Raw genomic sequence first — 65,576 nt, 5'->3', positions numbered from 1 at the left:
GGAGAAAAGGGGGTTGGGCTGCAGACAGGCTGTCACCAGCTGTAGTTAGGCTTGGAGTTAGGTTGGGAGTTTATCGAAATCAAATTATTATTATTTTTTTAATATCATATTATATTATATTATATTATACTGTATTTTATTATCTTTTATTATTTATATTTATATATATATATAGAGGAGAACTTGTGTCAACTTAAGTGGATAGTGAATAGTGTGTCCACCAAACTTTATATCCACTCATTTAACATATAAAAAGTCACTTCATATCATGCAAGGATCCCTAGGAAACATCCAAGGGTTAAAAAGTTTGGTGGATGTCCACTTAAGTGGACACAAGTTTATATATATATATATATATATACTAGTATAGTGCACGTACGTTGCACTTTGTTAGATTAATTTAATGTTTATCTTTTTTTTATAATAAGTTTGGTGTTAGATGTAATTTGTGGATTTTTGCTATCTTTTTATCATTAAAATCCTAGAGTAAATATAATCTTTTATGAGGTTTATTTGTGACATTTCAAGGTCCTTTTTGTAAATTTTATAGCATATCTATAAAATTATGAAGTTTCAGGGTTATTTTGCAAATTTAAAGGTTTACTCTATAATTTTTCTAAAATTTTAGTTTTATGAAACCAGAGCTTTCTAATAAAACTTACGGAATACCTGAAAGACATTATTCAATTTGTGAACCTAAAAAGCATAATTCTACTTGTTTTATAATTTAACATAATGTCTGACGTTTATAATTTAGCACATTTGGGGTTTTTTATTCACAAATTTGTAATATAGTTATACTATTAGGAAGGATAAATAACATATTGACTGTAAAATAATAATTTAAATATTTTGTATTAATATGAAAAATTTTATGTTCTATGACAACTAAGAACATCCTCTATTAGAGCTAAAAAATTAACCAACATCTATATAGTCCTCTGAAAAGACTTAATCAGAGCTTCTTCAATTGTTAAGAACAAACATCATCAAAAAAAGTTATGGGGTCTTACAGTAATGTGTGTTATTATTTTGCTCTAACAATTTTTTTAAGTTGAACCTACAAATTTCAATTAGACAAAACTTTTGGGAAGAATGGATTTTGCAACTCAGTACATGCTTTTTTAAGGAACCATTATGATGGGTATGACCAAAGTATATTCTTAGTTCAAAGTCCACAATAGCAGACTGGATATTATTTAACGTTAAAATTTTTAATCTTTTTTTTTCGTTACGCTGGAAATATGAAAATTTTTATGTTCTATGACAACTAAGAACATACTCTATCAGAGCTAAAAAATTAACCAAAATCTATATAGTCCTCTGAAAAGACTTAATCAGAGCTTCTTCAATTGTTAAGAATAAACATCATCAAAAAAAAGTTATGGGGTCTTACACTAATGTGTGTCATTATTTTGCTCTAACAATATTTTTTAGTTGAACCTACAAATTTCAATTAGACAAAACTTTTTGTGAAGGATGGATTTTGCAACTCAGTACATGATTTTTCAAGGAACCATTATGATGGGTATGACCAAAGTATATCCTTACGTTGGAAAATATGGACTGTTATGTGCATATTATGCTAGTGCTAAAGATCTTTGCATATACATAGTAAGAGCAGAACCTAAAAATCTCAAACCCATTTATATAAATACGGGAAACTACTCTTTGTTTCTTCTTCAATTATTCATCTTACTTGATCAGTTGGACGGGAAACTACTCTTTGTTTCTTCTTCAATTATTCATCTTACTTGATCAGTTGGAAGTGAAGTAACTTGATGTGTCATTTCCAGAATTTAGTCAATTATTCATCTTACTTGATCAGTTGGAAGTGAAGTAACTTGATGTGTCATTTCCAGAATTTAGTCTTAAAACCTTGAGCTCTAAATAATACGCACATGTCACAAAGCTTCACTCTATATTTAGCTTATTTCGAAATCTTACTTTATTAGTGTTAATAATGAAGTAGGAAATTATACTTAAAAGAGAATTCATAGAAAATTTTAAACAAAGTAGTTGTGATTTATAGTGGCTAGTATAAAGACAAACAGTTGAAACATTCTCTATGATTGGTAGTGATCATTAGTGAGAAATAAGAAAGAGAGAGTAGGAGATTAATTTGTTATTGGGAGGTTATAAAAATTAAGTATATTTAGTTTCTGCTGAAATTAAAGGATAGTGTCTGTTGGGGGGTTCATTATTGTTAGTGATGAAGATTAATGGATGAAATTAAAGATTAGGAGAGGTTATGAGTGAGAAATTAAATAAAAAGTTATAGGTAATTAATGGAGAGGTTATGAATATGAAGAGGTTATAAGTGAGACATTATTATTATTTTTATTTTGTCCAACTCTTTTTACCCATTTGCATCATCTTATGTTTTGATAACACATTACAACTATAACTTTAAAATAAATTATGTATTTTATTACTTTAAATAAAATATTTTAAGTAAAACATATTTTGTTAAATCATGAATTTCATACTTGATTAGGTTTTATGGTTCTCAAAACAAAAATTAAATACAAACTTCAAAAATCTTGATTGACCAATAAAGACATAAATTATAATAAGCCAAATCAAGCAAAGAGAAATTGTAATGGTAAAAAATCAGTTAAAACATTCTCTATGATTATGGTAGTGATCATTAGTGAGAATTAAGAAAGAGAGAGTAGGAGATTAATTTGTTATTGGGAGGTTATAAAAGATAGAGAAAGAATCTTTCACTATAAATCATGCTAATCTCATCATGTTATAATAAGAGATAGTAAGTAGTGATTGGTTGTGCAGAGAATAAAATCCAAATAGGCAAAATCGGGACAAAGAGACGTTCAAGGATTTGAGGAGGTGCAATGGAGATGATGAGGGTTGCATATGATGTATTCATTTTTGTAAGAGATTTGTTATGATTTATAGTGGTTTAGTAAGAAGATGAATGGTTGTAACATTTTTTCAATTATGATAGTGATAATTAGTGAGTTATAAGAGACTAATATGTTAATGGGAGGTTATAAAAATATAAACGACTTAGTAATGGTGAAATTATTTTATGGGTTATGAATAATAATGTATTTAATTAGGGGTTATGTATGTATGAGGTATGGTTTATGTATGGATGCATGTGTTTTAAAGGGTATTTTCGGAAGAAACGTTTTAACATACCAACACACTTTTATAATAGTATTATATATATATATATATATATATATAATTATAAAATTACAATAATTTTTACATCATTTTCATCTATTTTCTTCTTATTAGATTAGATTAGATTATTTTAAAGAAATTAATTATATTGTATGTTTGATCTTTTTTAGATAAAAAATTATAATAATTACTTATTATCAACTTAAGTGGACCATCCACCAAAGTTTCTATCCATTGATGATACTTAAAGATCCGTTCATCATATGAAGAGACTTTTCATCAATGGATAGAAACTTTGGTGGATGGTGCACTTAAGTTGACATGAATAAAACTTAAAAATGTATGTTTAAGGAACATGACTCATCCTAACTAGACCTAGACATAACAAAGTGAGTCATGTCTTGAATGTAAGTTTTTTTTAATGTATTTTTGAGATTTAGTGAAAATTTTGGCTGGAAGGTGACTAATTAGAATAAAAACTCATTTTAAAAATGGTTTAGATATAAATTGTAAATAAAATGTGGTTTTTGTATAATGACCCTATTTTAAAGGTGTTTTCTTGTGGTTAACTAAACAATGTAGATCTTTTTACATTTGAAGAGAAACAAACACGTGATCTACAATGAAAATGTATTTTCCACAACAAAATATATAAATCTAAAAAAATTTGTGAATAACCAAACATTAGATTTGTATTTGGAAATGCATCTACCATAATAAAAGTGCAGATATCCAAACAACGAATTTGAGGTTGACTTCCTGTACCAAATGTTGAATGCAACATTTCATACACGCAACATTCGCCGCGAGTACAGCTGCAGTGTACCAAACACCCCGTACTGTTGATAGAAAAAACCGACTCTGCATCTAGCATATCTGCCAATCAAACCGAACCTAATATTACCAGTGAGAGACATATGTTTGAATATGAAAGCATATGATCCCTCCTGGCATTGCATCCAAATGATTGCCATTGACGCTATTTGATTGACTGAAGACTGCAAGAGATTCATGAACAGTTTTGCAAAGTAGCAGGGGGTCTCTATGTAGCCTAACGATACCTCTTTAACCAAACATATAGAAAGTATAGCAAACAGAAACCCCTCGCACTCTCCCACATTATGCTGCCAATAGAGATTCTTCTCAATGTGAGAACAAATAAGAAATAAGCATTCCTTCAGTATGGCTCTATTATAATGGAACTTGGAACACCTTCATTTCATTGAGTAGTGGTAACCGTACACAAGAGTTATACTATTCTTGTACTCTTACACAAATATAGATCGGGAATAGAATAGTGATGGTTCATTCTGTTTTACATATGTAGCCCACTTCAACCATCTTTCATGTTCACTTGATTTGGCAAAAACATAGATCAGGAACTACAATCATATATTTGATTCTTGTAACTTAATGCATGTTGGATGTATTTAATCCTCAAAATTTTGTTACTATTCTACAAAAATGAATATACGGAATATGGGCATGGATAAGGTACAAGTGATTGAGATATGGTTGCTTAACATGTAAAATAGCCTAATCGCAGAAAAGTATTTGTTATTCTCCTTGCTTGCCCTAAGATGTATATATACACACATCATCATCACCACCATACAAATATGGAAATTACCTAACCTTTGATCTGATAATGGCATAGAGTAGGCCTTCATTGTTAAACATAAAGGGTCACGGAGACGAATAAAGCCAAGAACAACAAACATAAAATGGGTAGTAAGGACGAAAGCAAATGCTTTATAGAATAAAGTTTAGGAAACAACAAATTCTTCCATATTTGTTCCCACAAGAAAGATTTGAAACATGGGTTGCTCCAGTAATATCTTAACATCTCTGCTGATGTACTAAAATTCTGAAGTCACAGTGAGGGGTGATGAAATTATTTTTTCCACCCGTTATGCAAAAATCATTGGATAATATTTCTCCTCATGGTGAATTTCTCCTAATAGAATAAGAGGAGTCCTCTACAATATAGTTGGCTCAGACTAAACTAATAAGAAAGGACTTAAAGTGATTCAGTTGAATCGAGCTATGGTATAGAAAAGGAAAGAGAGACAAAAAGCCTAAATTGCACATGTCTAATTGAGCAGTTGGTTGCCAAAGGAGACTTATGGGTAGATACTTAATATTCATGAATCTCATTTCAACAAATATAATCCATCAGAGAGAAAAAGAAAAGAAAAAATGCATTCACAAACATGCATGCGCTTAAAGACATTTACTTATTTCAGTACATAGTAAATTTGGAATACAGTTTTCAAAAATAATCTTAAAAACTCTACACGGATCAAAAATACTCTTCCCTATCCTATAAAGCGAGAATCTCTAGTTCAAAAGATTCAGGGGCCAAGTCCATGTAGACTTTGTTGTAATCCCTTTAAATAGTGATAAAATAAAATTAAGGCTCCTATCACCAGAAAACTCTTATCTATATCAAGGAGCAATCCATTACCTCAACAAGAATTGAAGGCCTTTTTTTTTAGAGTCACTGCGGCAACAAGCAAGTTTTAAATCCCTTCTCCAATTCTTGAGCATCAAGGTTCTTACCAATAAAAACAACTTTGTTGATCCTAGGTTCTTCTGGGCCCCATAATCTATCAGGTGAACCTTGGAAGATGTCATGAACTCCCTGCCCCAAGTAAAAAAGAAACTGAAAGTGAGGAATTAACCAAAGATGAAATAATGGACAGCGTACAGCTTACAATGGGTCTACATGTCACCTGCTTAATTGTACTTACTCCCCGAACTATTTTATTTTAGAAAAAAGGGCAAACAAGGTCACCAAATAATTTTGCTACAAATATTTTTCAATTCAAGTCTAGATTCAAGTTTTACTTCAACCAAATATGGGAATGGTAGGCAAAGATGGGTCAGGTTGGTTACGAGACATTTGTTCTTGTAGTTAAATATTATTATTAGCTCGTTGCATTATTATAGACTGCCTGTCCCCACATTATTCATGACAATAGCGAACATCCAAAATCTTGAATTTTGATCACTCACTTGCGGTTTCATGAAACAAGTGCAGTAAAGATGATGATGGAAAGAAATTTCAGACAATAAATGGAATCATAGATGAAACTAATTGGATCCTTGTCACCTGACCTTGTCATTACCCTCCTCTAAAGCCATGAAAATAGTGGAAACTGGAACTAAGCAAGGAAAACAGTGGAAAGAACTCACCTTTTTCTACAAATAACTATCAATCCAACATCAATCTGCTATAGCCTGAGGTAACTTACCCTAGAAGCTAGATGAAGAGTTGCAGTCATTATTTCCCATTAGACTATCTAACGGCTGTGGTAAATTCTTGTCTATGCATGTCTTGCCTTTTGGCTTTGGGGTTTTATGGATCATAATGAAGCAAATATGGTGGTACGTACCTTTAAAAGACAGTACATATGCCACCAAACAACTAATATATATGTTTATAATAGAATCTGCAGATAATAGGATAAGCAATTACGGAGAATCATGGAGTATTTCTACATATGCTAAGGCAGCAAACACAAGACATAGTGGGTGAGAAGGTGATGTAACGTTAAGATATTTGGCTGACAAACCTGAAATACGAATCTCTCATCCATACCGTCAACAGAGAGGAGGCCCTTCATTCGATAAATATCATCACTACGCTCCATCAATAACGTACCTAACCACATGTTAGCCTGCAGCACAAACATAACAGAATATGTTGCTTTGTAGAAGAATTAAGTAGCTAATACCCTAAATATCAGGTAATTCCACAAGAGATCAGGAGGATGCTGCATAGAAGGTTCAATATATGACAAGAAGGATTTAGAATCAAACCTTTTCCAGGTCCAAGCTTCCTTCGCATACAATGCTTACAGAAGAGACACCAGGATCATGGGTATGATCATGAGCATGATGATCTGCAGATATTGGTTTAGGTCAGACTCTTCATTCACCAACATATCCCATTGTCTATGTTCAGAAAATGGTCAAAATTCACATAAGACATGTCAGAGGATACTAGAGAAAAAACAATACCAATATGAAATAGAACTGGCATTTCTAATTGCACAAGTTAGAACTTTATTAAGATGTCTAGAAACCCTAGCTAAATTGCAAAGCTAGGAGTTACAGCACGCCACAGTTGCACAAGTAGAATTTTTATTAAATTTGAACAGAATCTCCTAGCAGTCCTTACTAAATTGCAAAATAAGGACTCCAAAATGTCACGGCATTTGAAAGTCAGGAAGCTTTCATTAACTTGAACACACTCCTATTTTCTCCAAGTCTGGGTTCTTTTACTTTTCCTGCTTCCTGATCCCCTCACTCCCCAAGTAAGGGTAACAATTATTCAGTTCAGACTTACCAAGGTAAAAAGAAGAAGAAAAACAGGCTTGAAGCACCAAAAAACACTCAGAAAATATTATCTTCTAGGATGAGAAACAAAACTCCGGAAACATTGATCTGTTAATACAATTAAAAGAAGGCAGGCTTTTGGTCCTGTGAATCTCATTTTATAAAATCCAAACATTCCCACAAAACGCCCAAAGTAACTTTTAATACTTCAAAATATTATGAAGGACGATCATGGAAAATTCTGATAAGAATCCTCACAAACGATCCACCCGTGTTCTGGATTTCTCTCTCTACTCCTTAACCACCTAATAATCCTATCCAACCCTCCTCAAATCTAATATAACCAAATTCTTCAAAAACTTGAGACTAATCCTATCACCATCTCCTCAAAACCCCATCTTTACAATCTAATGTCTCTTCCCTCTTCATATAACTATCTCTACCAATAGGAGAAACTAAGAAAAAGTAAACAACAAATCCTCTTGCCAAATCCCTTATCTATCTCCTCTTATCAGCTACAAGCTACTCCAATCCCCACAAACCAAGAGCCACACTAACCAATTCTTTCACCAGAAAACTCTTTCCACTCAACTAACATATTATCTCAAGACTTACCTCTGAGCACACTCAAATCTTCATTCATGTTTCATAAGGTATCTACAATTAATTTTTAGAGTCATAGCTTCTATGGCCATCATCATTGCTGGCCCATTGCACCATTGACATAAGTACTCACCACCTCTGTTACTGGACATTACCCTCCATCAGTTGAGAGGCTTCAAATACACTTACCTAAGAGGCATCAAGTTCGATACTAATGCCATTAAACAGTGGAAGAAATCTTGACTGATGGTTGAAATTCAAAAAATAATACTATGTGAGTACTTTAAGATTAGACTCATCGGTCGCCCAATACTTATATCGAAAGTTTTCTGAGCATTATAAATGGTTCAAGAATGAGAGATTCTATCAAAGAAGGTCATTGGTAGAATATTAATACCTATCCAAATGATGGTGAATGATTTTACTATTGTATTTTTCTCAATCAATCAATTTGGTGACCTGTCAATCAAAGGGATTACTTATCCAACATTCAAAGTATACAACTAAAGAGCTGGGTTATTTTTAAGATGATCAAAGCTTTAGAAGATGGTTAAGAGAAACACCTAAGCATATGTCATCAGCTCTTAAAAGCTCATATTTACAATCTTAGGTTACTATGAGAATGTAAGTGTGTGAGCATATTAGGGAATGGGTCCCATATTGTGATAGAATACTATTCCTACTCATCAAACAGTAGCAATATTGTTGCCATTAATCATCTCCTTCATAAAATAAATTATTTATTGTGTCAGTAGAATAGAATAAAACGTTAATTGGTATGATCTTTCAATCATCAGTGATCGGTTCAATAATACATCAATGGTATTGGTCTCCAACATTATTCAAAGATGAGTTATTTATTGTGATTTTAGTTGAAGAAATTAATTGAAAGAATAAGTTCAATGACACGAATGAATATAATTCGAAGCAATTTTGTAGATAATAAATGCAAAAAATCATTCAATTGTTTTCGTAGATGGACCTGGAGGAATTGTCAAACCTGTATCGTGCTCTTTTAGCACACCTACGTAATGACGATCATATTGTGTTGGCTAAAACAACTTCAGGAATAGCTACAATAACGTTGTTATAAGAAAGAACGACATGTTCCACATTGAAGATACATATATATTTTGATTCAAAACCATCATGTGCAATAAGCAAGCAGTCAGATTAAGTAGAATCATCACATCGTACAACGGCTATGATATAGGATGAGGCTACTATAGCACATCAACATGCTTTTGAAGCTTTGGACAGAGACTAAAAATATAATGAATCTAGATTTACTTTTTAGATGAAAGGTCACTATTTTTGGAGTAGACTTCTGCCCAAGTTCGAGTCATACCATACTGAACTAACACTAAGACCATAAACTCCTCTATAGTAAATCAACATTATAGCAGCATGCACGTGTTTCACACTTGAGGCAATACATGAAAGCATCAAATGGTTAGGCATTTACTGAGTACCTGCTACGTGCTGAAAATAGAAAAGCATCTATAACTGATGATATGATCAAAATAATCAAATCCCATTACCAATTGTGATACCATGGGCAGAAGACCAATCTATTGATGCTCTCATTGATGTCATATCTCCAAATATGAGCGCAAATGTTGACAATTCATCCTATATTACTAAGAGAGCCATGTTAGCACCTAGATATTAAGATGCTCATTGTTTCAATGACCTGGTGATAAGCAATTTTATTAAGCACATATGTTTACTATCTCTTTAATGAAGTCTAAGATGACATGCAATTTATATCAACAGGAGTTTCTAAATTCTATTCTCCAAGTGGTTTGCCTCTTCAAAAGTTACTATTTAAAGTCGGGGCCCTAAAGATGTCATTGCATAACCTTGATTTAAAAATAGGGTTATGTAATGGTATAAGATTGTGCTTCTCAGAGAAACCTTACTGATTTTAAGATTTTGCTGCGTAGAATCTCATTTAAGCCTTCTAAAGATGCCAAGCTACTGTTTAGAATAATGAATAAGATAATTTTTAATATATCTAATCTTTGCACTCACAATTAACAAGTCACAATGCCAGACAATACCTCATGTTGATACTTGTCTACGACGTCATGTCTTCAGCTATATACAACTTTAAAACATTGAAGTTTTAAGAAAGATGCAACAGAAAAGGAGGAAACATAAAAAAATATTACTTACATGGATGTTTTGCGTACTGCATTATATTTGATAAGACTAATACTAATAACACCCACTACAGAAGTCTCAATATTACACTAAAAGATTGCAATTTTATTGATAAGATTCACTAAAAAATGCAATTTTATTGATAAGATTTACATCATCTTTGACTTTTACAAGGATAGATAATATTCCAAAATGACAAAAACAAAATATGTCTTGCAATTCCTTAATCATTAGCGTTTGGTAGCTCCTCGGTTCTTAAGGATTTGGCTTTCTTTGACCCTTCAAAACAAGTTATTCTAGTGCACCGGATACATGCATGACATATAATTTTAGGGAGTATTATTGAAATGTAATCTATACTAATATACTAAAGTAATTCCATCTGGAACAAACACTTGGCAATCAAAGAAAGATTTTTTCCCGCCCAAAATCAAAGCAACAAAATGTGCAGATTTTACACCATGTGGCAGATTCTTAAATAATTTCTATTATCAATGCCCGTCACTTTAATCTTTAATCCAAATTCTTTGGAACTACTAACATTAGTTACACAACTTTTTCAAATTAATTTCTCCACAGCCTAAGTAATTTCAAAGTAGCTTTAGTTCACCACTTTCATAAATTTCAAATTTTCATTGGTTGCACCTAGATTCGTCATTAATTATTATGGTTTAGAAAAAATGAGACGTTTTATACTCTCCCTTATATAGAAAACCTTTCATCTTCTATCTTTTCCTCTCAGACTTCCATCTTTACTCTTTCTTTGTCAACGAATAGTTATTTCCATCTTGAAAACAAAGAAGTCTATTCTCTCCTAAACAACCTTTCAAATTCTTCTACCAATTTCCTATAAACATTTACTTTCATTCTCTCACATCCTAAATTATCTCCACATAATTACAAGACAAAAAACTTCGAATCTTTTCCTCCAAGCTTTTTCTAAACCCTCACTATACCTCCAAAAATAAATGGGAAACTATACAGGCTCTAAGCTGATAAGCGACAATAGCGACTTCGACAAGGACATAGTGGCGCTTTGTCGCAAGCGAAAACACCTCCTAAAGTCTATCATCAAATGCTGCTAAATCCTAGCCAAGGCCCACACAGCCATGTCCTCTGCCTCCGCTCCGTCTCCGATGCTGTCAACATCTTCATCATCTAACACTCCTCTACAGCATTCCTCATCCTCCTCACCCTCCACCGTCATTGCCACCTCCACCACCATCTCTTTCCTCACCCAAACTCACAGTGAGCCAAATATGTAATTCTTTCTTACAAATTATCTCCTTATGCATTTCAATTGTTTGCGTCCCTAACCTTCTTGTGATCCATCTCCAATGTTGGTTGTTTAATCAAATATTCTCTCTTCACTCTTGACCTATAAATCTAGTTATTTTGCTGCTTTGCTTTTAGGTGGGAAAGATTGCCAAGTGTCAGTTTTAGGCAAAACTGCTTTAGTATATTAGTACAGATTTCCTTTGGACTACACACTACAAGTTCCGTGTCATGCTCGCATCTTGCGAGCTAGAATAGCTTGTTTAAGGACTGAGCAAACAACATGTAACAAAACCTAATGACTAAGGTGAAGCAACACATTTTTTAAAAGTCTTTATCTTTTTAAAATTATCTATTTTTATAATAATCAAAGATGACCAAAATCTTATTAGTAAAATACACTACCCAAATATACACTCTCACTTATCCTATGTTACCTGCGTACTTCTAATCGAAAGTCGTACCCGTACCTAACACATACCATACTTGCACCCAAACTCCTTGGATGCTCCTTGCATATATGCATACATTTATTCGGGCATGTACTCAATTACATAATACATGTTTTAATTTGAAACATTTGTCTTACATTGTTTAGACATATATCCTACACTTCACATCCACTTCTTGAAACTCATTAGACATAGGCTAGGTTTCGAATTATAATTTTGAAGGGTCGTTTGGATGTCTAGTTCAAAACTAGTGATTTTCCCATTTATAATCCACAAAATAAAAAAACATAATAAGGTTATAGGAATTTTAACTCTCATCCTTGTTCTCGTATAAATTATTAATTTCAACATATAATATATATGTATATAAATATTCACATAGCCATGTCCCCATACCTTACCTTTTACAAATTTGTTGCGTCTCGTACCCATACGCGTACCAGTACGCGTACCTGCATTCGCACCTATGCAACATAGGTTAAGTGTTTAGTGGAGCTACTTGAGAGTTAGTGCATTATTATGGTTGGTGATATTAATATTACCCTCCCTGATGCATGCAATGTGTTTGTGATACAATACACCTTTGTGCAAAATAAAAAATATTCAGGCAGAGTAATAATGTGCATAAGTAAAGCTACTCATCAAATATTATACACCAACATCATTACATAACTTTATTCTTAGATCAAACTTATGCACCAACATCATTGGGGCACCACTCATTAACGTATGAGGAGGCAAACTACCCGAAGATATAATAGAATAACATATTAATATAAGAGCATGTTTGGTCTGGGCAACATAGATTACAATCCACTTTTCTGGATTATAATTCACTTTTGAATGTTTGGTAAGTAGATTATCTTGGATTATAATCCACTAATAAATAAGTTATGGCACCCCAGCTTATTTTTGGTGAATTATAATCCATGAAGTTTGACCAAGTAAAAGACATTTATATCCCCTCATGATTTCACAAATTTCCTAGCTCATATATTCACTCACAACCAACTCCTTTAATCATTGGTCCTTGTCATTTTGACAACGATAGATTATAATTCACCCATTTGCCAAACATGTAAAGTTTGAAAACAATTTATAATCCACTAAAGTTACCAAACACTTTGGACTATAATCCAAATTATAATTGATAGTTCCCGAACTTGCTCTAAATTGTGTGTCATCTTGTACTTCATCAAAGGAATTGTAAACATGCTCTTCTTCAGTAAAATTGCTTATCACCATATCGTTTAAACAATCAACATCTTCGTTAATACATGTTAACAAAGCTCTCGTAGGCATGTAGGATGAGTTGCCAACATTTATACTCATATCTAGGAAAAGAGCATCAATGAAGCGTTAATAGATTAGTCCTATTTGTTGATGGGATTTTAATCATATAATCACTTATAGATTCCTATCCCTTTCCAACTCGTAATAGGTAGGTACTCAGTAAATGTCTTATTATTTTGCGCTCTCATGTCGTCTCAAGTGTAAAATTTGCGCATTAACATAAAATCAATTTTGTTATAGAGTACAAGTCTCAACTTTGATTCCATGTGGTACAACTTGGAGGACTTGGCGGTACAACTTGGAGGACTTTGCGGAATTCCTCTGCAAGAATAGTTACCCAACCTCTACAAGGAAAATCGAGATCCATGATATCCTTTAAAATTCTATCCAAAGCTTCACAAGCATGTTACCATGCTATGATAGTCTCATCCCACACGACGAGGGTTGCACGACATATTGACTTTGCTGAATCTGATTGCTTGTTGATTGCACATGATGACCTTAAATCACAATGTATCGGTATTTCAAATGTGGAATGTGTTGCTCTTCCTCTTAACAACATTCTATTGGTTATTCCTCAAGTTGTTATGGTCAACACAATGTGACCATCATTACAAAAGTGTGCTAAAAGAGCACAAAAAAATGTGTACGACATAATGTGTGCGCTTAGCAGAAACTCTTCAAACAAACTTAAATTAGCAAGCCTACAAAAGAATAAAATAACAATGATGAATGTGTTTACTCTACGTTTTTTTCTCTTTTGAATATTTTTGGTCATGTTAGGAATCCCACTTGCAGAAGATGGTATCAAAAACCAAGTTCATTACAAACAGATGTTTATTTTTTTTATTGAAAAAAACAACAAGAACGTCAAAACCTTTTTTTTTTTTTTTGCTAGAAATAATAAAGGAGAATAAGAAATGCTTAAAGAATGATATTAAGTCAAGTAAATCTGAAGTTGTTAACTCGTACTGAATTGCCATATACATGAGATTCTTTTAAGCACATAAGAAAGTTGAGACATCTAGTTGTCTTAACCTAATAATTAGTATTTTGATGCACGCATTGCGTGCATGACATGGAACCTAGGGCAGTGTAGTAGAACTATCAAGATAACTTGATTTTTTTTTCCAGGTTTGAAGGCATTTTCATTGATTTTTCCTGGTTTAACCACATTTCAACTGATTTTTCAAGCGTCCATGCATTTCCTTTCTTTACAAATATGAGGGCATTTTCAGAATTCTAAAAATGAAGTGCATCCAAACCAAAAGGGGGCTTCTTTTAAATAATACTAGAGATAGATGATAGTAAAAATAATAATGAACTTCCTTTGTACCTTACAAGATGAAAATCGTCTTACCATGAGTATGATCATGTTCACTGTGATTATGATGATCATGGTGATGACTGAGGTCATGATCATGATCATGCTCTGAGTGGTCGTCTTTTGAATCTTTATGATTGACAACACTCTCTATCCTGCAAAGTTCAACAATAAATTGATCAGATTTCATGAATTTGAAAAATTAAAATACACTGGGTGCAACATCTAGTTCATTTGTACAAAGAAGAAATATATCAGCAATTGGTAGTAATTATTTGAAAATATATATCAACAATTAGCAGTGATTATTTTAGCAGTTTTCTGGCATAATTGACCCCAAAAAAGTTTCTGAAATAGGAATTTGTAACAGAGAATTCCTGAAGGCCGACGGAAGCATACTAGCCTGTAAGTTGACTCAACAAAGACTAACCATTCAAAGCTCCAGATAAGCTTGGATATGACAAACGAAACTGAATGAAGAGATCATAATCCTATAAGCTTCAAACTCCTTGATCCTAACTGGTAGCAATATGACAAACGAAACTGAATGAAGAGATCATAATCCTATAAGCTTCAAACTCCTTGATCCTAACTGGTAGCAATATGACAAACGAAACTGAATGAAGAGATCATAATCCTATAAGCTTCAAACTCCTTGATCCTAACTGGTAGCAATTAATATTCATGCTTTAAAATGAAACAAAACGGTAGGCTAGCAATATGATCAATCAGCTGATTAAAAAGATCGTAGGCTTTTGAAGGAATAAAAAACAACAGATAGCATATGTACTCTACAATGGAGAGAATACAACACCAAGTATTTATTTTCCGTTGTGCGCCAAATATCAAGAGAAATAGAATTTAGTTATGGATCACTGCAACACAGCCTACACTCTAAATCTCCCCAGATCAAATTCAGTGAGATATGGAGCACAACACCACATTTAATGCATCTTTGATTCCAAGATCTAATACATCTTTAATTCTGAAATCTAATACATCTGTAGTTATGAGTTTCATCTGGTTATCAGAATTGACTGTCATGCCCACTTCAGGTATCATTTCCAATAGATCATGCTATTGCCTGATATAGTGGAGAAGAGAAGACAAATGGAACGGGCAGATGATGAGATGGTACACACAGAGGAGCTAGATATGGAGAATTCAAAATAAGAAACCATTCTCCACGATGACTTTCTATGACTCTTATAATAGTTTTCTTGACCAAGAAGTTGGAACTAAACAAAACAACGATCTCTGGGTCAACACATATTCTTATATTTCGTGTCCGATCATAAACCAACGAAAGAATGAAGAGATGGTGATGGTGATGGTGATGGTGATCATGAGATGGTACACAAAGCAACCAAGTTGCACAGGTGCAGGTGCGAGTACTAGTACGGGATACGTCAAATTTGTAAAAGGTAGTGTAGGGGGACACAACTGAAATTCATGGGATATAATCATAGTTCTGAGCTATTTATGTAAATGACCCTTTTAAATTGTAGCTCTTAAGGTTGAAACAAACCCAACCTCTATCCAACAAAGTACAAAAATGGATGTGAAGTGTAGAATATATATCTAAGAATTGTATGATAAATGTATTAAATTATACATGTATTGTATAATTAAGTACATGTCTGAATAAATATATGCATATATTTAAGGAGAGTCCAAGAAATATCGGATATGGATATGACACGTGACAGGTACGGGTCCGGATTAGAAGTACCTAGGTAACATAGGCAACCAGATATGGAGAACTCACAATGAGAAATAGACCTTGGTTTTCTCTTATCACATATGAAAGTACTTCTTTAAGCATAGTGACCGAGAAGTTGGCACGGAACAAAAATATAATATTTTTGAGACTGCAAATTCTTATCTTCTGTGTCCAATCATGCTCCAACCAGTTAATCACCAGTTATAATCAGAAATTGATTATTTACTGTCAGAAAAAATACAGATGCATTCAAATAAGGAAAGAGAAACACAGATAACCTCTCTAAGTCAAAGCCTCCGATTCCAAGTACATAATCCAAATCAACTTTTCCATACTCAGTCTTCTTCAAATGCGCCATGCTATTGATATTCTGCAACCATCAGTAAAACAAAATAAAAAAAGACAATTGAAGCAATTAATTTACATAATAAAATGAACTATTAAATGATGCAACTTCAACCTTTATTCGTTGGACCAAAGTAGAAATGTCCGAATCACCAACGAGGTCAACCTACAAAGTATGTAAACCATGAGAGAGCCTTTCAAATGAACTAAAATTAATGAGGAAAATAGAATATTGGGTTAGGGTTCCTCAAGGCATATATAAAGCTTTTACAATTAACCATAAACACAAGATGATAAGGGTATCATAACAGATATTTCCTATTGAGTATTGACCTCCTTAGCAACAGTAAACAGCCATTAACAGGCTCAACAAAGAGACCAAGTGGGAAGTAAAGAAGCATGTTATTAACAAAGATAAAGGTCTACGAAAGAACACAACCAATCATTTCCTATGATTATTGTTTTCTGATAAGTAACTTAAAGATGTGTTTTTTTCTCGGCAAACAGTCCGATCCACAATAGTGATTAACCTCCTCATTTATAGCAAACAGTCAACAAGCTTAAAAAAGAGACCAAATACTAAAAAGATCATATGAATAACCAAGACAAAATGGTCTAAGTACACAAGCAGCCATGTTATGTGGTTATTGTTTTTCTGATAAATAATTTGAAGATCTTTAAAAATGATTTCTTTTCTAAACAAAAAAAGGAAGTGATTCAAATTAGTATTTACTGGGTAAGAACAATATATTTTTACGAAACATGAATTTATGATATTTATATTCTTATAATTGTTAATAATTTATATTCTTTTAATTGTTAATAATTTATAACCTTTTTTCACCAACTAACTTTATAAGTGCATCAGAGTGGTACTATTGGTGTCAGGAATAATGTAGGTGGCATTAACCTCTTCCTATGACTATAGCGCTTTATCTTTCCCTCCAGATCCAGTCAATTTTTTATCATGTTAATTACCAGTATGCTTAGAGTTGAACATCTTGCTGCATGATCTGAACTAGAAGTTTGCTGAATCCTCATTATTACTTTTCAGTTGATGAGAAGAGCTGTACTGTTACAGAGAAAGGATGTGTTTCCATTTGGCTCTTTGGCTTATTTTTCACCTCCTTTTGATTCTTTCATGATCTAGGGAATTTGAGGTTTTCTCCTTGGTTGCGTGACCAGATAAAAATGTAGGTCTACCCATGGTTTTAAATATCGGCCGATAATCCGATATTATCGCCGAGTTATCGGATTTGGGTGCTTTCCGCTAGGATAAGTAGGATTTTTAATCGGTTATCGTTTTTTAAAGTTTATTGGCGAGTTATCGGCGATAAAGGCACTTATCGGCCGATAAGTAGGCTCTAAATATCGGCTTTATCGGCCGATAAGTAGGATTTGGGAGCTTTTACTTTCTTTTGAATTTGCTCTTTGAATGTTTACAAATTATGAGCTATTTGTTGCTTTTGGAACTTGGTTGATTGGTGATTAGCTAATGTTTGTTTATAGATATTGATAATGGCTCATAACTACTAAATATCAACTTAGTAAGTTAGTTTATGAATCTCATGATTAACCAATAATTATGTAGATGCGTAGATGGTTCTTCATTCTTAATGTTATCTTATTATTTGCTTGTTTATTATTCTATTTTGACTAACATTATATTTTTTTTCAAGCTTATGTTTGTTTATTATTTGCTAGTATATTACTCCGATAAATACTACTTATCTCCGATATATCTCCGATTTCCGCTATCCGATAAGGATTTTGACCGTCCGATAAATCCCTGATAACCGACATTTAAAACCTTGGGTCTACCTACTTGTCACCTGGCAGTCAAGCATCGACCATGCATCTGACTGTCTGACTCTTGCACATGCTTCTCTTGATGTTGAATTCCTTAACAGGGAGGAAAAAGAATTAACCTTGTAGCTAATCACAGAAACTTATTCAACTCTTTAGGGGAACTTTCTTGATTTCGATTGTGGACCACAGATGTCCCATGCTGATTAGAATAACTCTGACAATGATTAAAACAGGGATGATGACAACAATGATGTTAACATAGTTGTAAAGTAAACCAAACAGATAGTAATAAAATCTCCTCAGTATATAAGCGAATTTCTTTTAGATATTAAAATATTTAATGCTAAATTTGCAGAACAACCAAAAAGCAAATCTGATTGTATGACTACATCGATCATTTTCAGTTCCACACCAAACATGAAGGTAAAAGTATAGAAAAGGAGTTTTCAATCATAGTGACATACAAATATCACAAACATAATATAGCATCTACACAAGGAAACAGCTTTAACAATTAACCATCAGACCATCATTGTCTATTGAATACTAAGACCATTATGCGCATCCCAAGTACTGGATTTTCAAGTTTTCAATAATATAAATGAACTGCATAAGATCCAGTCAAATACATGCAAAATGAGTGCTTAGTAAGCTAATACCTTGTTCACTATAATTCTATCTGCATATGCAATCTGCTCAACTGCCTCATTCACTACTCCTTTCGGCTTTTCCTCATCAAGGTGGAAGCGTGCATGCTTGGCATCAACTAAAGTCACAACACCATCCAGCTTGACATCATTGAAAATCTTATCTTCTGCATAAAATGTTTCAATAATAGGTGCTGGATTTGCTAAGCCTGCAAATAATAAACAGTGTTGTTAATGAATGATTACCCAAGGGAAACACAAACTAAATCAAATTTCAAGTAGAAGAAACCAATGTTTAAAAAAGCAGAAGCACAAGGCGAAGCGCTAGACCCTTTGATGAAGCTTGAAGCGTAAGCTTCAAAGCTTGAAGCGTAAGCTTCAAAGCTTGAAGCGTAAGCTTCAAAGCTTGAAGCGTAAGCTTCAAAGCTTGAAGCGTAAGCTTCAAAGCTTGAAGCGTAAGCTTCAAAGCTTGAAGCGTAAGCTTCAAAGCTTGAAGCGTAAGCTTCAAAGCTTGAAGCGTAAGCTTCATGAGTTTAAATATTTTAATTTTAAATTTGTAAAAATCATGAACATATAATATATAGTGGCCTAATAATTACAAATATATACATTCATGTACTGATTAGTAAATAAGAATTATATATGTGAAGTATAGAAATAAATCATAATAAGCTAAGCTACATGCATAACATATATATTTTATTTACACTCACATAGTTATATTGAAAATATATAGGGGCATTTTAATGTTAGTCAAAGATCCTTTTATGTCCTACTATCTAGTCTTAAGCGTGTGCTTCAAAATAAAAGCGGTTTATGAAGCGCAAAGCGCACACTTCAATTACGCTTTAAGCAATGAGGCGTAAGCTTTAAGGGATAAATAGCTTCCTTGTTAAGTTTCGAAGCGTTTACCCTTCAATAAGTTGTGAAGCGAGTTTCAAAGCGGGTTTCAAAAAAGCTTTTTCAAACATTGGAAGAAACCATCAAGAGACGCATGTAAGTTCGTAGAGAGTAATGATACAATTAGTAGATAATAACGAATCTGAGTATTTTAACTATGTCGATCAGATAATTGAGAGATTCAAACTGTAAGCAGTAGGATGGAGAGGGAGAAACAAGACTGCAGATGCTGTCAAATATGAGATTTGAAATTTTACCAATTAATGGCATTCAATACAGATTATCTCATCCAACATAATTTTTACAGCTAAAAACAATTAACGTTCATAAACTTGTTCTAATTATTTCTCACATCTCACAATTTGTTAAACGTACGGGATGTTTGGTTTGTTGCAAAATGTTGCAGCAGCAAATGCTGCATACAACATTTTTGTAGGAAATCAACTTCAAGTCTATATTTTGGATTTTCTTTTCCAATTTTGTTGTAGGAGATGTATGTTCAATGCAAATTCAGTGTCTGGTAAAACATGGTGCAAAGCTGCATGATATTGGCATCAAAAGAAATGCGTGTGTAGATTGATTTCCTATTTGGAATAGGAAAGGAGTGTTTGATGAGTTATAATTTTTACTTTTTAATATCCTGTTTTAAAGTCTGCCGTTTTTCCTTCCTCCAAATTGGCTGTAGTATTTGCTGCAGATTTTTTCTACAAATTGTAAGTACATTTACCTTTCCTAATTACAATGTTGCAAAGCAAACAATTGAAATATAAGTCTGGCTGCAATATTCACTTTAGTAGATCTATTTCCAAGCAACCAAACAACCTCTTAGTGATCCTAAACAGTAAAAACACCACTTCAGATGCAGAAACCTAATGCCATGATAAGAAATGAACTTGATCAGGCGCAACACATTAAAGGCAGGGATACAGACAAAACTCTAGTTTGGCAAAAGTAATCTTATTCTTGACATTGTAACTTATCTTCTACAATTAACTTAATACAACTAAAAACAAGTGCATTGAAACAAGAAAGCAATACACTTTGTAGTTCGAGAATTTCTTGATCAAAGTAGACTCTTCACTCTTGATATCAACAACATCACTTTGTACCAAGCTCTGAGAATTTGGATTCAACTTTCAGGTTTGGTCGATAAATCATTGTGGGAGTTTATATTATCACTAATCCAGAAGATTCTAGAATTCCATTTCTATTATCAGACCTACTACTTTTACAATATAGAGAGGTTTTTCAGCATTTATAGATTAAGTCTTGAGGTGAAAGTTTATTATATGATTAAAGGAAAAGCTCCACTGCTAGATCTAATGAGATCATTAAGAAATGACTCATGTTTTAGGGTGGTAACTACAAATAATTTTAATATACGTCAGTATACAAATTATGGGGATAAGGAACATGTACAGGATTCAAGAAAATATTGAGTCAAATTCCATGCTTTAAGTATTAAGTTTCAGTAGTATCGTGTTTTACACCAGAAACTGATGCAAGTATATTGACTCTCTTCAATCTACGGAACCTTCAAAACTAGAGGCTTTAATTTCCACATCTTTATTTTCCACATCTTGAGATGTGTGATACTGTGATTCCAACATAAAATGGAAATGGAAGTAGGGGTATGCACGAAGTTAAAACAGTGCCCAGGCTTCATAGACTTTTAGAAACCTTAGAATTCTCTTTGAGAGCAAAAAAAAAAAGAAAAAGAAAAAGAAAAGCTCTATCATTACGGAAGACGGTAATTAATCCAAAACGATGCCTAGCCTCTCTCCTGACCTGAAAATTGTAACTTCATATTTAAGCGATAAAAACCAATACAAATAGAGCCAGTCAAAGACTTTCATAGTACAGTGTTATATTCACACGACAGCACTGCCAGATTCCTCCAGTCACAATGATGGATAAATGATGGATAGGTCCTAACAACGCTAAGTAAGAATACATACCAAAATTGCATCCGGAAAAGGGGAAAAGAATAAAGAAAAAAGAAAGAAGAACATGCTCCATCCTCATCTCCAGATATTATCTTCAAGGGGTGTTAACTGTTAAGATGTTTCATTGCTTTCTTCTAAAGTTTCTATGCTTGACCAACTCAACTGAGTTTAGAGGCTAAGTTTTGGAGGAGTTCACAGGAAAGACCAATTCATTTCCCTCTAAGAACTTGAATTTTCTCCAGAAGAAGTGACATTAGGAGGAAAGGAATAATGCACAAATCTAGGCCTTTTCATCTCTAATCCTTATGAACAATGGTTGCCAAAAACATAAAAATCATATTTTACACGTGGAGCTATTGCGTATTTAAAAGGGAAAAGGAATAGGGTAGAAGTGCTTCTACCTGTAGTTTCAATTACAATGTGATCAAATTTTCCCTTTTTCTTGTCAACCAATTCAGCGATCATGCGAACAAGGTCACCTCTCACGGTGCAGCAAAGACAGCCATTATTAAGCATAACTATATCTTCAGCTACCGCAGTTTTTGAAGCAACCAAAGAACCATCAATATCAACTTCACCAAACTGTAAATCAATACCATTAGTCCATTAAAATAAAAGTAAGATTAAAAATGATAAGCACCAGATATAATTCCAAGGCATTGAATTGTAGGTGAAAAGGAAAAACATGAGCCTCAGAAATCCTCCAGAAAGCAACAAGATCGCCTACTCATAGTCAGCAAATTCTCAACCCAAGCATACAATTGTTGATGTGATGCAGGACAGATTTTGATCTGTTGAAATTAATTATGAGGGAAACCAGGGACTCTTATTCATATTTCGAAAGCTACAACTACTCCCTTTTATATAGGGATACAATAATAAGAAGTTTACTGTGTAGTCAATGTGAGACTACACACAATTACCTAATTACAATTATTCTCTTAGTTACATTTCTAATATCTCTCAGTCACTAAATCTCTAACTTATACTCCTAATATATTATTCATAATAAACTATGACATTGTAGATCTCCATAATATATTCGTTAACATGATCTAAATTTCGTAAAAAGATTTGATGAAGGTTGGATCTGATTTAGTTCAATTAGGATTAGATAAGTTAGTTATAGTTTTATTTGATTCTAGCAATTTATTTGGTTCGAATTTTACAGATGTTATCTCTTTTTTTTAGTTAGGATGTTATATTTGATGACATCTCTTCATTAGTTAGGATATTTCTTATCTTCTTAGTTTCTTCTGTAGATAAACAATTCATTTGAAAGGAGAGAAAAATGTATGTGATAAATCATGTATGTAAATTGCAGTTAGTCTTAAGCATGTGAGTTGCTGCCATGTGAGTGTGCCTGGGAGTAAAGCCCATCATTTGAACCTTTTATTTTCTTAAATGAGAAGTACAACATAGTCGTGTTATTTTTATTTTTACTTTGCCCAAATAAACATCCTCAACACATCTCCATTTAGTGGTTCCCCATCACTTGGCATCGAAGCCAAAGAGATTCATCGTTGCAGCTTCAACATCAGGAATGCAACAATTCAAAGTCCGATATATTCAATGTTAAACTCGAGGTCGAGTTCCTTCGACTGCAGGAGATTTGATGTAGGACATATTTGGATCTAAAATCTGGTAAAAATATTTGATGAAAATTGGACCTTATTTAGTTCAATTAGGATTAGATAAATTAGTAATAGTTTTATTTGATTCTATTATTTCATTTGGTTAGAATCTTACCTGATGTTCTCTCTTTTTTAGTTAGGATGTTATTTGATATTATTCCTTATTTAATTAAGATTTTTCTTACCGTCCTAGTTTGTTCTATAAATAAAACTATGCTTTTCATTTGAAGAGAGAAAAATGTTTGTTATAATTCTACATGCGAATTGCAGTTAGTATTAGGCATGTGAGTTGTTGGCATATGAAATGTTCGATGTGAAGCCCATCATTTGTCTCTTTTATTTTCTTAAATGAGAAGTGCAATATCAATAGTTGTGTTATTTTCATTTTTATTTTGTCCAAATAACCATCCTCAATAGATCTCCATCGTGTCATTCCCCATCGAGTCTCACAAATCATTAAGAAAGAAGCTAGATCACCAACTCGTAACACGCAAATTCTCAAACAATACAATTGTAGGTGACAAGGATAAAGATAAGTCTCACAACTCGATCAACCAACACATAATCAGCAAATTCCCAACCCAATTACTTAGATCAGCTGCTGACATTTTTTGGATCAGTTTTAAGGACATTGATTTATGCACTCTGCTATAATTATTTCTATGGCAATTTGAAAAGCAAAATAAGATGAAAAATGCATCATCAACATTTATTAGACATAGATACTATAGCAGCAAACTTGAATTTCGTTGCCTACGTAACGAATAATCTGACAACAATGCATTCAAGATAGTATACATAAAACGTAAAGAAACAAAGATAAAGCCATTACCAGTTTGTCTCGCTTTGACTTCTTTATGCGACATGGTAAATTTAAAGTGGCTATTTTCATCAAATGCCTGAACTACACACTTGTCATGAGTCTAAGAAATTTAGGATTTAGGAAGCCTTTTCTACCGTGTAATCGTAAAATCCTAATTAGATTTATAACCTTTAGGATGCAAAGTCTTAACAACATAACAGTGATGACTAGATTTTTTTATTTGTTTATTAGTTGGAAGCTAGGAAACAACACCTTGTAGGCCTTCTCAAGCATCGTTGAAAAATAAGTATTGATACTAACCTAATGGCAGTCATTAAAAAGAACACACTACAAAAAGGAATCTAAGTCAATATCATAAAGTTGTAAAGGAGAATGCATATGGCCAACTACAGTTAATGAAGGCTTCAGGATTATTGAAAAGTTCATGAGATTGTAGATAGATACCAACTTCTGAATTCTCCTTGGAGCAATCTCAACATCATTGATTTTATCATCTTGTCTTCTCATTTAAACTGATTTGGAAAAGATTCTAAGGTACCATCAAAGACTTAAGAAAATAATAATTATCTTTCGACCTTTCACCAACCTTCTAATGTCAAAGCCAAGTTCAAAAATAGGTAAACCATGAACAAGAAAAGAAAATGATATAATTCGTGGAAAAGTAGTTAGGTGAAGATTAGAGTAAAAGCAGACCAAATAATGTATTTAGATAGGAATTCAGAACTCAAATAGAGAAAACAGGAGAACAAACCAAAACTTTGATAATTAGATGACTACAACAAACATAAATAAGGAAGTGTTACCTTTTCATTTATCAATTCTCCTGGAATTCTCACATCTCTAAAATATTCTTACCTAAAATCTCCTTTTTCTCCATCGAGAACTTATTTATAGAGAGAAGCCTTGTTGGGTAGTTTGGGCCAATCAACCAGACAAGATAAGTATCAACCTCATCTTCCAACAAAAATCATTATGGTTCTATCACAATATTTACCAAATCCATTAAAATTACTAGGGCAACCACTAGTGTCCTAATTCTAACATAAACAATAACAATTTAGTTCTTGGACCATAACTATATGCCTAAGTAATGTGGAATTTAATCTCAACAACTTTAGTTACTTTTTCCAAAGTACTATTGTGTCACAGCCCATAATAGATTTATTTCACAACCATTTCAAGTTATTGGGTACCATCTATATAAAAACATAGACTGAATGTCACAGAAAACTAGACTAACCCATGACCTGATCTAGGTCTAAGGATGCAGGTCACTATCTAATTGCTAGAAGATGAAAATGATGGGAAATATGGCCGATTTAGAACCAAATAGGACACTGAAAGTAGTCCACTTGCTATATAGAACGGTAGAGAGAGAAACAAGAGAAAGTTGAACAAAACATATGGAAAGAGAACAAATCAACATACTTAATAAAATCTCAGCATCCAAAATGTAAACAATATATGTTTAGGATCACTAATCAATCTTATAAAACAAACAAAAATACAAATCAACATCGATACATTTTTTAGATTTTTTTGTAGGCTGGGAAAATCATGATACCTCACTCAAAAAATTGCCAAACGCGGTATATGGTTTCGTGACAAGTCATATAAAAGGATATATCGGCCAACATATTGGCTGATATATCGGCCACTTAAAGGATATATCGCCCAACATAGTCAAAATACGTTAAATATATTTAAAGATCATATCAGTTGCAGCAAGTCTTGTAAAAGGATATATCGGGGATATATCGGGCCACGTTGGGCATTGTTAGAATTAAGTATTGGGTTATCGGGTTAAGACCCAATAACCTATTATCCATTTGTACTCCTATATATATGTATCCATGAGGAGAAACCCTAATACATGATTCTGATTTACCATTTCAACATAGTATCAGAGCCGTCACTCTCCAAACCCTAAAAAAAATAAAAAAATAAAAAAAACTTACTGTAGCATGAACCCTAGCTGTCGTCGTCAATCGTCTATGCGAAGAAGACTTCGATCTCGGCTGCTATTCATCTTCTATGCTCACCATCGTCGTTGTCGTCGCGTCGTCATCGGAAATCAAATCTGCACTAGCCATCGTCGCCGTCCTCAGCCGTCGTCGCTGTCGTTTGCGCTCATCGCCGTCGTTTTCGAGTCATCGTCCCTCTCAAGTTGCTGAGTTCGCGGCTCAGATCTGTGATTTTTTTTTGTTTCTTGTTTGTGTTTGGGCCCTTCGTTTGATCTGTGTTTTTATTTCGGGCTTGTTTTCTGAAGTGAGAGGAGTAGTTGTACTGTTGTTGATGAGGATGGAAGCTTGTACAGAAATTAAAAAAAACAAAAAAACAAAACAAACAAAACAAAAAACTATATATATATATAGAGAGAGAGCACAAAACTTGTGTCAACTTAAGTGGATAACAAATTAGCCACTCATATTACCTAAGGATCCTTGCATGATATGAAAATATTTTTTATATTAATAAATGAGTGGCTAGGAAGTTTGATGGACATCAACTTAAGTTGATAGGAGTCTTACTTCCTCTCTCTCTCTCTCTCTCTATATATATATATATATATATATTAAAAAACTAGGTTAAGATTTTTAACCTTCGGGTTCTATGCTAACCTTCGGGTTCCTATTCTAACCTTTCGGGGTTTTCTATTCTAACCTTCGGATTCTATTCAAACCTTCAGGTTTTATACAAGCAGATTGTGATCCTCCTGCTATTGTACTATCTTGTTCTGTAAAAATGACAGGATTTGTCATCTCTTTTGCTACTACTACTACCCCTATTACTGCTGAGATCTCTGCCCCTAAAGTTGTATTGGGGACCACGATGAAGTTAAATGGCACAAACTATCTACTTTGGGCACAAACCTTTCACATCTTCATTGGTGCTCAGAATAAATTAGCTCATCTTCTGGCCCCACCTCCCTCATCTACAGATCCTACGTATCATACATGGATCTCTGCTGACTGTTGTGTGATGACTTGGCTTCTTAATAGCATGAAAGCCCAGATTAGTAGCAGTATCATGTTCTCAAACACTGCTAAGGAGATGTGGGATAATTTAAAAATTATGTACGGGAATGAGAAAAATGCATCCCGTGTGTTCAAGTAGTATGAACGCCTTTTCTCTCTTCGACAAGGCGATCGCTCTGTACCTGAATACTTTGGTGAGTTGAAGAGTCTAATTGATGAGTTAGAAATGCATCAGCCCGTCGTTACGGATGCACCAACTCTATTGGGATATCGTCGGGACCTTACAGTCTCCAAGCTCTTGTCAGGACTGAGTCTCACTTTGCAGTCTCAGATACGAGGCCAAATACTCGGGGTGACACTATCCTTGACTGCTACATTCTCCAGAGTTATGCAGGTAACTACTGGAGTGACTACTGCATCTCCCACACCGATCGCTCCATCACTTGATCAGTCTGCTACGTTCTCCAGACGTAGCAGAGGTTGTGGTCGTGGTCGTGGTCGAGGACGTGACCGCGACATAGGAGGAGGATGTAGCACCTTTGGGAGACAGGTTGATTCAGATAAGACTCTGTGTCCGTGCAGACATTGTGGGAAGACTAATCATATCTCTGAGAAGTGTTGGGAGAAGTTTGGTCGCCCTGCATGGGCACAAATTACTGATATTACACCTACCTATATTGATTCTCCGACTATTCCTGCTCCCTCCACTGTTCAAATTTCGCAAGCTGAGTACGACCGGTTGCGTCAACTCGAGTCCTCTCAGAATAGTCATTCTGCTACTCATGCATCCTCTTCAGGTATGGATGCCTACATTGCCTCTTCTCACAAGCCATAGGTATTACATTCTGGTGTCTCTTCTTATATGATAGGTATAAAGGATCACTTTGTTTCTTTAAAACTGTCTGACACGTTTCCATTGGTCCACATTGCTGATGGTACATACTCTCCAGATCTTGGTGATGGAGTAGTACATGCTACTTTATCACTAACCCTCACTGACGTCTTATATCTTTCAAAATTTCCTATCAGTTTATTGTCCATCAGTTAGTTCACCAAACACAACAACTGTAAAGTAACATTCTTTCATTCTTATTGTATTTTTCAGGACCTAACAACTGGGATGACGATTGGTTCAGGGTATGAGAAAGGAGGCATATACTATTTGAATGATAATATGCCCGCTACTGACCTTGTTGCAGACAAATCTGATCATCCTTTACTATGGCATCAACGTCTTGGTCATCCCTCATTATCGAAGCTTAGATCTGTTCTTTCTATCTCATCCTCTGTTTCTTCTTTAGGTTGTGAGTCTTGTGAACTGGGTAAGCACCATCGTGCTACCTATCCGAATCGTATTGATAAACACAATAGTTCTGCGTTTGAGTTAGTCCATTCTGATGTTTGGGGTCATTGTCGTATACCTTCAGTGAAAGGTTACAGATATTTCATTATCTTTATTGATGACTTCTCTCGCATGACTTGACTTTATCTATTAAAAGAGAGATCTGAGGTTTCGATTGTTTTTGAAATCTTTTACAAAGAAATCTAAAACCAATTTTCCACCTCTATTCGTATTCTTCGTACCGGTAATGCGTTGGAATACATGAAAAATAACATCTCTCATTTTTGTGCAAATATTGATATTATCCATCAAACTTCATGTTCTCACACTTCACAACAAAATGGGATTGCTGAGAGGAAGTATAGACGCATTTTAGATGTTGCTAGAACCCTGATGATACATATGTATGTTTCAAAGTATTTATGATCTGATGCTGTTCTCAGTGCATGTTTCCTGCCTTTATCCTGACAAATAACTTTTTCTTGTGGTTCCTCGTATTTTTGGATGTACTTGTTTTGTTCAGGATTTATCTCTAGGACTGGATAAAATATCTCCTCGGTCTATTAAGTGTGTCTTTGTAGGCTATTCGCGTACTCAAAAAGGTTATCGATGTTATCACCCTTCCACTATTTTGTGTCGGCAGATGTAACTTTTTTTGAGTCTGTTCCATACTTCTCCTCGATTGGTTCATCTCTACCTGTCAATCCATCTGTGCCTACTCCGTCTATTGCTCCTACTACTGTTCCATTACCCGCTTTCATTCCTTTTGCTAATGGATCTTCTCCAGGACTACAAAATACCTCCACTATGCCATTTGCACCACCGCCACTACTGACGTATTGTCGCCGTCCAAAAATTTATATCCCTCTCTGCTCCAACCAAACAGTCATCTCCCGTTGCAGGTCTGTCTCCTTCTAATATTTCTAATTCCTCTGATCTGGACATTCCAATTGCTCATCGGAAAGGTAAACTGTCTTGTACTAATCATCCTATATCTGATTTTGTTTCTTATGATCGTCTTACTCCCTCTTCTCGTCAATTTGCTTTGTCCTTGTCCTTTATATCTCTACCCAAGTCCTATGAGGAAGCCGTGTTAGTTCGTGCTTGGAAACAGATCATGGATGAGGAGATAGATACACTTGTTTCTAGAAGGACTTGGGATCTTGTATCTTTTCCGACGGGTGCTACTGTGGTTGACTGTCGATGGGTTTATACCTTGAAGTATCGTACAGATAGTTCGATTGATCGATATAAAGCTCATCTTGTCGTTAAGGGTTATACTCAAACCTATGGGGTCGACTATCTTGAGACGTTCTCTCCCGTAGCCCGTCTCAACTCAATTCGCCTACTTTTCTCTATGGCCGTTAATCTGGACTGGACAATGTTTCAGCTGGATGTTAAAAACGCCTTCTTGTATGGTGACTTACAGGAGGAAGTCTATATGAAACAACCTTTAGGGTATGTTGCTCAGGGGGAGAATACTGTCTGCAAGCTTTAAAAAGTGATTTATGGTCTCAAGCAGAGTCCACGGGCATGGTTTGAGAAATTTAGTACTACTATATCTGGTGTCGGTTTCAAACGATGTTAGTCTGATCACTCTGTCTTTATCCGACGCACTACATATGGTCTGGTGATTCTGATAGTATATGTTGATGACATCTTGCTAACTGAGAGTGATCTTGCTGTCTTAGCAGAGACTACTTTTCACGTCACTTTGTGTCCAAAGATATGGAAAAACCCAAATACTTTTTTAGGATCGAGATTGCATATTAAAAGGATCGTTTGCTTCTATCTCAAAGGAAATATGTATTGAATTTATTAGAAGAGATGGGTCTTTTGGGGTGTAAGCCAACAAATACTCCCATGGAGGTAAATGTGGATTTGTGACGTGATAATAGTCCTTTCCTAGATGATGCAGGCCGATATAGGAGATTTACTGGCAAGTTGATCTATCTTACTGTAACCAGATTTGATATTACAATTACAGTGGGAGTACTGAGCAGGTTTATGCATAAACCTAGAGAGGTTCACTGGATTACTGCTCAGAGAATTTTAGCTTATGTTAAAAGCTATCCGGGAAAATGATTACTGTATAAGAAATATGGACATTTACACATCTCTACCTATTCTGATGCTGGGTATGCGGGAGATATTGGAGATAGAAAGTCTACTTCTGGATTTTACACATTTATTGGAGGAAATCTGGTTACCTGAAGAAGTAAGAAACAAGATATAGTATCTCGATCTAGTGCATGTTCGCGGTGAAAGTCGTTTTCATTGAAGTCATTGTTCCTTAAGCAACAGTTTTTCGGTTACAAAAGATCCGGTCTTTTTATAAGATCCGGTTACAACGAAATCAAAGAAAAAAAAAGAAAAATTACAACTTTTCTTTTCTCGAACAAATCGCAAGATCCTGTTTTACGGTCTCTTGCTTGTGTGGGTTCTTCGCCTGCGCCGGGGTTAATCCGTGGACCACCGCGTGATCTTGATCCGGTCGGATCTACACGGTATGACGGGTGTTATTTTACGAAGGAAATAACAGCCGGGGGTACTATTTCACCAAGGAAATAATAGCCTTTAGTAATCGAAATCGACCAAGCGAAATCGATACTCTTCTCGGGATCAAAAACCAAGTTTTGATCCGGAGGATAACCGTGTGGATCTCAGATCTGATCTCTCTCTCGAACTCCTGCTTTGTTTGACGTGGATGATCGCCAAGAACCAGATCTGAAAATGTCCAAGTCTTCAAAGCTTCAAAACTCCAAAGTTGAGCTCTCAATCCAGCAGAGTTTTGCCTCAAAAAGTTCCAACCTCCAAAACAATGAGCCTACCTCTCTATTTATAGGCATCTGAAAGCGGATCTGGGCTCAGATCTGTCGCTTCGCCTGTTTTCCAATTTAGCGGTTTATCCAATCTTTAGTGTTGATCTGGACTCTGATTTGGCAATCTGGATCATGATTTGGCAGTAAATCCGCTTTGGTGTTCAAGTTTGAGTCCGCTCCCGGTCTTGTTTGATGTGGTGGACTCTATGGTTGGATGACTCGTTGCTTCATCGACCCGTTGGTTCGTTGGTTTGTCGAATCACCGTGCTGAGCTGTGTTAAGGGACCTATAAGCAGTTTTATACGCCTACAGATACCCCCTGCAAAGTATTTCAGTCTCATTTTTTTATAGAAGAGTCTGAAATACTTTGGATATGATTGTCTCAACCTTCAATCGGTATGACGGAACTTTGGAATGGCTTCTATTCTTGATTCCTTCAATCCTCCAGGCTATTCGGTGCTTTGTCGAATGTCTGCAAGGGTTCCGGTGCTGCATTTATTGTCTGACCGTTGTCGGAATTTTGAACTTGAAGTCAATTCCTGATTTTCTGATCTTTAGCTCGTGTTTGTTTATAGAACCGACCATCGGTTGTTGACGTTGAGTCTTCATTTGCAACGCGTTGTTCGGCGTTTGACACAGTTTATACTCATACATCTGTTGGAGTGTTGTTGAGTTACCCTTAAGAATATTTTTAGAAAAATACTCCCCAGAAACTTCTTAAAAAAAATAGGGAATAGTTTATACTCGTATACCTTATTGGAGTATTAAGAATGAGCTGAACACCGGCCTGATAATGACCCAAAAAGGCAGTAATTAGGCTCGAAAAATCTTCCGACCCTTCCGGATATATGGGAGAGGAATGAATAAATAAGGGACTGAACCGTCGGTCGATTTGAAGTCGTTTCGACACTCGGTTCAGCTCCAATTTGAATTTTGGTTCAAATCTGATTCAAACTGGGTCGGAACTGGTTCAACCTGGTTCAAGACTGGTTCAGGACTGGTTCAGGACTGGTTCAACCTGGTTCAAGACTGGTTCAGGACTGGTTTAGCCTGGTTCAGACTAATTCATCCTGGTTTGGCCTAGTTCAGCCTCCTTTGAACTGATTTAGCCTGTTCTGGTCTGGTTCAACTTGATCTGATCCGGTTCAGTCTGGTTCAACACTATAAAAGACCTTTTCCTCCGTGAATACTATGATTGGCATACCATAATACTCACAGGATTTTTTGGCAAACCCTCAGCCTTCAACGGGTTTGATAAGCCTTTACCGACTACCGTTTGAGTCGGGCTAGCATGCGGATTGTCTAAATCCGTTCCGCATGTAACGTTATGCTAAGAGAGTGAATTCTCTGAGACTTTGTGCTATGATGTCGAATACATAGGCTTTACTATTTATTACGGGAATAGGCTACCCGACAACACGTGTTAGGCGTTAACTTTAGGATTTTTGGCTACCCCCAGCCTTCAACGGATTTGATTAGCCTTTACCGACCATTTGAGTCGGGCTAGCATGCGGATTGTCTAAATTCGTTCCGCATGTAACGTTGTGCTAAGAGAGTGAATTCTTTGAGACTCGCCGCTACGACTTCGAATACGTAGACTTCGCCATTGTTACGGGAATAGGCTACCCGGCAACGTGTATTAGACGTTGACTTTAGGATTTTTGGCTAACCCCCAGCCTTCAACGGATTTGATTAGCCTTTACCGACTACCGTTTGAGTCGGGCTAGCATGCGGATTGTCTAAATCCGTTCTGCATGTGACGTTGTGCTAACGGAATGAACTCCCTTAGACTCGCTGCTACGACTTCGAATACGTAGACTTCGTCATTGTTACGGGAATAGGCTACCCGACAACGTGTATTAGACGCTGACTTATTCCTACTTAGGTTTCAGGATAAGATACCCCAGAATCGAACTCTGGTGTCTTCTTCCACGGAGAAAGACTAAACCGGCGACCCGTGTTAGGCGTCGGCATATCTTTTCTTAGGATTCGGGATAAACTTCCTAGGATGAATCCTAGATTAACAAATTCTTGGAAAAAATTGGTGCGGGAAAGGAAGAATTTTATATTCTATTTCCCGGTCTTCTTTTAGGATGAAGGCGAACCCGAATACAAGGAAGGAAGAATTTTATATTCTATTCCTTGATTCTGGAAATGAAGAATTTTATATTCTATTTCCAGCGCAAAAAAAACTAGAAGTGGGATCTCCACTCCGAGAATCTGGAAGATCTAGATAAACTTACCTTTTATAGGATTGGTTATCTAATCTGAAGATGAGTTTTTCGTTTATCGAAGTGAAATTTCAACTTTGGTTATAACCATAAGAAGGCTTAACCAAAAAGAAAGAAGGGAGTTCTTTCGTTCATCGAAAGCGGACTCTGAACTGAAAGTGGACCTCTTGTTCATGGAAAGAGTCAAGAGGGGAAATTGCTAGTGGTTTGGGCCAGAAAGACACTTTTGGTGGACTCACTGTCAATTAAAATTGATCAGTGAGGGATTTTGGTGGTGAAAATGATTTTGGGTTATCCTCTAGAATATTGAGTGCAATATCCTTCAAGGAACTTCCCGGTAAATGGGTTATCCTGAATGTACTAGGGATAGTACTTTTTCAGGAACTTCCCATTTATTAGCATTAATTGCCTGGCGCCCTCTTGAGTAATCAGGCGATATGCGCCGTTTGAGTAGACTGTGTCTATCACAAACGGTCCTTCCCATTTGGGTTCAAATTAACCTTTCTTCTTGGAGTTGAGGATTATCGGTCGGCGAGCAGCGAGGACCAGATCTCCTTCCTTGAAGCTTCTCTGTCGGACTCTTTTGTTAAAAGCCCTAGATATTCTGGCTTGATAAAACTTAATTTGTTGTTGAGCTTCCAAGCGCTTTTCATCCAACATTTCGAGTTCTTCGAGACGTTTTTGATGTTGTTCTTCTGTCGTCATCTCAGTTGCGAGAGCGATCCGAAGGGATGGGATTTGGATTTCCAACGGTAGCACAGCTTTACATCCGTATACCAACGAATATGGGGTAGCTCCTGTAGGTGTGCGTATGGTGGTACGATAAGCCCAGAGTGCTTCACCGAGTTTATCGTCCCAGTCTCGTTTATTGGTCTTCACGAGCTTTGACAGGATCTTAATGATCGTCTTGTTAAACACCTCAGCTAATCCATTCGCAGCGGGATAATAAGCTGTCAGAATCGCTTCGGCCCACTTTGAAAAGTAATCCGTGATTGCGAGAATGAATCGATCACCTTTGACTGAAGGAGGAAAAATAGGACCGACAATGTCCATACCCCATGTCTCGAACGGCCAAGATGTAGTTGACGTGTGTAAACGCTCCGGTGGTTGGTGCATATAATTTGCATGTACTTGATAGGCATGACATTCTCGGGCGTATTCGATTGCATCACGAACCATTGTTGGCCAAAAATATCTCATTCTCCTGATGCGATCATACAGTTTAGGACCGGGCTGATGCGCACCACATTCTCCTTCGTGTGCTTCCTTAAGAACTTCTTCTGCTTCTTTGTTCGAAAGGCATCGGAGTAATAAACCATCGTACCCTCGACGGTATAATGTATGGGTCTCGGTATTATAGAAGAATCTTGGTGCTCTTCGGCGTATTGATTCCCTTTCTTTTACATCCTCTGGCAAAATACCATACTGGACGTAGTCAATGATGGGAAAACACCAATCTCGGGACTCAGACCCAATTTGAGTTGAATTCACCTCTTTGGCGCTTATGTTTCTATCCTCTTCCTCTTCAATATCCATATCGTATATGAGTATGCAGAGTTGATGCGTCTTTACTGTGACTAGTAGTTCAGTTTCGGGAGGCTGCGCAAGTGATACCGCTAGTGCTGCCAGTGCATCCGCATAAGCGTTCTGGAGGCGAGGGATGTATTCGATAAAGAATTCTTCAAAAGAATCTGCTATTTTGATGGCCTCCTGGTGGTACGGGATCAGGTCTTGGTTCCTGACTTCATACTCTCCACGGACTTGGTTGACTATCAATTGAGAATCCCCAAAAGCTTCGAGATATTCGACCCCCAGCAACTTGGCGACACTGAGTCCAATGAGAAGCGCGTTGTACTCGGCTACGTTATTGGAACACGGACTAGTCAGTGAATAAGCCCGAGGCATCACATGCTTCCCCGGGGAAATTAAGACAACTCCAACTCCGGAGGAGACTTTAGAACATCCGGGGGTTATTACTCTATTAACTGCCCTTGAGGCACCATCGAAGTATAATTGCCATACTTGTTGGTGTGATGTGGTGTTAACCTCGTGGGTTTCATCCGGCAAGTCATCATATACTTCTGCCGTATCTGTTGTCGGGTTTGCCGCCAAAAGATCACAAATCGCTTGTCCTTTGATCAACTTCTGCTGTTTGAAGTGCAAATGATATTGGGACAAGAGAAGGGCCCACTTTGCTAACCGCCAATTCATAGATGCCGGTTGCGTCATAAACACCCGTACTGGATTAACGTTGGAAATGACGTAAATCGTCTGTCCAACCAAGTAATGCCGCATCTTTTGCATTGCGAATACCAATGCGAGGCATTCTTTCTCAATCATCGGATATCGAGACTCGGCGCCTACCAAGGTCCGACTTAGGTAATAGACTGCCTGTTCGTGACCATTATCATCGTCTTGTGCTAGTAAAGCACTTATCGAGTGGTTCATCGCCTTGAGATAAATCAAGAACGGTCTACCTGATTTTGGTGCAACGAGAACAGGAGGATTCGTCAAATATGTTTTGATATCTTCGAATGCTTTTTGGCAGGCGTCGTCCCAAATAAATGATACACTTTTCTTGTTTAGCTTAGAGAATGGTTGGCACTTCCCAGAAAGATTTGAGATGAACCGTCGGATGTAAGCTAACCGTCCTTGCAATCCTCTGAGTTCTCTTAGATTTCTAGGGGGTTGCAGTTCATGTATCGCCTTCACCTTATCAGGATCGATATGTATACCCTTAGTGGTGACGACGAATCCAAGGAATTTTCCGCTGGACATTCCAAGGAAGGATTTAGTGGGGTTCATCTTCAATTGATGACTCCGCATGAGATTGAACATCGTCTTCAAGTCCTTGATGTGATCTTCTTTGTTGCGACTTTTTACAACCAAATCATCAACGTAGCACTCGACTGTTTTCCTGAGATGTTCTTGGAAAATCTTAGTCATTGCTCGCTGGTACGTGGCGCCTGTATTCTTTAGACCGAAAGGCATCACCGTGTAGCAAAAGACACCAATGGGCGTTCTGAACGCTGTATGTTTCTCGTCATCTGGGTGCATCTTGATTTGGTTATATCCTGAAAAGCCATCCATAAAAGACATTCTTTCAAATCCGCACGTATTGTCGATAATGACATCTGTGATTGGGAGAGGAAAGTCGTCTTTTGGACATGCCGTATTCAGGTCCCTGAAGTCGATGCAAATCCTGATTTTACCGTTCTTCTTCATGATTGGAACAATATTAGCTAGCTAGTCTGGATGTTGCTCCTCTCGGATAAATCCTGATTCGATCAATTTCTTAACCTCTGCCTCAATGGCTTCCATAATCTGCGGACGAAACCGTCTTTGCTGTTGTTTGACAGGTTTGGCATCCGACTTGATATCGAGGCGGTACATTGCTACACTGGGGTCGAGTCCTGGCATGTCTTCATAGTTCCAAGCGAAGACGTCAACATATTCCCTGATGAGAGCAATTAATTCCTCCTTCTCGTTTGAGGGAAGACTATCGCTGATGAATATAAGCTTTGGGTTGGCCTCGTCACCCATGTTAATTTGGATTATTTTATCTTCAGTGGGGGGTTCTCTGTTCGAACCTATCACCATACTGCATGTTCAGGTGATGAACCTACGGGTCTTCCCATGTTAGCATTTGATCATCGTTCTCTATTGTGGACGGATCAGCTGTAGCCATGTTCGCCATTAGGGCTTTGAATGCTTCCCCCAGACTTGTATCGGAATCACATTCCGAGGAATCTGACGGGTACCCATCTTTGTATTGCTCAGATGATTGGTTATTGATTAACCAGCAACATTCGTCTTTTGAAGAAGATTCATACCCTAACCCTTGTCTGAATTTATAATAATCATCGAGTTTCCCTTTTGGTACATATGCCGCTTTGGCTGGAATACGAGGACCTCGATCGAAGTATAGACCTTCTCCGAGTGTGAAATCATATCCCTGTTTTTCCATGAGCTTGCGCGCTTCCAGACTATACTTAGATAAATGCTGACCAGGTTTGTCATCATTCTCATCTTCCCTTAAGAAATGATCTGGTAATGGAAAACCCTCTCCTTTACCGTAAATCACTTCTCTTTCGCCTCCTATTTTGGTAGGAATGACCAGGGTTGTTCCGAAAGAATGCTGGAGGCGTTTCTTCGCTATATAGGACGATCGAAGCGGCGCATATAAATCGGGATTATCATACAATTCTTTTATCACATCATCAAGAGACAGTGAGTACTCTAAATCGTTATTTATTTCATTATTGGCAAGTTGCCAGTTACAACTGCCCTCTGACGATTGTTCATCGTCAAGGTTGATTACAAAGGGTACAATATCGTTTAAAACATAACCTCCATTGTAATCAAATCCGGCTTCGGTATCAGCTTCTTCTCCGCTGTCCGTGCCATGGGCCGATGATTCAGTATCGGATTCGTTACCATAAAGGAGAGAATCAGTGAAATAATTCTCATACCCTTTGAATGGTTGCTTATCCGCGACCACCGTCCTAACCTTATTATCAGTGTCGACATATTTCAAACACTGATGGAGAGTGGAGGGGATTATAACGTTACTATGGATCCAAGACCGTCCCAATAGTAAGTTATATGAAGTCTCAGCATCGATCACATAACATGTGACTTCCGTCTTCAGATCACCCATTTGACATTTTATCCGGATCTTACCCAAGGGTCTTGACCCGCTAGTATTGAATCCATAGATAACAGTGCCTGTGGCCGCCAACTTACTAACTGGAATGCTGAGGATATGCATCAATCGAAGCGGCATAATACCCACAGCAGAACCCGGATCTACTTGGATTTGGTTGACTTTGCTGGAGCCAATGTACCCAATGAAATATAGGGGTCGATCATGGTTTGAATTCTTCGTCTGCATATGCTCTTTGGTGAAGGTAATGCAGGGAAGGTTTTTAGCCGCTATATTGCAGTGTTGAATTAACGGATCTGGCTCTTCAAGTGCCGGCTTGATCCGAGTAAGGAACACTTCTGAATTGGCCAAGGCTTCTTGCAAGGCTTCCCTAGTTTCTTTAGACAACCGTAGCAACTCATACAATGTTATCTGTGCTGGGATATTAGCTAGTTGAGCCATAATATCGAAGACGTGCGGAGAGTTCGAGCTTTCCGGTCTATCTCTTCCAATCGGACGATTGAAACGAGACTGCTTCGGATTCTGAACCTCCTGGGGCCTCTTTTCTTTCTGTTTATCAACCGTCTGTCGTCGAGCTTCTTCAACCGGTCTAGGAGTCGTAATCACACCCAGCTCCGTGAGAGTTTTGGCTGGTCCTTGCTTAGTCACCCCCTGCTCAGCTAACTGATCACTAGGTGATGGATAGTTGAAGTGATACTCATTTTCGCTTCTAGTGGCAAAGACTTCCTGTTCTTCTTCGGAGAGCGGGAAAGTAGGAGCTTCATTACCATCTTCTTCGAAGATTGCGGAGGTAGCATTGCAGTACTTACCTTTACCCTTTTTGGTTGAGGAAGTCGTCCACTGATCGTCTTCAATTAGATCGGGATGAACCCAGAGGATTTCGCCGTTTGGGGCTGTGTGTGGCACAAGTCCTTTTTGGCGCTGTCCATATGGGTCGTCATTCACTATCTTCATTCCAACTTTAGTGATGCGTTCTGGTTCAAACCATGTTGTGGGCACTGATCCAAAGCTAATTGATACTGCATTTGCTCTGACATTCTTGGGCGGCTTCGAGGTTATGACGCCTACATCAATTAACGCCTGGATTTTATCCTTAAGATGGTAGCATGACTTTGTAGGGTGATGGACCGCTCTATGGTATGCGCAATACTTCGGATCCGTCACTTTGCTAGCCCCTTCTTGATCCACGATCGACGGCAGCTGGATTTTGTTATTCTTCAACAGGTACTTAAAGATGCCGGGAATTTCGTCATCTTTGAAGGAGTATAATTTAGGAAATCTTGGCTCCGAAGATTTCTGCTTCTGATGCCGTTGTTGCCATTGCGAACGAGATTGTTGTGGTGCTTGTTGCTGCTGCTGTTGCTGAGGTTGTAATTGGAAAGTTTGATTAGCATCAACTGCATTAGCATGTGCCTTACCTTTTCCTCGTGGGACGAAATTCTGCTGTGGAGCATTCGTCGCCTGTTGGCCTCTTTCCGCCTTCTTCCTTCTGAGGAATCGTTCGGCTTGCTCTCCTCGGACCTTCAAATCCTTCCATGTTTTGGATGGAGCTGTCCCCATTGCTTCCAACACGTCCAATGCGAGGTTGTTGTGGCAAGTCTGGAGAATGAACTCCTCAGTGATCGGGTCCCGACAGTTCATCGCCTTGTTCCGGAACCTTTTGACGAAGGTATCAACCAATTCCCCGTCTTTTTGTTTCTCGTCAAGCAACAACCCGATGGATATCTCGGTGTCATCGTCGAAGAAGTTGGTGAGGAATTTAGTCTCCATGGCTTGAGGCGGCGATACCAATCGAAGGCGGCTCCACGAAGAGTGCCAACGAAGGATCGTACCATCAGAGGCTCATTACCAGAGATAACCCCCAGGTGTGATTTGAAGTAAATCAAATGTTGAGTGGGTGAACCCATCCCATTAAACGACGTGAAGTTAATTAGATTGAACTTCGCCGGATACGGGATTAATTCTCATTCTCTTGGGTATGGACAAGGAATGCCCGTCTTCTTCATCTCTTGAGCGGAAATCAACGTATTGATTTTGCTCTCGAGGTTTTTAATCTTCAAACTCTCACCTGTGTTTTCGCTAGCATTCTCGTTACCACCCCCTGCATTGACGGGAGGATTATCGGCATTATGAGCTTCATCCGCATGTGCGTCCTCATCTTCCCGATTAACCCGATTTGTTGGTCATGCATTTCTCTCGTATTCTGCATGGCCATCTGGATTTATAACCTGAAGCTCTCCTGTTGTTTAGCCATGGCTTCTTCGAGCATCTTGGCCACTTGTTCCGCACTTATCATAAGCGACTCGCGGGGTTGTCCCTCGTTGGATACCGTATTATCTGATGCGACTTCAGAGCCGGCATCCGATTCTTCATCTTCTGAAGGTAATCTTGTCCGAATCCTACCATAAGTTGCTCGTATGATGGCTCCGGACTGCAGACGTGTTATACGCCGGGATGCTTCCGGAATCGACTTGGGATTATCCCGTGCCGATGTCTCTTTGCTGGTCATATTAGTGGTGACCATCGGAAATTCTCCATCTTCAACCACCGTTCTTCTTTGTCGGAAACGCCTATGCCTTGGTTTTGGCGTTTCGGTACTGAGTCTTTCGAAAACCGAAATTCTTTCAGGGACTGTCTTGATACAGTTACACTCAGACAATACTGCCCGAATGAGTTTGGAACAGGAGCATTGAGTTTCTAGTTTTCGAGGACTCATTTTCCTGGTTTTACTCGTACCCCCAACATGATAGTACAACTCGTCTGCTTGAAGGTCGGAGTAACCTATCGTGTGTTGGCACGACTTCTCAGGTATAACGTTATCGTCGTCAGACGACAATGTTTCCTTCTGAGGGCGAACTGCCTTCTTTGGGCTTTCAAGAGTCACGCGCCTCGAAACATGCCTTTGTGGGCGTGAGTTATCAGCGGGCTCCTGAACTTTAATGCGCAAATTGGTGCGCCTAGCTGCCCTGATCTCTTTGTCATGTTGAGGGTGGCGGCGACTCACTGGAGCTTTGCATCGTCCATCGGGAAGTGGACCAAGGCGCTCCAAAACTGACTTCTTTCTTCGGGATGATTCTGCGTGATCTCCCGGAGTAACTATTAGAATTATTGGCGATTTAGGTTGGTTCGCCAGAGGTTGAACTTTTGCTGAAGGCTGCAAAGATTGCTCTTTAGCCTGAAGCGCCGCTTCAGACTTCGGCCTCCAGACTTGGCGGGTTGGTGGCGGCTTTTTGGCCACTTTCTTCTGCAGTCTTCTGCGGGCTTCTTGGACTTGAGCCCGTGCTTGCGCTGACAGTGCGCGGCGCTTGCGAATGCGCTCGTCAAGTGTTGAACAATTCCGTTTGACACGGATCCATTCATTCGTTGGCGGCTTGGAGGAGCTGCCATTCATTGGTTGTTGAGGCTGTTTGCCTCTCCTGCTCTTCAGATCCGCGTTATAGCGGGTTCCGTCAGTGGACTCCATTGCCTTTGCGAGTTACCGCGTCAGGCGTTGACGTCGCCTCTGACGGGCTCTTTGAGAGAGTCACTACGCCTTCAATGGCGGAGGAATTAGCAGGAACAGATTTGACCTGGTTGGAGGTCGGTGGAGCTTCACCCGATGCAACTTCGGCATCAATTGGGGTGAGATCTTCGTTGGCATTCTGCACTTCTTCGTACCAACAAACTTTTCTCCTGGAGGAGAACTTCTTGGACTTGCGGGGGGAGGTGGATCCGGACAAGGATGACAGATACTCCTTGAACTTTTGTTGGTCAAATTCATACTCGACCTCCTCCTCGACCGGGATCAAGATCCGCGGCTGCGACGCAACGATCTCGGCATCGAGATCGGTGGCTCCCACTGTGGTCGCCAGATTGTTCGCGGGAAAAATTGTTTTCATTGAAGTCATTGTTCCTTAAGCAACAGTTTTTCGGTTACAAAAGATCCGGTCTTTTTATAAGATCCGGTTTACAACGAAATCAAAGAAAAAAAAATTACAACTTTCCTTTTCTCGAACAAATCGCAAGATCCTGTTTTGCGGTCTCTTGCTTATGTGGGTTCTTGGACCACCGTGCGATCTTGATCCGGTCGGATCTACACGGTATGACGGGTGTTATTTCACGAAGGAAATAACAGCCGGGTGTACTATTTCACCAAGGAAATAATAGCCTTTAGTAATCGAAATCGACCAAGCGAAATCGATACTCTTCTCGGGATCAAAAACCAAGTTTTGATCCCGAGGATAACCGTGTGAATCTCAGATCTGATCTCTCTCTCGAACTCCTGCCTTGTTTGACGTGGATGATCGCCAAGAACCAGATCTGAAAATGTCTAAGTCTTCAAAGCTTCAAAACTCCAAAGTTGAGCTCTCAATCCAGCAGAGTTTCGCCTCAAAAAGTTCCAACCTCCAAAACAATGAGCCTACCTCTCTATTTATAGGCATCTAAAAACGGATCTGGGCTCAGATCTGAGCCCAGATCCGGGCTGTGGCTCGGCCAGGTGGCTCGGCCACCTGGTGGCTCGGCCACCGAGCCACCAAGAGGTGGCTCGGTTTTGGCCGAGCCCTCCAGGTGTGGTACCGTTTTGTCCGTTTTTCGGTTTTACGGTTTCGCGGTTTATCCGAGCTTCATTGTGGCCACCGAGCCACCAAGGGGTGGCTCGGCTTTGGCCGAGCCCTCCAGGTGTGGTACCGTTTTGTCCGTTTTTCGGTTTTACGGTTTCGCGGTTTATCCGAGCTTCATTGTTGATCTGGACTCTGATTTGGCAATCCGGATCCTGATTTGGCAGTAAATCCGCTTTAGTGTTTGAGTTCGAGTCCGCTCCCGGTCTTGTTTGATGTGGTGGACTCTATGGTTGGATGACTCGTTGCTTCATCGACCCGTTGGTTCGTTGGTTTGTTGAGTCACCATGCTGAGCTGTGTTAAGGGACCTATAAGCAGTTTTATACGCTTACAGTGCAGAGATAGAATACAGAGCTATGGCCCACACTGTTTGTGAGATGATATGGTTACAGAAGCTGTTGACCGAGCTTGATTTTACTCAGCCCGGATCTATGCCTATGCATTGTGATAATCAATCTGCTATCCATATTGCAAAGAATCCAGTGTTTCATGAGAGAACTAAGCACATTGAAGTTGATTGTAATTTTATCAGAGATACTTGGGAAAAGAAAGTGATCTCTCTTCAGTTCACTCCGTCTTCATAACAGTTAGCTGATATTTTCACTAAAACTACTTCACCTAAGGTGTTTTTTATTCTGTGCAACAAGCTGGGCATGATTGATATATATGCTCCAGCTTAATGGCGAGTGTTAGAATTAAGTATTGGGTTATCGGGTTAAGACCCAATAACCTATTACCCATTTGTACTCCTATATATATGTATCCATGAGGAGAAACCCTAATACATGATTCTGATTTACCATTTTAACAGGCATAATTAAAACAATGACAACAAAATGGACTAAATTACTAGATTGACCTAAAGAGTGACACCAGTTTATCACTTTGGCCTAAATCGTAACGTCGACGACACTTTGACCTAAAAGGGACAAATTAACGGCACATGGGCCTTTCTAATTGATAGAGACAAATTTCAACAAAAAATTAAGGGATTTTTGCATCTCTTATATTGCTCGGATTAACCCCTCTACACCTCTCCCAAAATTCTAAAATTTATCATTAAAAAACTCTCCTTCCCACTATCTCCTCCATACCCCAATCTTTTCTCTCCTCTCTCCCCTCCTTCTCCCTCATTCATATCTTCACTCTTACATTTTTCTTTCCACCATCTCCTCCATTCTTTTCTCCTTCCAATACCCAACCTCCCTCTCCTCTCTCCTACTCCCTCTCCCTCTTCCTCTTTCTCTTCCTCTCCCCCACTTCCTCTTCCTCCTTACTCTCCCCACTCCTAATCCCCAACACCAAACATTCTATCAAAAATCCAACCTCCTCTTTTCCTCTCCCACTTCCTCTCCTTTCTTGTTTTGCCCACACCCTCTTCACGCTCCAATCATAGAGAAGTTAAAGAAGTTAAGAAAAAGTGGGGTTGGTGAAATAGAAAATAGAGGCAAGAGTGAGTGATGACATGAGAAATGAGGGAGAGAGCGAGAGAGGGGGGAATGTTGAGGATTGGGAGGAGATGATGGGAAGGAGAAGGAAGGAAATGGAAGGAGAAGGAGATGGTCAGAAGGGAGGGAGAGGAGAGTTTTCTTTTTACATATTTTAGGACTTAAAGGGGTAAATCCGAAAATATGGAAGACTTGAGGGGTATGTATGAAAAAATTTCATTAGTATTTTGCTTAAAAGTTGTCTCTGGCGATCGAAAGGAATTATGCATCGCCAATGTCATTTTTAGGTCAAAATGTCATCGGTGCCACTTTTTAGGTCAAAGTGGTAAAGGAAAGTCACTTTCACTTTTTAGGCCAATATGGTATTTTAGCCCAACAAAATAGGGATGCTCGAAGTTGACACCTCATTTAGCAAAATGAGCTACCAAGAGTGAAGAATGGTGAGCACACCAGCTTCGATGTCCATCTCTTGGTAGCTATGTAACAAAATGAGCTTCCACCACACACACATTATGTTGTACATACATTTTAACTAGGTCAAATGCTATAATAAGTTTTTCTAGTCCAGTGATACTTACTTGACCTCTCGACCTATCCAAGTCGCATATTGGCTACGCAATACAAATCTCTGAAGCGTGAACGCATTAAGACTATTTTGCTTAAACTTAAGGTCCTAACATAAATTCGATGAATTGAAGTATTAAATCTTCAATGATAAAAAGAAGTCCATTAATCATGTTTATGAAGCATGGTCCATTAGCAATAACAATAAGTTACATCATTAAGAATTTGTAAATAGTAGATCATTTTAAATTCCACAGACTGTCTGGAATGAGCAATCAACTAAGAAAGGATATGCTTATGGTCACTTGGGATCTGTTTCTAGCCATAAATTTGGTAATTGAACTTGGCTTAGTATACATCCATATCATAGTTACATTGAACCCAGTTCATTCTGGTTCACAGGATATGTACGGGAACATGGTACACCACTCACTAGGAATCGTGTACGAGGGGGGTAGGCTTATATGGTACGCTAGGGAACATGGTACGTTTTAGATCCGATTCTTAACTGCTAGTTGATATAAGTAATCGTAAAAGAAACTTGAGAATCATGTAGCAATTAAGGCATGTATACTTTATTTGTTTAATTTCTCATGGCTTTTGTTGTTTATTCTTTAAAAGAATTATTTTTTAAAAAATTAACGGGTTTCAATACTAAATCAGGTCGCTAGAGATGGTGAATCAGGTCGTGTTCCACGCGAATCTAGAAAAATTGAACCCTGATCGCGGTTTGCTATAGCCTACCACGTTCCTAACTTCTATAATCCACAAGACCATATAGTTTGGTAGACCAATATTTTCACATAAAATAAATCATCGTTCTTTTGCTCTAGACTGCGAAATAACATTCAATCAATCACATCATTTATTTGAGGGACCTATCTAAGAAACCTGTGCCTTGGTTTCACAAATAGATAGTTACACTACTGTTAGTAGAGTTTAATCATCTATAAAGTTATAAATTAGTCAAGCGTTCAAAGACATGACTATAACATGTTTTCATAATATTAACATAAAACATTCATGTCTTACATCAACCAGATGAAATGAAATATTAGAATAGAATACAGTGTATCACGTCAAAGTGCACCACGGTTGTATCTGATAGAAATAGCACAATGCATACTTGTAGAAGATCTTTAAGTAAAAGTATATACCTTATGTTAAGATCTATAAATCATATATGCTTACCTCATTCTCAATAACTGCTATGCGCTTTCCATGGTCAGCAGTCAAGATGTGATTCAACAAAGTTGTCTGCCAAAATAAAACACATCTGCATCAAGTCAGCACACATACAAATGTGTTAAGTTAAAAATGTCCCAATTCATAACTAGCTAATCACTGCCTCGAAGCATGAAGGAAAAACAAGATTACACGGACAATTATAAATGCAATTTGATTCTGTAGAGTCTAATTTTCGTGCCATCAAAGTTCACTTGGAACTCAGTACACCACCAGCTTCGAAAACATTGGCAAAGGCTTACATCACAGGCAACTGAAATGATCTCCATCTTGTTTCACTGTGTTACAACAATTAAAAGGTTTTAACTGACTTCCCCATTTTGCCAATAATTTCTATTTTCAAATTTAAGTATTAAATAATCTCAAATAGAACCTCAAACAACACAATAGAGCAATTTTAGGAGACAATAAACTAGGTGTTACTATACTCCTTTCTCTTTTTAGGTGTTTGTGTGGTTTGAATCCCCATACTTATAGCAGAAAAAGCAACAAACTCAAATGAGGTGAGGCATATTATCACAAGCTTATTACTTAATAACTGAGGATATAGTCTACATGACCACATAACACAACAGTCCAGGAGAATATAATCAAAGATAGCATCATTTTCTTCCCTCCTCACTTGGTTCCAGTGTGTTTGGATGAGGTTCCAGTGTGTTTGGATGAGGGGTAGCCAAGGGTAAGGGAAGGAAAAATAACACTCAACTTCATTTGGGAGTTTTTTTTAAGGAAGATGATGGAGGGTAGGGGAAGTAAAATTTTCATAAAAAAGTTGTGGTTTTGTTCCTCTCCAAACTGGGGTGTAGAGGACAAGGAAAGTAAACTTAAAAGGCCTAATATTTGGCTCTCTATCACTATGGATCAGCGGCTCATATTTAATTATGAAACCATTTTTTTCTCGTCTCTTCCCTTAGTTAGAACTTCCAAACATGATGAACTAAGTTCTCCTCCATTCCCCTTACTAAACTCCCAAACAAGATATTATATTTGCCCTCCCCTTCCCTATCTTTCCATTCTGTATTTTACATTTCCTTTCCTTCCCCTAGTCAACTCCCAAACACGGGGGCAATAAAATGAACCAAAACGGAGAGTGTACTACTGCAACTTTCGTATGCAAGTTTGAACACATGTTATGCCCATGTGTAATAATTTCCTTTCTCACAGAATGTAAACCTACAAGCCTCTCTTAAGACCAAGGAAAAGAATTAACTTGATGCTCCAGTCTAAGTAACATATGATCCTTGCATCTAATTACTAATCAAATGTCAAACAACCCAAAGGCAATCAATATAAGAAGTAGAAATTGAGCTCACTGATCCAAAAAATTTCAGTAAAAACATGGACAGGACAAATTTTCAAAAGAGACCTCTTTGAACTTTTATTTGCAAAAAACAACCCGTTTCGAAGTTATTTTTAAAAACCGACCTAGTTTCAGCGCTGTCGCTGAAACCAGGTCGGTTTTTGAAAATATTTTTCCGAAACTTCACGGGAGTTGAACTCCCGTGACGTTCCGAAACTTTACGGGAGTTCAACTCCCGTGAAGCTATATTGGTTGAACAAACTTCACGGGAGTTCAACTCCCGTGAAGTTTGTTACAGGCAAACATAGTACCGACATCTCCATTGATTCCACATTCTAATCTCTAGAAGCACACTTCCTCTTGGAACTCATTTTGATCGAAATCTCAATGACCCAGAAAGAAATAAGCCTACAATTCTTCACTGAATACACAAAAAAGTACAAGAATTCTTGCCAGAACAAGATTGAGAGTAATCTAACCTCACTTGCCCATAAAGGGAGAGGCTTCAAAGGGAGAGGCTTCAAAGGGAGAGACTTGTAGATTAGAAGGAACAAAGGGATGGTGGCTGTAAGGAAGAAAAGCATAAGATAAGAGAAAACAAAGGAGGAATTATTGTTTAGAGGGGAATTGAAGCTCCGTATAAATATATCAAAATAATGAAGTCCCTCATCTCTGGTACTTGTTATTCTTTCCTTTCCCATTTTGGAATCCATTTTGGGATCACCGAGCTCTCAAAGTGAAATGTGATCTCCATATAGAAGTCCCTCGTCCTCCTCATCGCAGCAACTCTGGGAAGCCTCCTGCACCATTTCGCCCAAGCTAGAGGCTGACAATGCTGAAGAATGATTTTCACCCAAGCTAGATCCCAAATCGGGCTAGAACGATGAACCCATGTAAAATCAAGAAGCAAGATTCAATTTTGAGAGAAACCCACTTCAAAAGGTTGAATCTTAGGGGTGCCCAGATGAGAAACTTGCAGAAATCTCAGATGGGGAGAGGGGACAAGTATCAGAGATGATTCACGTGAGAGCAAAGAATAACAAGGGGGAAAATTTACAATCTAAGTTTTACGGGAGTTCAACTCCCGTAAAGTTTTTTAAGAAATTAAACTTCACGGGAGTTGAACTCACGTGAAGTTTAAAAATATACTAAACTTCACAGGAGTTGAACTCCCATGAAGTTTCAGAAAATTTTTCACAGAAAGCGACTTAGTTTCAGCGACAGGAGTGAAACCACCAGGTCGGTTTTTAAAAATATCTTGGAAACAGGTCGTTTTTTGCAATTAAATGTTCAAATGAGTCTCTTTTAAAAATTTGTCCGTAAAAACATTTGTCAATCCTATTAAACTAAGAAAATACAGTTTAAACCCTAGTCACTGATAATCAAACGACTAAAGTTCTCTACTTGATCAAATTACCTTGCCGGAACCGAGAAATCCAGTAATATAGTCGCAGAATGCGATTATCGGGCGGTATCTTCGTCGTCACATCCGATCCCTCATCGGTCGTCGGAGCCGCCGCCGAAGCGCGCGGAGAACGACGCTTCGACCGCCACGTGGCGCCGGCGATCGGAGGCGATAAAGATCCAACGGCGAGAGAGCGCGCGTGCAGGGGAGAGGCGCGCTTCGTTGAACGGAAGGAGAGGGAAGGAGACGGCAGGAATCGGAGGCCTCGGTGGTGCTTCGCAAGGCTGAAGAAGGTCAACACGAGATCCGTGGAAATTGTCGCCATGGGGAGAAAATGGCCTTATCTGTAAATTTGTTGGGTGAGAGGTTCAGGGTTTATGGAAGACTTTTGCTTCCATAGAGGATATTTTTCGGGGGGACAAATTTTCAAAACCAACCTGTTTCAAGTTTTAATTGCAAAAAACGATCTGTTTCCAATTTATTTAGAAAAACCGATCTGGTTTCAGCATTGTCGCTGAAACTAGGTCGGTTTTTCTAAATAATTTTACGAAACTTCACGGGAGTTCAACTCTCGTGAAGTTTAGTACTCTTTTAAACTTCACGGGAGTTGAACTCCCGTGAAGATTATTTTCCTTAATACACTCCACGGGAGTTCAACTCCCGTGGAGTTGCAGGCTAAAATCCCCAGCGACTAACTCGCTGGGAAATTAGCCTGCAGCTTCACGGGATTTCAACTCCCGTGAAGCTGCAGGCCAGATTTTCCAGCGAGTTACTCGCTGGAGTTTACCGCCTGCAGCTTCACGGGAGTTGAAATCCCGTGAAGCTGCGGCCTATATATTCGAACGCGACAGACCCCTCCCCATCTCAGTTCTCTCTCCCCGCAACCGCCCCCAAACCCTAAGTTCTCTCTCGTCCCAACCGCCACCGTCCACGTGAGTTCCGACTGCAGCCCCCCAAATCCGACCGCTAGAACCCCTTTCCGACCGCCGGCACCTCATTCCGACCGCCGGAACCGCCGTCGTCGCCGGATTTTGACAAATTGAGGGTAAATTCTTCCCAAAATTAGATTTTTCTCTTAATTTCTTGTATTTTCTCGCTATTTAATGGTGATTACATGTAAAAAAATATATTTTAGAATTTAATTGTGAATTTTTTATGAATTATGTGAAGAAAACTTAAATGATTTTGTCGGTTTAGAGGGTAAATTATCAATAATGTAAAAAATAGTGTTACTACATATGTATGACATCTAATTGATTTTAAAAAAATAGTGTTATCAATAATTTTGTCGATTTTAGAATTTCATTGTGAATAAGTTATGAAATTATAAAAAATCTAAAAATTAGTGTTATATGACATCAATTAGATTTGAGAATTTAATTGTGAATTTTATGAATTATGTGAAGAAAACTTAAATTATTTTGTCGATTTAGAGGGTAAATTATCAATAATGTAAAAAATAGTGTTACTACATATGTATGACATCGGTATATGAATCGGTATATGAATTTGGAAAAAATTATGGTTCCCTAAAATTGATATAGGATTTAATTGTAAGTAACAATAAATTTTTAAAGTCTTTTCGTGTAATATTGATCTTGAATGTTTTACTCTTCAGAGGTAATGATGAACGATCGAATCGTAATTTTGTGTTCGTATGATGGGAAGATTAAATACCTCGAAAATAATATGCCCGTTTATGAAGGAGGTACGACGAGACCATTGTTTATAACAAAATCGTGTACTTTTGATGAGTTGGTTAATGAATTGCACAAACTTACATTAACCAACTCACGTGAGTATCACCTTAATGTTATTTGCAATTATACTGTTGTGGAGAACAGGACCAGCGGCATTCAAATATCAAGTGACTACGATATGAGTCTCATTGGAGTCTTACATGACGAGAAGCGTTCGATTGAATTGTTCATTGAAAAACATCAACGGAATTTGGGCAAATCATTGAATTATGACGGAATGTATTCCCGCATGTTGGAGGACCCTGATGTTGATTTCGTTGGCTTTTTATCTCCTCAACAAGATGAAGGTTGGACACAATCACAATATATGAGCGGTCCTTCGCTTGTGGGCACTTCGAATGCGGTCGATACTAACACGGGAGTTCAAGAAGATAATGCAAGTGTTGAATCTGAGAATGATGATGAAGAGGAGGGCTTACAAATTAATAGCATGACCTTGATAGATCGTGATGAATGGGACAACCACCACATTGACGGGTGTTATGCTAATAATGAGTATGTTGTCTTAGAGGATCCGTCGCCCGATGAACTTCAAGGAGAAGAATGGATCGATAACTCCGTGATGGAAAGTGTTCCTATTGGCACTAATAGCGGTCATGATACACAGGGCGAGGACTTCTCATTCGTGAAGGGAGATCTATATGAGAGTAAGGAGAAATTGATCCATGCGCTTCGCTCGTACGCCATTGCAAAAAATGTCAAGTTTAGGCCAACAAAAAATAATACTACAAGCTATAATGCGGTTAGTTTCTATCGCAAAGATAGCGATGATGAAGATATTGGTGGACACCACAACGGCAATGCGAAATGTCCGTGGAAGCTTAATTCACGCTCCGGTGTAAGAGTAGGCGGGCAATTCAAAATCACGGCATACAACGGACTCCACACTTGTAGCAATCCTAGATTAGAGATGAATAACAAGAATGCATCCTCTTCCTTCATATATCGATTGATTTTACCGCATCTGAGGCAGGATCTTGATCTAAGGCCGAAAGATATTCGTCTTCTAGTGTAAAAAGCCACCAACTTGGATGTATCATATCACAAGTGTTGGAATGCTAGGAGGAAGGCAATGATAAAAATATTCGGTGATTGGGATAAATCGTATGAGATCTTACCTCATTATCTTGAAGCACTCAAAAGAGAAAATCCGGGGACTGTCTACGAAGTATCTTCGGACCCCGTTGATGGCGGAGATCGGCGGTTCACCGGTGTATTTTGGGCATTTGGGCCATGTATTGAGGGGTTTCGATATTGTCGTCCTCTTCTTAGCATTGATGGCACCCACTTATACGGCAAGTACAAAGGCGTTTTGCTTGTTGCCACCGGAGTTGATGCGGGTGGCGGTTTGTTTCCTTTGGCGTTTGCAGTGGTTGATATTGAAAACACAGAGAATTGGGCGTGGTTTTTTGCATGCATTAGATATCATATCCCTAGTGTGGGTGCGCGGCCGATTACATTCATATCTGATAGGATGAAAGGAATTCCAAGAGCACTCCAACGTCATTTCCCGTCACCACATGCACATCGTTATTGCTTGCGACATATTAGGGACAACTTCAAGAAGAAATTTGGAAACGGTCAGGTTCAAGATCTTCTTTGGAAAGCCAGCTGTGCAAAAGAAAAATTAGTTTATGACCAAATACGAGAGAGGATTAAGTTTATCTCCCGAGCTGCACATGATTGGATCGAAACTAGTTTGGGACCACACAATGTTGATAAGTGGGCTTTATGTGAAGATGGCGGGAGACGGTTCTGTATGATGACTACGAACGCTTCAGAGAGTTTCAATGGCGTGCTCAGGGGAGCACGCGGTATGCCAATACAGTCACTAGTTGCTAAAACATTCTACAGACTTAATAACTTCTTTCTACGTCGTCGCGAACTTGGTGAAAATATCTGCTCGGAGCTCACACCGAAAAATGATGAAATGTTAGCGGCTCGGATTGTACAAGCTCGATCCTTTCATGTCGTAAGATACAGTTTTAATGAATGGGAAGTCATTGAGGGAATATCACATAGAGAAAATCGCTCTTATAAAGTTAACATGTTAGTGGATCACTCGTGTACGTGCACTTGCAACGTACCGCAATTACAATGGATTCCTTGTTCACATGTTGTCGCGGCTTGTTCTGATCTACAAGGTGGTGTGAGGATTTCACACTATGAGTTCGTCGAGGCTTGGTATTCTACTTACAACTATCGACAAACATACAAAGAGTGTTTTCGTCCACCATATGATAATCGATATTGGACACAAGACGGCCCATTGATATTGCCTCCATTGTGTAAAAGGTCGGCGGCGCGCCCTCGTTCCGTACGAATTAGAAATTGTATGGATGACGGTCGTGAAGGAGTTAGGAGGAGAAATAAGTGTAGTAGATGCGATCAACCGGGCCATAACAAAAATAATTGTCCAGTTAGGATTAGGCGTTGATGTTGTAATTTGTAGCGGTTTCGATCTGTGTTTTCTTCCGTATGTCATTTGTGATTGTTAAATGTTAGGGGTTTCGTTCTGTGTTTGTTTCCGTGTGTCATTTGTGATTGTAATTTGTAGTGGTTTCGTGAGTTGTTTGTTTCCGTGTGTCATTCGTGAGTTGTTTGTTTCCGTGTGTCATTTGTGATTGTAATTTGTATCGTTTCGTACTATGTTATATAAATTTAATGTTTGGTTTCAAGTTATTGCTTTCTTCACGTTGCGCATTCGTTTGTTGTTTATATAAAAAAGATCTAACACATTGAGCATTGTCTTCTAATATAATTCTCAGTTATATTCATTATGGATCCGGGACCGAGACGCCCCGACGTTTTGACCCTCCAGGCGAGCCACGTTTCAGATTATATTGGCTCAGGACAGGTAAAACATCTTTTGTATATGCTAGTTAGCATTGGCACTAATTTTAATTTTTCGTATTATACTTAATCAATTCTTTTTAACGCGCAGCCTGTAACAGACATCACGATGATCGAGCATTCCCAGAGCCATTCGTCTTGGGTCATTGAGGATGCGAGAGTTCTAGCGCTGATCTCTCAGGCCGGTTTTCGGGAGTGTTCGACGGTTCGATATATCAGGCTTGATTGGCCGCTTATCACTGCTTTGATTGAGAGGTGGAGGCCAGAGACCAACACCTTTCACATGCATATAGGGGAGTGCACCATCACTTTACATGACGTGGCCGTCATACTTGGACCCTGGATCGATGGCCCGGCTTCTTGGACAGGTTCCGGACTTGAGGAGTGGTGCGATGAAGCTATCGTGGCTTCGTCAGACATTTCAGGGCGACATACCAGAGGATGCCAGTATGGAGACGCTTCAGTTCCATGCTCGTGCTTACATATTGCACATGATAGGGTGCGTGTTTTTTCCTGATGCGAGCAAGACTCTTGTACATGCACGATGGTTGCCGTTGCTAGAGGATTTTGACGTATGCGGCATACTGTCGTGGGGCAGTGCGGTGTTGGCATACTTGTATCGAGAACTGAGTAGAGTATCCCTGATGCAGAATAAAGAATTCAAGGGATGCTGCACATTGATACAGATTTGGTCATGGGAGCGCATTCATATTGGACGCCCTACTTTACTTGTGCACCGTGACCTATAGGGGCAGTTTCCTTTGGCGTACAGGTATAATTGTACACACAAATTTTATTCACACTGAATTTGTACTTATATATTCTCTATTCTGCATATAGGTATAATGTGCGGTACGCTAAGTACCGATCAGCGACGCACCATCGTGAGTTTTACCGAAATGAGCTTGATGGCCTCCAACACGAACAGGTAAATATAAATCTCAAGTAGTTATGAATATTATAGTTTTGTTGTTGATACTGATAAATTTTTTATTTTATTTCAGTTTAAGTGGAGACCCTATACACTGCCGGAGCTGGATATGCATTCTCTTGCACCCATCTGCCGAGATAGTCCCGACTTGTGGAGAGCCAGAGTTCTATTGATTTGTTGGGAGATCGTGGAGATGCATGTCCCTGACCGTGTGCTACGACAGTTTACTCTCTCTCAGCATGTGCCAGATCCTGTCGAGCAGATCTCTCGTCGGCGGCGACCTACTTCACACCATACCGACTGGGTCGTAGTCCGTGCGGCCTACATAGACAGGTGGGCTCACAGGTGGGATTTCATCCAGGATACGAGACCCACAGCTGTTGACTATACCGCGTATATGTGTTGGTATTAGGGTATCACACGTAGATGGATCACACGTGACCCACAGCCCGTAGTTGGACACATGCCACGGCCACCGACAGACAGTTACATCCCTAGTGGGATGAACGAGAGAGACTACGTAAGTTTCTAAGCTAAATTATAATATTTTTTTCTTGAGTTGGTACTTAATAAATTATTTACCTCACAGGTCCGTGCTTTTGATAGCATTGAGGCTGATATTGATGCGACCGTGCCTGAGATTCAGGATCAGGTGGCATTAGGGCTCCTCGGCAGGATCAAGAAGACCATAGCACAGGTGTTTCATAAGACTCACGTCAACGACTTCGCAGGCCGTGAGGACAGATCTCGATCATTTGGGCAAGCGTACACTCGGCGCTGACGGCCACGTGACGATGACGGCGACACTTCGCATGCTGATGGAGCCGGCACTTCGCATGCTGATGGAGGACGGCCACGTGACGATGACGGCGACACTTCGCATGCTGATGGAGCCGGCACTTCGCATGCTGATGGAGCCAGCACTTCGCAGCCTCATACACAGCCGGATACTCAGATAGTCAAGGCTCATCAGCGCGGGGGGGCGGGAAAGAGCGAGGGGGAGGGGGAAGAGAGGGATAGGAAGGAGAGGAGCTATATTGGGTTGTATTTGAACTTATTTTGTTAAAATTTGTAAATTGTATGAGTTTTCAAATACTATACTTTCATGGATCAATTATAGCTCGATATGTGATCTTTTTGCGTATTGTTTGATTCAGATAGTCGAGGCTCATCAGCGCGGGGGGCGGGGAAGAGCGAGGGGGAGGGGGAAGAGAGGGAGAGGAAAGAGAGGAGCTATATTGGGTTGTATTTGAACTTATTTTGTTAAAATTTGTAAATTTTATGAATTTTCAAGTACTATACCTTTATGGATCAATTATAGCTCGATATGTGATCTTTTTGAGTATTGTTTGATTCGTGCGTGTTTAAATAATATATATATTGTAGTAATTATTGTCAACAGGTAAATAGTTATATATATGAGTTAAATAGGTAGACGTATACAAAACATGCACAGCAGCCTGCTGCTGTGCATGTTTTGTAAAACCTGCAACTTCACGGGAGTTCAACTCCCGTGAAGTTGCAGTCTAAATTTCCTAGAGAGCGATTCTCTGGGAAATTTGGCCTGTAACTCCATGGGAGTTCAACTCCCGTGGAGTTTTAAACATTACAACAAACTCCACGGGAGTTGAACTCCCGTGGAGTTTATTGAGGAAAATAATCTTCACGGGAGTTTCGTAAAGTTTTTTAGAAAAACCGACCTGGTTTCAGCGACAGTGCTGAAACCAGGTCGGTTTTTCTAAATAAATTGGAAACATGTCGTTTTTTGCAATTAAAACGTAAAAGGGGTTGGTTTTAAAAATTTATCCTTTTTTGGGGACAAATTTTGAAAACAGACCCCTTTGCAAAAATATTTCTAAAATAAGAACCGTTTTTACTTTATTTTCAAAAAACGACTTAGTTTCAACCTCAGGGCTGAAACTGGGTCGGTTTTTAGGAAAAAAGATCCCAAAACTTCATGGGAGTTGAACTCCCATGAAGTTTTGTTATGTAAAAAATTTCACGGGGGTTCAACTCCCGTGAAGTTTGGGAACTTTTTTCGCAAAAAACGACTCAGTTTCAGCCTCACGTCTGAAACTAGTTTGTTTTTTTGCGAATATTTTCAAAACGGGTCTTTTTTAGGAATATTTTTGCAAAAGTGTCTGTTTTTAAAATTTGCCCTATTTTTTAGGTGTGTTACTGGATGAAAAGACCTGCTAGCTTCAAAAGCGTGATTGTACACATTTGTTTACTAGTTCTACGCGAATGCCACGCGCACTTAGTTAAATATTAAAATAATTTAATTTTATATTTACTATTTTATTATTATTAATAAGTTAAATTTATTTTGAGTTCAAATATGTAAAATTGAATTATTAGATTTGCTATAATTATTATTTAAATATTATTAAAAATTAATGTAATGGATTTTTACGCTAAACTGGAATCAATATACTTAACTAGGATACCATAATCGTCATTATGAACTATAGTTCTAGTAGTAAATAAATTGTATTTATTATTACATTGAAAACATAATTTCACAGCAATTTGGGACATTATAAACTCGTGTTTTATAATACACAATCTCAAAAGCAAACATAAAAAAGAAGTACAACAAACATTTTATGAGATCTCAACCTACGTTATTTGAGACTTAAAATAATATATTGTAATGTATTTTGGTTCTAATTTGGGATCAATGCACTTAACAGGGACATCTTAAATTGATTTCCTAAGAAAAAAATATCAATTTACATAATAATATCTTCAAGCAGAATAGTTAAAATAAGTTAAATTAATATTGTATGTCATATTCCAAACCTTACTAATCTCAAACTATAATATGGAGTCAAGCATGAATAACAATATCATTATGAACTATTGTTTTAGCAAATAAGAAGCCATATTTCTTATTGCATTGAAAAAATAATTGAACAGCACATTTGAACATTATAAGTTCATATTTTATAATAAACAATCTTAACAGCAATCATTAAAGAAAAGTTTTCTGTGATAAAAGCAGTCACGTAAGCATAGAAAAATACTAAAAATTTCACATCTGCAAGATCAATCTTTCTCCATCTTTATCATTTTCCTGGGTAACTCTAGAATAGAGTCTTCATCATCTACGTCGATTGCGATATCAATGTGGAGTTGGATTTCTTGTGCTATTATATTTCCCTTCACCTCGTTCATTTTTTGTCTTCTCATCTAACTTTACTAGGAATTTGAATATCTTTTCGATATTCAACACAAAATTTTGAAAATATGGACTCTGGTTATTTTTCAGTTTCAATGAGAACAAAGATTAATTTCATATATATATGATTTTTTTTGATTTTCTAACTTATTACTTGAATATAGTTTGAAATTACCTCTTCTTTCTCTGTAATGAACTCTTCTGATGTATATCCAATAAGAATTTTTGATGCATCAAATAATGTTACCCTTGCATTGCCCGCGCCATTTTCCATGAGAATCTTAACTACATACCTGTAGTTTTTATTGTAGATTTCTAGATACATGTTAATATTGTATTTTAATATGTTCATGCCATAGAAAAAGTTATATTACTTAACCTTGGTACTAAGTCATTAGTGATTCTACAGCATTTATCATTCAGACACTATTTATTAGCATCTTTATCTATCTTCTTGTTGCAGCCTTTGCAAACATAGATCATGACTTGAGTCTATTTAGAATGGTAGTTATCTTTGCCTTAAATGTACAACAGCGTGTCTGTATATTGGCAAATTTTAGTTAGTTTTAACTATGTTAATAAGAATAGATTTCTAATGTTGTACCTATATCGAATCCTGTGATGTATGCATAATATCACTAATTTGGATTTCTTTTATATATATAAAGAGCGTTGATGGAGATCCTTTTATTTTTGCAGCTTCTTCTAAACGAAACATGCATATTAGATTAAAATATAATACTATTTCATTATTGTGTTATATGAAAGTATGCTTGTTCTACTTACCATTACGTTAATTCTTTAGCCAGATTTATTTTTGGGTTGATACATTTATTGATATAATTTGAGATGATATGCTTCTCTCCCCTGCAAAATTGAGATAATTATAAGATAAATTTTATATTTAGTTGTCTTTAATAAGAATTTCAATAATATCATAAGATGAATTTTGTGTTTAGTTGTCTCTAATAAGAATTTCAGTAATAAAATGTGTACCTTTATATATAGAGATTTTAAAATCTGATAATGCTATTACAGGCTTATCTATGACTTTTGATTTTAAAATCTGATAATGCTATTACAGGCTTATCTTTGACTTTTACTTCAAAAATTAATCCTTCATTTATAGCCAAATCCCCAAATAAATTTGTGTGCAAAATGAATGTCATTTCTTCACCTCAGGTTTGCCTTTCGCTGCATCATATCATAGTCTGCTGCTAGGTCTGAGTCTCTCTTTCCACTATATATAAAAAGAAAGAATGTAAATCTTTTTTTCTTCTTATGATATTGAAAATAAGTATCATTAATATATATTTTATCCATTAGCGTGATTTCCCTCCTATTATTTGGTTTGTTATGTCTCGTAATATAGTTGATCACCGGTTTTATGTTAGTTGTTATTGCAAGAACATCTGCAAGTAATTTATAAGAAGTTTATGATTCCATAAATTAATGGCTCATTTTGTATTGAAGATTAAACTATGAAATTTATAAGTACTTACTAGTTTTTGTTGCATCTTTCATGGAAAATGCTTCTTCAATTGGAATAAAGTTGTTCAATATGTTCTCAAAGTTGGAATTAGCTTTAGTAATTTTTCTGATCTTTTTGCATTACTGTAAGTGGCCTCTGCACTTCGAATGATTAAAACATGAATGATCCATTCTTTCTAAAACTTCTTAAGCTGACTTATTTGGATGTATTCAGTTTGGCCTTCGTTAGTGGTAGCCATATTTACTATAAATTAGATTAAAATATACTTGTTAGTTTTGACCACAATCATAGAATAGTTTTGACCACTATCATAGTTTGGCCTTCAGTTTGGCCTTAGTTAGTGTTAGTTTTGACAATGAATTTATTAATTGTTGTTCTTCACAAGGTTTAGAATATTATTAATTCATAATATAGTTGGAGCGATAAAAAAATAAGTGCATGTTGAAGAAAAAAAGTTATACAAAAATAAAAATTATAAATTAGAGAAATGAACATGAATAAATATAGTTAATTATTCTGACAAATTAATTACCTCTAGAATAGCTATTGTGACTTTGAAGTTAATTACATGTTTGTTGGTTGGACAACTTCCTTGTATATCACATTTTTTGTGTATCTTTCATCTTCTTTAAAATTTTCCATCTGATATTATTAAGACTTTGGTTGTTGTTATTGAAGTCCCTCGTAATAAAGCAACATATAGCTATCCATGAGAGAAAACATATTGAAGTAGATAGGTGTCTATATTAGGTATTGTTTATCCTTGGGATTTATTGATTGTCATTGCAAAATATAGCCATATTGGAAATTTCTTGCGTTTGAACTTGAATGAGAACCCCTCATCTTCTGCTGAAGACAATGTTATTCTTGGCAAGAAAACTTCTTTCCCAGCATGTTGGCCGATTGTGATCTTATCATAAATTATATTACAATTAAAATTTTAACATACCATTCTTGTTCTATTGTATAGCCCATTAGTCAGATCCAGGTTAATTAATAAAATAATAGGACAATGCTTCTTTAATACCAGCTTGTTGGTGTTGGGGGATAGTCTATTTGGTAGTAACATGTTCAGAAATTCTTGTTGGTAATGATGATTGGTGTCGTCAACTACTTCATCAATGTTGTAGAATTCTTTTCCTTCACCTGAAAATTGTTTTATGATTCTATTATTTAGCATGTCAGCATAGTCATTTTTTGTTGCAAGGATAGCTCGATCTTTCATATAGTCAATGGATTAGAAGTTCTCATCTAAAGATGGAAAAATTAAATGTAAGAGATAATCTTCTAGTAAATCACCACTCCGATTCTTGATCAATATATGAGTGGGTAACGCTAAAAGGTCATCAGCCACCGTTGGTTCATCTCCATTCCTAGCTCTAAGAAGGAAATCGCTAAATGTTGAATCTATACTTGCTCTCATATTCTCTGCTAGCTTCAACTTTTTCATTTTGTTCCACAAATATGAGCTTACTAAACTTTCTCTAATAGTTTGAGATCTTGTTGCACAGGGTACTACTGGTAAAACTTGTCTAAAGTCCCTACCAAATACAATTACTTTGCTGCCAAATGGTTCATCTTAATCCATTATATCCCTTAATGTTCTATCTAATGTTTTAATTGCAACGCATTTAGCCATTGGAGCTTCATGGCAAATTATTAATCTAGCTATCTTAATTAGCTTTGAGGTTCCATCTTGTTTGGATATGCTATGCATAGATGATTCTGTTGTTGGGAATTTTTATCTTAAATCTAGAATGTTTTATTCAACCTCCAGGCATTATTGTAGCTACTACGCCCGATGTTGTAGTAGCAAGAGCTATCATCCTTTATGATCTTACTTTGTCAAGTAGAGCACGGTATAAGAATATCTTCGCAGTTTTTCCGGGCCCATCAATAAAGAAAATCCCACTTTTATTTGCCTGAACTCGTAATAACACGGAAGTGTATGCATTATGTTGCTCAGAGTTGAGTATTGATTAAGCATTGAAACCTTCAATTAGAATTTGTACATTGAGTTCAACTTGAATTTCTCTTGGGTATGAACTTCAGTCTGAATTAGGGTTAGGTTGAATAGGTGGTAAATCAAAATTCTTGATACCCTTTCCCATGCTCTCTAAAAAGAATTTAATGTTGCAAAGGGTATCGTTTATCATCAAAACTCTCGTAGCACTAGGTTTTCTTGAGAATTCTTCAGATAATGAGTCAAGATACCGATCCCATAATTTATTAACATCTGTGGGCTCATAGTGAACCAGTATAGTTGTAAAAAAAGGGTGAGGATTGCTAGCATTTAAAAGATGTCAGCTTCATCTAAGCATTCTTTGATGCTATTATCTGATTCCAATAAACCTAATTTCTAGGCTAATTGTTTGAATGATGTGCATTGAATTCCATCCATAGTCAATAGATTCTCAAATGAGGTCGGACATCTGATATGAGTTAGTAGAAGTCGTAAGTAATATCTCTCCCCTTCAACTGGATTAGTACCATTTATACGGCCTATCACCTGCATTTGTTTTCTTGGACTCCAGCATTTTGTCATTGAATCCCAAACATAATATTCTGAAAGTTCATAATATAATAACTCTTTTTCCTACTCTTTTTTGTTGGTTTCAACTTGTTTGCTTCTTTAGTTTTTGAACATAGTGTAAACAATTTTATAAGCATTGTCTTGGAGACATGATCCCAGCGGATGAGCTTTGATAGATCTTGATTTTTCCAATAAGAAACAAAATGTTGATTCGACAAGTGTAGTTGTAAGTTGATGACAGCTGGATAGATCTCATTAAGATAGAATTCATATATTCTCCACAAAGGTTCTTGAGCAGATACTCATCTTGCATCTTGAAATTTTTTAATTTCATTCACTAGTCTTCCTCTCTCATTATATTCAATATTTACTACAACTTTATCATGACCCTTGTATATGTACTTGTAAAGGTACTTCACTGCTTTAATGCGTGAGAATATTTCAATATTAATGTGACAATTATAACGTGTCAACAAATATGGATTGTAAGGTACAACCCACTGGTTATTAAGGATTTTATTACGGACCTACATTGTTTTGTTATCTTTTCTCCTCTTATAAATTGGGTAAGCATCTATTGCTTGTACTAATCGTGCACTAAATTCTCGAGGATAGTGATATTTGCACTCTCCATTATGCATGCAAATGTTCTTCATATTCAACTCCCCACAAGGTCCGTGCATCATATGTTTTTTTTACAAATTCATAGAGGATCGGATGTTTGGATTGGTCTGGATTTTCTGTAGATACATACTTATCATAATGATCCGATGATGTGATTTTGTGATCTCTAATAAGAATTATTAATATATGTGTATGTGGTAGCCCTCTTTTTTGAAACTCAATCACGTGAACATGTGCAACAACTTTCCTAAAGATCTCTTTCTTAAAGAGTTGATCTTTGAAATCTTGCAGCTTTGCTCGAAATATCCTTGAGGTTAGATATGACCTGTCATTATGGGTTTGACCTGAATGTAGTTGTTCAATGTTCTCTTCCCATTCTAGATTACGCGTCATTCTTATAAAGATCTGGCTTTTCGAATTGTTGTACTAATGACATTGCATCAAGATATCTACGACGCATGTCTCTAGGATCACCTATGAATGACGATGGAAGCACTATTCTCTTACCCACTTGGCATGCATTTGCTTCCATGGCAGCTACACTGTCAACAATGCCTTGGAATAACTCTGCTATAATTTTTGATTGTTTATTTCTAAAGTAATCAAGTCTTGTTTTTTCAAGCTTTATGTATATATCAACAACATATTGATGGAATAAATGACCAGCTAATGTTAGTAAAATAGATTGTCGAGAGTCTTTTATCTGGAGCTTATGACAATAATAATCTCGACATGAGACTTTCCTGGTTTTGGTGCCTTAACACTTGTAAGTTTGAGTGTTAAGCTATGTTCATATATAATAATATTACTAAGAATTGTGAATTTAAATTTATCTTCACTTTCTCGATTAAATATGTTTTCTGCAGATGTAAAGGTTGGTAGGGTTACTAAAGTCGGTATTGTAGTCATTTGTTGATTGTAAGCTCTGATATCCCTTTTATTCCTTCTTTTAATACTTTGATGTCATCCAACCTCTCCACTTGGGAAGAATAAGGGATTCTGCAGCGGATCATAACAACCAAAACAGTGTTTCACTTGATGTCTTTCTCCTGAGTGTGCATGGACAACTCTCTCTCTCTCTCTCTCTCTCTCTCTCTCTCTTTTCTTGAAAGTACCCTAGAGGGGGGTGAATAGGGTGAATGCTAATCTAATCCAATTCAATACTAATTAAAAACTAATTAACAATATCCTACATAATAGCTAAAATAGTGTTTCACTTGGTGTCTTTCTCCTGAGTGTGCGTGGAGAGCTATCTCTCTCAAATGGAGCATTGTTTCCTTCAACCCAGATTACAGCCACTTAATTTACTGTTGGTGAGTTATAAACACGTTGATCTAGTGCAACGTCTCTATTAATCAGTATCTTAGATTTCTCAAGAGATTGATAATCATTTAATTTGTGAAGGAACTTTGTATACGGGTTTCCTTGCAATCTATCCATTAAGCTCTTAGTTGTTTAGCTCCCCCTATCAATAAGCATAGGTGAGTATAAAATAAATATAGGGAGAAAACTCTCCCTATCAAAATGCCTTAAAGCATATATATAAGAAAATTAGAAGGTATGAATATGTGAGTATAGATGAAAAAATATCATGACAACTCACATTCAAAAGAGAACACATATAAATATATCATTATAAAAATGGTGTCTCAATACACAAACATAATAACCATATATATATTTATATATATCATGAAGTCAAATAAAGAGAAACATGAAAATCATGAAAACTCATGAAAAAACCAAAAAATTCTTGTTCATGAAAGAGAATCATGAACATCTATGAAAGTATATAAAAAAATATTTGTGAAAGTATTTATGAAAATCCATGAAGGAAAATCATGAAAATTCACAAATTCATAAAAGCCAAACATCATGAATCATGAAAAAAATATTTTCATATGAAGGCAAACATGATCCAATTGATAGACATGCCCAATTTTCCTATTATATGACGAAACAATTTCTTCGCAATGAGGTTAGGTAAAGATGTCCGCTAATTTTGAGAGTTTGAATTAATACAAATAAGGCACACATCTTTCCTATCTACTTGATTATGCAAAAAATACTGTTGAAATATTTTATAAGTTTTATCCACAAAGATCAAAGAAAAGTATGCTTTGGATAAAATAAACAAAGATAAAAAAAATCATTTTCAACAAGAAACTAGAAATGTGAGCATGCCAAGCTTTTGGAACTTGTTTCAACCCATATGAAGTTTTTGGTACCCAGTAAACATGATTTAAAGGAAAAGATTAAACAATCTGGGGGGTTACTCAATATAAACTTCTTCATATATAAAAACATTTAGAAATGCATTTCTAGCATGCATTTGAAATAGTTTAAAATTTTTAAAACTAGCAAATGCTAAAACATATAAGAGTTTGACTCTATCCTTACAACTAGTGCAAATGATTCGTCACAACCAATGTTCTCAAAGTCAAAACCAACAAAAATCATAATATGTAATGAAAACAAAAGCATTGTTTTTAAGGATAAGATTTTTTATTAATATTTATTTTCAAAAATAAGATTTAAAAAAACACGATTTTCTTAAAAAGAAATGAAAAACACTAAAAATCTTGATTTTAAAATTAAATATTTTTTGGCACCCAAACACTCTTGGTGCCAGAGAGTTTAGGAACATGACCTCTATTAATAAAATCCAAGGCCCTTAGGTTATGATCCCATTTGGGCGCATTTTGTGCACGGGATCGATCATAACAATAAGTACTCAAATGACACATTCTATCGTAATAAGTGCAATGAAATGGATGTTTTATTTATATTGACCATATGAATGTGCACGTGAAATGTTTTTAAATAATTATGGTCTTTTTGGAACATTTTACAAATTAGAAACTTTATGCAAATCAAAACAAAATTTTGCTAAATGCCCAAATATACCATAAACTTTACATTTAAACATATTCACATGCTTGTGATGAACATTTGGTGCATATGTGAGTGTGTGTGATGAAGAACCTTGATGTGATGCACAAGGAGCAATAGTATTAATATTTTTGGGTTTTTATGCATCATAGAAAAAAATTAGTAATATGACATCTTCAGCCACAAATAGAGCACTTATAAATTTTGCTATATATATGTGCATAGTGAGTAGGTGATTTTGAAATAGTAGCTCGTGACTTAGCACATATGTCC

The 65,576-nt window shown here is 37.1% G+C and overlaps 1 protein-coding gene across 1 annotated transcript; it reads right to left on the bottom strand.

Moving 5' to 3' along the window:
- Nucleotides 5,333–49,416, bottom strand: LOC109819635 (uncharacterized GTP-binding protein YjiA-like). Its single transcript, XM_020385421.1, is given in 12 exon segments — nucleotides 5,333–5,797; nucleotides 6,732–6,836; nucleotides 6,979–7,061; nucleotides 12,395–12,457; nucleotides 14,647–14,765; nucleotides 16,612–16,703; nucleotides 16,794–16,844; nucleotides 19,147–19,343; nucleotides 22,382–22,562; nucleotides 46,279–46,344; nucleotides 49,050–49,086; nucleotides 49,088–49,416. Coding segments are annotated over 12 exon segments (1,413 nt in total). The 5' UTR covers nucleotides 49,363–49,416; the 3' UTR covers nucleotides 5,333–5,653.

This window comes from Asparagus officinalis, chromosome 8, assembly GCF_001876935.1.
Source record: "Asparagus officinalis chromosome 8, Aspof.V1, whole genome shotgun sequence".
NCBI lineage: Eukaryota > Viridiplantae > Streptophyta > Magnoliopsida > Asparagales > Asparagaceae > Asparagus > Asparagus officinalis.
This window is presented reverse-complemented; position numbering and strand designations above follow the sequence as displayed.